The following is a 72,089-nucleotide window of genomic DNA, read 5'->3' as shown; positions in this document are numbered from 1 at the left end:
GGTTTATCGACTATGTCCTTTGCCTTAAAGAAATTTTCCAGTTTTATGAAGTCCCATTTATCAATTCTTGATCTTAGAGCATGAGACATTGGAGTCTGTTCAGGAAATTTCCCCCTGTGCCAATGAGTTCAAGGCTCTTTCTCACTTTCTCTTCTATTAGGTTCACTGTATCTAGTTTTTTTTATTGTGGTCCTTAATCCACTTTGACTTGAGCTTTTTACGAGGTGACAAATATGTGTCTATTTTCATTCTTCTACATACAGACAGCCAGTGAGACCAGCACCATTTATTGAAGATGCTTTCTTTTTTCCATTGTATATTGGTGTTTTTGTCAAAGATCAAGTGATAGTAGGTGTGTAGTTTTATTTCTGGGTCTTCAATTCTATCCCATTGATCAACATGTCTGTCTCTGTACCAATACCATGCAGTTTTTATCACTATTACTCTGTATTAAAGCTTGAGGTCAGGGATGGTGATTCACCCAGCTTTTCTTTCATTGTTAAGAGTTGTTTTCACTATTAAGGTTTTTTTGCCTTTCCAGATGAATTTGAGAATTGTTCTTTCCATGTCTTTGAAGAATTGTCTTGAGGTTTTGATGGGGATTGCATTGAATCTATAGATTGTGTTTGGTAGTATGGCCATTTTTCTATGCTAATTATGCTAATCCATGAGCATGGGAGTTCTCTCCATTTTCTGAGATCTCCTTCAATTTCTTCCTTGAGAGACTTGATGTTATTGTCATACAGGTCTTTCATTTGTTTGGTTAGAGTTACCCCAAGATATTTTATACTATTTGTGGCTATTGGAAAGGGAATTGTTTCTCTAATTTCTTTCTCAGCCTCTTTATCCTTTGTATAGAGGAAGGCTACTGATTTATTTGAGTTAATTTTATATCTGGCCACTGTGCTGAAGTTGTTTATCAGCAGGAGAAGTTCTCTGGTAGAATTTTTGGAGTCACTTATTTATACTATCATATGACCTGCAAATAAGGATACCTTTATTTCTTCTTTACCAATTTGTATCCCCTTGATCTTTTTTTTGTTGTCTTATTGTTATAGCTAACATTTCAAGTACTATATTGGATCTATATGGGGAAAGTGGGTATCCTTGTCTTGTGGGATTGCTTCAAGTATGTCTCCATTTAATTTGATATTGTCTATTGGTTTGCAGTAAATTGCTTTTATTATGTTTAGGTATGGGCCTTGAATTCCTGATCTCTCAATACTTTTAACATGAATATTTTGTCAAATGCTTTTTCAGCATCTAAGGAGATGATCATGTGAATTTTTTTCTTTGCGTTTGTTTATATAGTAGATTATGTTAATGGATCTTCATATATTAAACCAACCTTGAATCCCTGGGATGGCAGCTACTTGATCGTGGTAAATGATGGTTTTGATGTGTTCTTGGATTTGGTTTGCAAGAATTTTACTGAATATTTTTGTATCGATATTCATAAGCAAGTTTGGTCTGAAGTTCTCTTTTTAGGTTGGGTCCTTGTGTGGTTTAGGTATCAGTGTAATTGTGGCTTCATAGAACTAGTTAGGTAGTATTCCTTCTGTTTCTATTTTATGGAATAGTTTGAGGAAAATTGGTATCAGGTCTTCTTTGAAGGTCTGGTAGAATGCTGCACTAAATCCATCTGGCCTTGGGCTCTTTTAGGTTGGAAGGTTTTTAATGACTTCTTCTATTTCCTTGTCTGATGTGAGTCTGTATAGATAGTTTACCTGCTCTTGATTTAACTTTGGTATGTGGCATCTGTTTAGAAAACCATCCATTTCATCTAGATTTTCCAGTTTTGTTGAGTACTTTTATAGTAGGATTTGATTTTTTGAATTTCCTCTGTTTCTGTTGTTATGTCTTCCTTTTCATTTCTGATTTTATTAATTTGGATACTGCCTCTTTGCCCTTTCGTTAGTTTGGATGGGTATTTATCTATCTTGTTGATTCTTTCCAAGAACCAGCTTTTGGTTTTGCTGATGCTTTGTATTGTTTTCTTTGTTTCAATTTGATTAATTTCCGTCATGAGTTTGACTATTTCCTGCCTTCTACTCCTCTTGGGTCAGTTTGCTTCTTTTTGTTCTAGGGCTCTCATGTGTGCTGTTAAGTTGTTAGTGTAAGATCTCTCACATCTCTTTACCAAGGCACTTAGTGCTATGAATTTTCCTCTTAGCACTGCTTTCATTGTGTCCCATAGTTTGGGTATGATGTGTCAACATTTTCATTAAATTCCAGGCAGTCTTTAATTTCTTTCTTTCTTTCTTTCCCAAGCAAGTTATCACTGAGTAAAGAGTTGTTCAGTTTCCGAGTGTATGTGGGCTTTCTGTACTTTTTGCTGTAATTGAAGACCAGCCTTAGGCCATGGTGATCTGATAGGATGCATGGTATTATTTCAATCTTCTTGTATCTGTTAAGGGTTGTTTTGTGACCAATTGTATGGTTTATTTTGGAGAAGGTATCATGAGGTGCTGAGAAGAAGGTGTATTCTTTTCTTTTAGGGTCAAATGTTCTGAAGATATCTATTAAATCCATTTGATTCATAATCTCTTTTAGTTTCATTGTGTCTCTGTTTAGTTTCTGTTTCAATGACCTGTCCATTGGTGAGACTGGGGTGTTAAAATCTTCCACTATTACTGTGTCAGGTTCAATTTGAGTTTTAAGTTTTAGTAACTTTTTTTAAAAATCAATTTAGGTGCTCTTGCATTTGGGGCATATATGTTCAGAATTGAGACTTTCTCTTGGTAGATTTTCCCCTTGATGAATATGAAGTGTCCTTTTTCATCAGGCTTGATAACTTTTGGTGGAAAGTCTATTTTATTGGATATTAGGATGGCAACTCCTGCTTGTTTCCTTGGACTATTTGCTTGGAAGACCTTTTTCCATTCTTTTACTCTGAGATTTGTTGTTTTGTATATTTGTTGTTGAGGTGTGTTTCTTTTATTCAGCAAAATACTGGATCTTGTTTGAGTATCCAGTCTGTTAGATTATGTCTTTTCATAGGTGAGTTGAGTCCATTAATATTGAGAGATATTAAAGCAAGATGACTATTGGCTCCTGGCATGTTTGTCTTTGTAGGTGGTTTTATGTGCTTGTGGCTCTCTGTTTTTTACTTTGTTGTGAAATGCTTAATATTTTGTCCTTTCTTTGGTGCAGGTATCTTCTTTGTTTTGGATTTTTTTCCAGAATCCTCTGTAAGGCTGGGTTGGTAGATAGATATTGTTTGAATTTGGTTTTGTCCTGGAATATTTTGTTCTCTCCATCTATGTTGATTGAGAGTTTTGCTGGGTATAGTAGCCTGGGCTGGCATTTTTGTTCTGCATGACCTCTGACCAGGCACTTCTATCTTTCATAGTCTCTGTTGAGAAGTCTGGTGTAATTCTGATAGGTCTACCTTTGTATGTTCCTTAGCCTTTTCCCCTTGAAGCTTTCTTTCTTTGCTTTGTGCATTTATTGTTTTGATAATTATGTGATGAGAAGATTTTCTTTTCTGGTCCCATTTATTTGGTGTTCTATAGGCTTCTTGTACCTTTATGGCCATCTCTTTCTTTAGGCTGGGGAAGTTTTCTTCTATGATTTTGTTGAAGACATTTTCAGGTCCTTTGAGCTCAGAAACTTTGTTCACCTCTATTCTGATTATTCTTCAACTTGGTCTTTTCATTGTGTCCTGAATTTTCTGCATGCTTTGGGTTAGGAGTATTTTATGTTTTGAATTTTCTTTGACAATTGTGTCAATCTCTTATAACATATCTTCTACACCTAAAATCCTTTCTTCAATCACTTGTATTCTGTTGTTGATACTCACATCTGTGATTCCTGACCTTTTTCCTAGGTTTTCTACTTCCAGGTTTGCCTCCATTTGTGTTTTCTTTATTGTTTCTACTTCCACTTTTAGGTCTTGGATCGCTTTATTCAATTCCTTCACCTGTTTACCTATGTTTTCCTGTACTTCTTTCAGTGAGTTATTTATAGCCTCCTTAAAGGACTCTATTATCTTCATGAGATAGGATTTTAGGGCAGATTCCTGATTTTCAGGTGTGTTGGTGTATTCGGGGCTTGCTGTGGTGGGAGAACTGGTTTCTGATGATGTCCAGGCATTTTGGCTTCTGTTGCTTATGGTCTGGTGCTTGCCTTTTGCCATCTGGATATCCCTGGTGTTTGTTGATCTGGGTGACTGTATGGAATCTGCATCTTTTGTCCCTGGGTTGCTTCAAGTCTCCTGGTAGGCTTATGGTCCTGGCTGTATCAGACCACCTGTGAAGCTTTCCTACTGAGGGTTCTTCACAGGGCTAGAGAAGCTACTGATCTATTTCCCTGGCTGCAGTAGATCTCCTGGGAGGCCTTCAGACTGTTGGGTCTTCCATGGAGCAGTCAAGCTGTTGAGCAATTGCACTGAGTGCAGCTGATCCTCAACCTCTCTGAGAGCAGTGGATCCTCAACTACTCTGAATGCAGAGGATCCAACCTCAACTGCTCTGAGTGCAGAGGGTCCTCAACTTCTCAACTGCTCTGAGTGCAGAGGGTCCTCAACTTCTCAACTGCTCTGAGTGCAGAGGGTCCTCAACTGCTCCGAGTGCAGTGGATCCTCAACTGCTCTGAGTGCAGCAGGCCTCTGGAATGTGTTGGGATATGGAATCTTCAGGGGAGCAGACCAACTAGGGGCCTGCCCCAGCAGCAAGAATATACATTTCTGCCCCAGGCAGAAGCCAGAATGCACATTTTAACATTAAAAACAAATCCAGTTAAAAAAATTGCAGAAAATTTGAGTACCCTTTGCTAAGTCTTAGCTGACATTGCCATTATGAGATTCTATTAAATATAGTATCTATATAGTATTAATTTTATAATCAATTTTGTGGGCCTGCGAGTGAGCCAAACAAGATACCATTTGATCATATTGCTGTTCCTGGAATACTTTAACTTAATGCTTGTGCCCAAGTCTATCCTATGTGGAACTAGTTTTTCAAGCTATCCATTTTAATAGTTTATCTAAAAGTTAGATTATTTTGAAATATCTTAATAGAACAACTAAAGCACTTTTTGTATTTTTCGTCATTATTGAGTGGTGTCATTCACCATGTCCTACTCCTAACCTCACTAGACTAAGCCAGTGCAATGAAAATGCCCATGTTAAATAAAGGCTTTTACTTGTGATAAATACAGAACTGCTTAAGACACAATCTTTTTAAATAAAAGCTCACAGCTGTCCCACAGGGCATAGCTGCTGGAGACTCGCTTTCTGTTGGTGGGTGTTTTGCTTAAAAACCTCATGAGCATAATGGAAGTGTGAAGAATAAAACTATAATACATGAAGTCAAAGGCAGAGCTAAATATTTTAAATGTTCACATGAAAATAAATTCACTGTGTACTACAATAGAAAATTGTGTGAAGTATTACGAATACCCAGGAACATTAAGAATGTTCCCCAGAGGAAGGGTTCTTTATTGTGTTTTAGAGAAATTTCTTTGGTTAAAAACTGCTAACACTAAAGAATTAAAAACCAAAAGGAATTTTTTTTTTAAACAGGATTTTGTAGGGAAATTAGTACATACATTATTTAACCGCGGTACAAATATAACATTTCTGAATGTGTGTGGGAACAAACTAAATCTGTCAACAAATTTGGTAGACTCTGGAATGCAGTGATCCTGAGTTCATTTGTTCAGTTAAACACAAAGAAGTAAAGGGAGAGGGGAAAAGACTGGTTAGCATACTAATTATCTTAATACTACAAGACCTTACAGCTAGGGAGAAAATGGAATAAACTCAATTCCCAAAAAAGAAATTCTAGAACCCATCTCTTCCTTTCCTCTTTAGAGTTCTGCAGTTATCCTGGAGACAGATGCCCCTAAGTCCAAACTAAGCCATAACAGGTTGGCATGTTTTCTTTCAGTACTTCAGTAATTTTTGTACAGATAAAAATTGACATTTGAGATCATTACAAAAATTAACCATACTTGACAATGAGCTGTGTTTTCTGTTTCTCAGGGGGGAAGCTAAGATTTTTAAGAGCAATTTTAGTAATCTAGATATTTTAGAATTATTTTTAATTTTTGAACACTTGAGAAATGAACCTGTTTGTGGGATGATAATTTTGTGTGTGATAATGTGAAACAGAAAGTATTTCTTAACAGTATTTATGAATGAATCTGTTTACAAACCAGCAGCATCATGACACAATGAAAAGTCATCAAATCTTTGATTTTAGTGCATCAACAATGATCCCTTCACACTTAAAAGGAAAAACTAAAGAAATATATTTGAGATAGTCAGCATTCTTTTTTCTTTTTCCTGAGACAGGGTTTATCTGTGTAGGTCTGGCTGTCCTGGAACTCACTCTGCAGACCAGGCTGGCCTTCAACTCAGAAATCAGCCTGCCTCTGCCTCCCAAGGCATGCATCACCACTGCCCAGCCGATAGTCAGCATTCTAACATGAATTATTTTATCTGTTCTTAAATATGTGGTATATTTAAGTATAAATTTAAATTTGCTAACCTTCTATAACTTATTTTTATTGAGATTATTTTCATATAGTATGTTTTAAAGAATTGTTTTCATCACTCTAAAATCCTCAAGGTCCTTCTAACCTCCCTACCTATCTAACTTTATGTTGTTTTCTCCCACTTTTTCACCAAGTTATAAAACACTAAAACAAGAAACCCAAAATGATGGCAAAAAAATAATTCAAGCAAACAGGCCCTAAAACAACTACGCAAAACCTGCCAAAATCAAAGTAAAAGAAAAACTAGTTCTTTTATTAAGTGACACATCATAAACATAATGATAATTTTCTATTTTATACATTATAAATCTCATCCCATTCTATAATCATTATCCCATTATTATTATAAGGAAAATCAAACAACATCATTTGAAGCATAGTAAACTTCAGTGTTGAAATAAATGACACCCTTTAAAAATCTCAATTTGCATAATTTAATTGATTAAAACCAATTATGCGCTTGTCTGAATGTTGAAAATTAATTTTTTATTTTTTTAATTAATTTATTTTTTACACTCCATATTTTATGCCCCCATCCACCCTCTGACTGTTCCATATCACATACCTCCTCCCCCGGGCCCCAGTCTCCACATGGATGTTCTCACTCCCCACCTAACCTGACCTCTAAACTCCCTGAGGCCTCCAGTCTCTTGTGGGTTAGGTGCTTCATCTCTGAGTGATCACAGATCTGGAAGTCCTCTACTGTACGTGTGTTGAGGGCCTCATATAAGCTGGTGTGTGCTGTTTGGTTGGTGGTCCAGTGTTTTGAGAGATCTCAGAGGTCCATATTGAGACTGCTATTCCTTCTACAGGATTACCCTTCTCCTCAGTTTCTTTCGGTCTTCCCTAATTAAACAACAGGGGTCAGCTGTTTCTGTCCATTGGTTGGGTGGAAATAACTGCATCTGACTCTTTCAGCTGCTTGTCAAGTCTTTCTGGGGGCAGTCATGACATTTTTCACTAATTCACTCAGGTTGGGCAATTTTTTTTTCCTGAAACCTATTTTATGTGTTTGCATTTTTTATATCTTTTCTTGTTTTGTTCTTTCTGTCTTCCATTTTGCCAAACTTATGTATGAAATTGTCTTACTTGACATGCAGAGAAATTTTGTCTGTTTTACAACTCTACCTACTGCTGGTGTAACATGGATTCAATAGATGGGTAGATGTTGGAGAAGTAATCCTTTCTGACAAACTTGAGAACAACTCTCTGAGGATGTGATTATTTGGCAGTTATATTTCTAACTTCATAAGACCATAATTAAAAAAATATTTTATACAAGTTTTAGAACAAAAATTCTGTGATTTTTAAAAACAGATTGGGTATAAATATTTCTGAATTAACTGGTGAATATCCCTTTCGGTCACTACATTCTCAAGCCATTTCAGATTCATTGCCTTCTGGCCCGGTTTTTCTGAATCTTGTTTTTATATTAAAACGACATTAAGATGGGATGATGCCATATCTCTTTCTAGAATAACTGGAGAATGTTGGTAGTTCAGAGTGTGGAAGAAAAAGATCAGTGTTAATATATTCAATATCTGTGTAATAGAGATAACATCCTCCAGTAAACATGACAGCTGAACAATACAATTTACATTTGAACATCTGCTTTGCACAGCCCACATACATTCAAAATCCATTTGTCAAAATGTTTTGAGCATTTATAAGGTGCTAGGCCAGTTGTAGGGACTTTGGGTTTAAATGTGAGCAAAGCATAAAGACTCCCTCATTGTGATGTCATCTATTTTATGATCTAAGCAGTGAATAGAAAGTGGCCAGACGTAAGATCAGAAAATCTCTTCTGATCAAAATCTATGGCTTTCTCAGCCAGAACAAACAGGTTTAGTCTATTCTAAATGTGATGGAATGTCACAGGGACATTCTGGGTAGAGGTTTGAAATGACCTTATATAGGTCTTGAAAGTTTGCCTTGGGATTATTGTCCTGAGATTTGAGTTCTATTAATTAATTTAACATTGAACATTTTGCGTGTTCACTGAGAATAATTCCTCCCTACATTAGGCCTGTGACATCCACTTCTGGACTCTTGAAAGAGGTATATTTGTCATGTTATAATTATTTCTTTTACCTTCTCTTCCGTAAGTTATTTTCTGTATGACCAGAACTCATATGTTCCCACCATCATCATTTGGTACCTGCCATAAATATGATGTAAAATTTATTGTTTTTATTCCATTGCTATTCTTACAGTAAGCATCTTTCAATTAGAGCATAAGAAGCCCTAATAACTCTAGAATAGAAAAAAAAGATAACTTAATAAATAGGATTTAGGAGGAAAGAAAATTTAAAAATTCCTGAAATTGTAATGATTAAAAGATATAGAAAAATGACTCTGGATGTTTTTCTTAAAAATAAATGCTAAATATATGAGGACATATATGCTTTTAATGATTTGAGCATTGTACAATACATACCCATATCTCATGGACTGCAATAGACACAATTGTAAGAGTATAATTTTATATGGTAATTTACACACACATTCACACACACACACACACACACACACACACACACACAGGAGTAAATGTGTCTCAGAAATTAATAGTGCATCCTTCTCTCTCAGAACACCCATATTTAGTTCCCAGTACCCATATAAGATAGTTTACAATTGCCTGTTCCTGTAGCCTCAGAGATTCTACACCCCACTTTGGCCTCCACAGGGACTGCATTCCGTTCAACTGCATACAAATAGAATACATACAAGTAGCTAAAAAGAAAAAAAAAACTAAAAATAACTTTAAAAATAAATAGGCAAAGTACAAATTCTAAACAAATAATATTGTAAATGTTATTAATGCATTTATCACTGGAAGGATCGGTTTAGCCTTTTTATTAGAGTTCAGCTTAAATATAATGCCAACTACATTTGCTCTCCAAAGTGGGAAAATCTGTACCTTGATAGAAATCTTCAAACATTCAATAAAACTACTGCTTAATACTCAATAATCTTGCAGTTACATTTATCAGTCTTCCACCATTAGTGTTCTTATCTGTGACGGTATAGAAATACTGATTACTAAGTGACAGCGCCTGCTCTTCTCCTTTCAATGGAACCGATAACTCACTTGAGCATCTACTCTTTGTCAAGAAAAATACCCCAGAGGCCTTTTTGGTTTGAAGCAGTGGAACTTTCTAGAATTATCCAAAAGGCAAAAAGTGAGGCAACATGAAGCAAATTGCCTTGCATCACACAGGAAGACGCCGCCTCTCCTTTTTTAGCCAAGTGGAACAGCAGGAGCTCAGAGGATATGACGGTACCAGACTCATACTAACATACCAGAAATCAGTTTCCACATAGTAAATTGTAGGACAATGCCTCTCTGTTAAAAAGAAAACCTCTTGAGCTTCAGATTGTAGGTCCTCATGGTCTAGAGTCTATTTCCCACTGACACTCACAGACTATGCCTCTAGACCTGGATTCCCATTCCTACCGGATAGGGGGGCACTCACAGACAATGCCTCTAGCCCTGGATTCCCATTCCTACCAAATAGGGCTGCACTTACAGACAGTGCCTCTAGACCCGGATTCCCATTCCTACCGGATAGGACTGTAAAAAAGTGATTTGCTTCATTCACTGCCTTTGTGTTTCCTTTTTCAACTTGATCAGTAACCAGTTATTTTTATTACTATCTAGTTATGAGCATTTATTAATATTTGAAACAATTTATTCTCCTTGTTACTCAATTCTAAATAGGCCTATGAATACTTTATTCTTACTAAGTGATTAGAGGATCCTGAGAAACATAGAGGGCAGATCACTTTTCTTTGCTGCTTGGAGCAATGGTTTTACTTGAAGTCTAATAGTGCTTTTTCCTAAAGTCTGAAGAATCTACCATTCTCACATCAGTGACTCTTGAATTGCATTGCTTTTGCCTCTCTGTCTCTTGCTATCTTCCATTAAGGAATGTGATGCCTTGCTGAAAATAGGTGTGAATCTCAGGCTTCAGAATAGAACATGCTTTATGTAGACTCTCCCTATCCCCCTGCATCTTTGTCTAATTATTTCTCCATGCCTTTGATGACAATTCCTCCATTTTGGCAATTTGTTCCCTGGAAGTTTAGAAAGAAACCTTGGGGATGGGTATCAAAGACCTTGAGGATATATTATAGAAACTGTGTGGTAAGTGTCATTGGTTATTCTTTTATGACCTCTAATATTGGTTATGAAGTCTCATTTGATTCTAAGACTGAGGAGATATTTCAAGTTCATAAATACTTGTTGGTAGCTGGAGTTTAGGGAATTTCCAGATATAAATTAAGTAATCTTACCTGACAATAGCTTATAAAATGGGTGACTGAGGTACTGGCTTCTGCATTCCTGACTCTGTGGTCCTGAGAGGTTAAGTATCTGCTTTCCATTATGTGGATACATAGCTTGAGAAAGGATAAATAAGAGAGCATGTTTCTTTTGCCCATTAAATAACTGATAGATAAAACTTAGACTTTTTCATTGGAATTATTTGAAAAATAGCAAAGACTATAAATATCCTTGCATTGTAGATACAACATATTTTCTTCCCTCTCTTTTTTATTTCCTCCCTCTCTCCTCCCCTACCTTTCTTCTCTTCTCTTCCTTCCTTCCTTCCTTCCTTCCTTCCTTCCTTCCTTCCTTCCTTCCTTCCTTGTCTCTTTCTCTCTTTCCTTTCTCTCTTATTGTCAGTTACCAGGATGACTGCCATTGTCATCTATTTACATGAGAACAATAGGATTCCATTTTTCTTTAAGGGTTGAATAGTTCTTCATTGCATATATAGCACTTCTAAAAATCCATTCATCTGTTTGTGGCTGCTAAGACTGACTTCATAAGTACATTGGTAGGTGATGCTACTTCAGGATAAACCCAGTTAAGTTTTTCTCTATTCCTACTTGAAATTGTCTTGCAGACACCATAAACATGAATGCATTTCAGCGACTGAAACCAAGCACAGAATCAGAGTTTGAAGTCTCTACTTTTATCATTGATTTGTATGGATGTAGCTATTGGAGTTCTTCACATAAAAGCCACATGTACTAAAAATTGTCATCATGATTTCTCATTGGTCCTCACCCCAGACAATATTTCAGTAAACTTTCAGTAAGAACACAGGTCATACTGCCATAAACTTCTGCCATGACTCTCACTGATCTTCCAAGTAGACAGTGCAGAACTAAGGCTTTACACTCAAATGTGTAGGTATAATGCTCCTTTCACTTTAGAGTGTTTCCTTTGAGTCTAGAGTGCTTCACTCTTGTATATCCCAATAATCATACCCTTATCTCCTGACATTTCCTTTTCCTAGGATTCTGTTTTGCACGTCCATTTCAGAGATGTTTTGCTTTGCTTGATGTGATCTTGTCATTGTCTTTTTATAACAATCATTCTTAGAATGGACAACATGTCCTTTATAGGTATTCTATATGATTTGTATCTTAAGATTATTTAGCATTCTTCTCTCTAAAGTAGGGGAAAACAAGATTAAACTCTGTTTGGACATTCTTCTACTCAGAGTATGTATATACCAACAAGGGCATGATATAAAGATCAACTTCACTTAACACAAGCAATTCAGAAAAGAGCACAGAGAAGGTGATGCATGGATGATAAATTTAAATATTAATACATCTTTGGCAAGTTGTATTAATGCTGATTAAAGACATTTCATGGGAACTGTGTAGGTATATAACAAGGGGTTTGAATGAAACCAAAGTATCCCATAGACCATTTTGGAAATGCTAAATAATATAGTGATGAACATATTAGAATTTGAGTAAATAACAATATATATATTGTCAGTCATACAGTAAACTATGAGTTATGGAAGGATTTAAAGTTTTTCCTCATAATCATGTTGCCAAATAATGTTTAATGAAATTAATGGTCTCAATAAAATCTTTGTGATGGTTATATTTAGGTGTGTTGCTGTGGGACTGAGGGTGTGTATGTGTGTGTGTGTGTGTGTGTGTGTGTGTGTGTGTGTATGGGGAGGTGATACATTGTATGAGAGCTGGCCTTATGGGTATTATAGTGTCACATGGTGAGCTCAAGGGACAAATTTGGGGAGAATATTCTTTGTTTTCATCTTGTCATACAGTGTCTCTCTTGTCTCCACCATCTAGCCATAAGAGTTCCAGGATAAGGACATATGCCCTTCTCTTCAGCCCTTCTACTTGTGACAATGGCATGAAGCACAGGTAACTTGGCTTGTGTGGCAAGTGGTTTTGCCTGCTGAGCCATTTTTGTCAGTCTGTACTTTAGCTTTGAATAATTATTCCACACAGCAATACTATGATTGTTGTTTCTTGAAGGATTTTAGTGGGTTTCTTCATTACTCTAATTAAGAAGGAATTGTGATTTAAGAAAAGTTTCAACTATATATAGAATTTATATTTACATTTTTGTCATGTTTCTGTCTGTCCATGTATTCAAAGGACAGGCTAATTAACTTAAAATTTGTTTTTCTTTACTAGACCATTGTATTTATGCATATTAAAGTCAGTTGTTTTAAATTTTGTCTTGGGTGTAATAATGTATCTTTTATGTAAGCAGCCCTTTGCAAAGTCAAGAAACCATCTTTTCCAACACCAGCTCCTCTACTGCAGCCTCTATAGCAATAGTATTAGATATAATAGATATTAACTTCTTGAGAAACTTTAGTTTGCCTAAATCTTGATTTGACCTTTGTGTTGACCCAAAACTTAACTAGTTTCCATGATAAGCATTCTCTTTTGAACTCTCAAGCCCAAGTTCTATTTTCCTCACAGACCGATTGAAATTTATTAGAAGTATTACAAGTATTCAGTGTCTGAAAGAGTCATCAATATTCCCTCTGTAGACAGGATCGTGACTATATATGGTTGCACATTCTTCAAAGAGCGTATATGCCTTTCTTTTCATTTATTTTTAAAATGGTCCTATGAAGAGAGGTAAAGATCTAGAAATATGTGATGCCTTTCCTCAGTTAGCAGCATATATTTTTTTAAGCATCCAAAGAACTACTACAAGGCCAAATAGCTCCCTACTGACCATCTGAAGTTCCACCGCACTGTGGAACTTTCCTTAGTGACTATTGCTCTATGTTTAATACCTGCAGGTTTACAGTATTATAAAGAGGCCTCTCTTCAACATCAAATCAGAAAAATAAGATTTAAATACATGCTTTGTCTTCTGGCTCATGAAATTGGTGACAATGTTGACACTTGTTATATTAGACTTAGCATGTGCTGCTAATCAATTTAGTATGATAAAATATTTTGTCCCTGGATTTGTATCTTTGATAAAATATAAAGTGAAAATTAGTATTTTCCACCTGTTTTTAAGGTATAAGTAATTGTGAACAAGTTAGAACCCTAATATTTCTCTATTACTGACAACACCACAGATATTACTATCACCACTTCGCAAAACCTTGTGAACCACAGGACGCTCAGCATAATTATAGCAGGAAATAATCATAAGCATTCTTTTAGGGGACTCTTACTGTGTTAGTTACTTTTTTTTACTTTGATGAAATAGCATGACCAAGATAATGTATACAATAAAATATTTGATTTAGATCTTTAAGTTTCAGTAGGTTAAAGTTAATCATGACAGAGCAAAGATATGTTTGCAAGGAAAACTGAGAGTTTATATATTATTCTCCAAATGTGAGACACACACACACAGAAACACAGACACACAGACACACAGACACATAGACACACAAATACATTGGTGTGGGGTAGTGGCTGGAGTCTATGAAATCTCAAGGCTTGCCCACAGTGAAATACCTCCTCCCAATTAGAACGTACTTTCTAGTCCTTCTGAGACAGTTCTATCAACTGTTGACCAAGAACTAAGTCCTATGAATTATGGAGGGTCTTCTCATTCTAACTACCAGGCTTTCAGAAACCTGGATTAAATTTGCTCCCAAATTGCTTCAACTTTTCAATAATCTGAATGAGAGAGAAAATTAAAAATTTCCCTTGTTTTATAGTTGAAACTTTTAAACAAATCTATTTTAAGTGATTCTGGTAGTTGTAATAAGATAAAAGTCTATTTTCATTCTGTCTAAGAATAGCAACTGTTTTTAACACTATTGAAGAAGAGAGTATCCTTCCTTGGTTGGAGAGTAAATAGTTTTGTTTTGTTTTTTATTTAAAATGATAATTTTATTATGAACCTTACCTAGTATACCAACTGTCTCTGGCTATAGAATTTCCATTTTGACACATGTATTCTTTTTTTTTAATTAGGTATTTTCTTCATTTACATTTCAAATGTTATTCCAAAAGTCCCCCTATACCATCCCCCCACCACTCCTCTACCCACCCACTCCCACTTTTTGGCCCTAGCATTCCCCTGTACTGCGGGGATCCATCCCGTAATCAGCTTCCAAATGCTGACACCATTGCATACACCAGCAAGATTTTGCTGAAAGAACCCTGATATAGCTGTCTCTTGTGAGGCTATGCCAGGGTCTGGCAAACACAGAAGTGGATGCTCACAGTCAGCTAGTGGATGGACCACAGGGCCCCCAATGGAGGAGCTAGAGAAAGTACCCAAGGAGCTGACGGGATCTGCAACCCTATAGGTGGAACAACAATATGAACTAACCAGTACCCCTGGAGCTTGTGTCTCTAGCTGGATATGTAGCAGAAGATGGCCTAGTTGGCCATCATTGGGAAGAGAGGCCCCTTGGTCTTGCAAACTTTACATGCCTCAGTAGTGAATAGTTTTTAAAGCAACTGACTGGTGTGTGCATTTCTTTGTGATCTGTCTAAACTATCTATTGCCATGTCTTTTGTATTGCCTGCTTTGCGCAGTTCTAGTTACTATAGCTTTATAACATATTTTTAAATCCAGTAATGTTATAGCTCCAGGTGTTTTTTTTTTTCTTTTTGGCCAAAGATATTTTAGCTATTCTGCATCTTCTCTGGTCATAGAGGAATTTGAATATGTAATTTTTTCTATGACATAGAATTTTTCTGTGAATAATTTTCTGTGACATACATAGAATATATGTATTTATTCAATTGGTATGACATTCTAGTGATTTTTGTTCTTTTGATACATGATAGCAATATCCATTTATATTTATACATTTTATCAGTAATTCTTTCATCAGTGTTTAGTAGCTTTTTCTATACTGAAAAGCTTATAATTTTCACCAGTATAAATAAAGCCAGAAAACATTATTTAGTAAAATAAGCAAGACATAAGACACAAATATTGCACAATCTCCCTTATGTGTATCTAATTAATTAAAACCACAGAAACAGAATGGAGAATTACTATTGTTTTAGAGTTGGTAGACATAGAATAGCAAATGTAGGAAACTAAAATAAAAATAGTTTCTGGTGTTCTACTGCATAGTCTAAGGACTCTAATTATAATGTTGCATATACTTTATCTTTATGAAAAAATAAGTTTAGAAATATCTTTGAATCAAATCATTAAATAATACCTATTCTAAGCAGGCTAAATTGAGCATTCCACAATGGATGTATGTGTCAAGATACCACAATGTAAGCTGTAAATATGTCGCTATTAATTCTGAGCTATGAATACAATACTAAATATAGAACTCATGCATGAAATTCTCAAAATAACAATAAAAAATATTGATGTCATCTTTGTTCAATTCTTGTTTAGGTAGCTATGTTGCCTAGACTTTAAGTGTATAACTTCTGACATTAATAAGGGACAAAATATCACAGCAAGCTCCATGATCCTCTGGCTACTAAAATAATTTTGATCTGTCTTCTGCAATGATCTCTGAGCTTTAGGTACCAGAATAGTAACGTAGTAGATTGGAGTCAACTTTAATTTCTTATGCTGCACTCATGTCTTCTAAACAAAGAGGAACTGTGGATTATTGTTTTGAAAGACTCTAATGCCATCACTTTTGTTAACATTTCTAATATATCTCAAATCCAGACTCTCTTACTCTCCTTGGGATGTAATATCTTATGCTGCTTTCCCCTGGTAGGTTAAGCTATCCTTCCAGAGTTGGACGATTCCCATGGAGAACTCGCTTCATTAATTCCTAAATGTTACCTGGAAAATGGTCATTGCAGGATCACTCATACACATCTTCAAAACAACATGAATTTGCTGCAATCCAATTATTTGTAATTTCTTATTCTAGTAAATTAAGATTCATTCTGAAAGTCTTAGTGAAATTTATGTGTACATATGTATTTTGTCTCAACTAATTTCATTTTACCCTCTTTTCATCTTCACTTCTCCCCCTCTTAGAGAATATTATTAAATTATTGTATGATTTTAAACTTCTATTTAACTTTTATTTTTTAAGTATACCCCTTTATTTAAATCATAAATTTATATATGAGAACCACTGTGGTATGTTCTTTGTATTAACACCATAGCTATTAATACCTACAACTTAGCAATATATTAAAAAAAAACATATGTTTGAGAAAGCCTCTAGTAATCACTATATTTTATACAAAATATTTATATAAAAATTTATACACAACACAACACAGACACACAAGGAAGTTATACTACATGGACTGACAGCACTCTCCACAATAATCATAATAATAAAAACTGGATGCACAATAAATTTCCTTTTGGATGCTTGGTCAGGGTAGATTAACCAGTTCACATTATTGGTTAAACATTTGGTTGCCAGTCAGAGTGTGAAGGCAACACTTTACTCCTGAAGAACTGGATCCAACCCGAAAGCTTCTTTCCTGAGATCTAGCTGAGAAAGCTACAAAGTGGAAATTAGTATTTTTACACAGCTGCAATACCTACGAATCACAACAGTAACCAAGACAGCAAGATATGTTCAGAGGTACAATAAGTGGCACTCCTAAGTTGGTGATACCCAATGGTTGTCTAAAGGGACTTAAGGCTCATTTAGGAGAAAAGTCACCACAGTACTAATTAACCTACTTAGGAAAGAAGCTTGCACTGCCACTTTGCTCTGACTGCATAATTTGTGACTATCTCCTAAGTCATCTACTTACATGCATAGACACATGTATCTTACCTATGTAGCATATCCCCCTCCCCCAACCAAAGAGACTTTCTTTACAGCAAAATCCACAACTAGACACAATACAGAGATCAAAGGATGAACAAAAGTCCAGCCTCAATGGAAGCATCTACGTCACAGCTTCCGTATCTACAACTAATGAAACCTCACAGAAGATGGAATAAGATTCAAATGTCCAGAATGCCAAGATGTCTGCTATGAAATTCCCTCTTAGAAACAGCTGCACAAAGAAGGCAGTACAATGAGAGTATCAATAGGCATGCTAACATGAAGCAGGGGAAATTTCATGGATTCTTCTTCATAGACAAAAAACTATGGGCAACTAAAGGTCCTTGGAAGGGGAAGATTATCCTCTTCCATGAATAAGCCCCTTAATAGGTACCCAAACAATGTGGTCAGCCCTGAAAACAATATACACACAAACAGCAGAAATGGACTCAGTGTGATTTATTTTATCTAAATATATTATATAATATATATTTGTGTGTATATATGTATAAAACAGTAATATATATTATTAACAGTAACACACACACACATATATCAGTAAAAATGAAAGAACAACAATTAGAGAGGGGCTATGGGAAGGCTTGAGGAGGGGTACTTGTAGAGACTAGAGGGAGAAAAGAGAAGGGGAAAGTGATGTGATTCCATTTTAATTAAAAATATTATAAAATGTATTGTTTGCCACTTGTTTTGACATGTTTTAAGTGAGAACATAAGTGAATATGCGGTTTTCATTGTCTGGAAATGAATGGCTGTATTCAATTCAGCATCAGAGTTTTAAGTTCAGTCACTGATTTTGATTTAAGTCTAACTTTGAAAGTTAGAGAAGACATTTTAGGTCTCTTTAAAACACAATGGAAACTTCAGCATCTAATCTTTCGGATGGAAATGTGCAAATGTTTATTTTTAACCTTCTTTGTGTCATTTTGAGTCACAGAATTTTATGCCCAATTTCAATGATACAGACAAGGTTATGACAGTATAATTTATTCATTGAGTAGGCTACATAGCCAATTTAAATATTTCCTTGTATCCCTAATAGCAGATTGGTACTTTGGACAGCCAATATCCCAGTAAATGCAAACAAAAACAACACCAAGGATTTGTTTTGTGCCATTTATTTTCAATGTGCTTTAATTGCACAGGAACTTTAATTGAGCTGTAATTGCACTTTATTGCATGCATTTGTATGAATTAAAAAATACTTAAAACAGAAGCGTGGTAGATGAAACAATTCCATGCATACAGCAGTTGTCATAAAGAAAAGTTTTATCATCAGTTTTGTTACCACTATTCGACAACTTTAACATGAAGAATGCAATGCAGTCATGTAGTGTTCAGCTCTGCTTTTTATTTTCTGTTAATCCCCCTCTCCCTTCTCTGACATTTTTGATCAGTCTCAGCTCTTTTGTGCCCCATTCTCTCCTACAGGAATCAAATCTCAGAGTCTGTTTCCTTGCCTTCTACCTTTCTGAAGCAAGACAAGACATTTGAGGAAAATGACAGCTCCTAGGAAGGATGGTTTGTGTGTAGTTACTTACTTCTGTATTCTTGCTATTCTCTGTGTGGTAGCCTTCTACTATGTCCACAGGCCCTGCTGGCTATAAATATCACATAACTATAGCATCTTGTTACTCTTTGGTTATTCAGCTCAGGATGCTACTGACTTCCTAGCGTTCTGGAGTATTTTTTATTTCTTCTTGGTTTTACTAATTTTTCCCTCGCTTCTGTGTCTACATCCTCTCTGAAATTCATATCAGTTGGACACTTCATGGACCATCTGTTTCTTGCTGAGACCTTAAACTGGACACCATCTTTACAAATGTATGAATCTTTTTTTTTTTTTGTTTTCTTCATGTGTGTCTTTAATATACAATTTGAGATGTAAATTGTGCTCAATTAGGAATAAATGATTAGTTGACTGTGTCCTGTTTGTGATATTGTTTGCAGACTAAACTCTTCACACACTTGCCATACAACGACTGAGTAAAATGCGTCTGTATAACAGAATGGGGAAGCCCTGAGTTCAAATTCTCATTATTCCATAGGACAAGTGATGAACTCTTTTGGTATTAAACTGTATCAATATTTACCTCTTTAATTGAGCTGGGATGGAAGTCTTATTTTTACATTAAGGTCAACTACCAGTAAAGTTAGGTATTGCTCACATGGGCAAATAAAGAACGAGCTGCCACTGAGATATGGCTCTCTTTCTGAATAGTAACTTCTATGGGTTCTTTTCATACTGTAGCCATGTGTCTATTGGAATTTTACTACTGTAGATCTATATTTGGTCTAGGAATGCTCTCCTTTCACTTTGCTCTGCTTCTTACACACTCTCACCAGTTTCCCGTGCCTGTCCATGCATATTCGGGGGCCAGCTTTCTCATGTTCAATAACTGTTCTTGTTATTCCTCATACATTTATATGTTTAATGGACCGTCAGTTTTGTTCCTTACATTTTAGCAGATGTAGCATTATCATGCTTTTCCCAAGTTCAATATTTGCAAAGCAGTAAACAGTTTATTGGCCATTCCTAACAGCAAACAATCCCTAAGAATTTTTATGGATTTTGCTTTCATTTTGCCAAGATCTGTTCAATATTCACAACCATTAATGTCATCCCAGCCAGGCATGGATAGCAACTGTTAAAGGAGGACTGCCAAGGCAGATTATGCAACAGACCAAAAGATGAGACTTATTGAAAGTGAATGACCTTTTTTTTTTCTCAAGGTATAATGTTTTATTTACATTTTTCTGTAGTTGGAACATAACCATGAATTATAATATTGATTGGTGTCTTATTAGGATTTGAATAATAAGCATATACCACACTAGGTGTTTACATCACTCCGTTTAAACCTCACAACTATTTTATATTACATAGTAACACAATCTCTAATTCTAGAAAACTAAGTTACATTGAAATAGTTCAATAACATACCCAGAGTCACATAGTTGATGAACAGTAAAGATATATATAATCAAAGTAAGTCTCTGTGGCCTTAGAATTACATTGAATTTTATAAACCATTTCTGGGATGTTGTGAGTGAAATGAAGTATCCTCACTTATGGTTTTGTTAATATCGCACTGTGAAGCTCACTGGCCACAGTTAAGATATTTACACAAATAGTAAATAAGGCAGATATAGGGTTAATTTTGAGTATTGTGTGAAAAATAAGAATAAAATAACTAACTGAAAATGCTGTCTTTCCTGAGTGAGGTAACACAATCACAAAAGAACTCAAATGATATGTACTCACTGATAAGTGGATATTAGCCCAGAAACTTAGTATACCTGAGATATAAGATACAATTTGCAAAACACATGAAACTGAAGAAGAACGAAGACCAAAGTGTGGACACTTTGCCCCTTCTTAGAATTGGAAACAATCACCCATGGAAGGAGTTACAGAAACAAAGTTTGGAGCTGAAACAAAAGGATGAACCATCTAGAGACTGCCATATTCAGGGATCCATCCCATAATTAGCCTCCCAATGATGACACCATTGCATACACTAGCAAGCGTTTGCTGAAAGGACCCTGATATAGCTGCTGTCTCTTGTGAGACTATGCTGGGGCCTAGCAAACACAGAAGTGGATGCTCACAGTCAATTATTGGATGGACCACAGGGCCCCCAATGGAGGAGCTAGAGAAAATATCCAAGGAACTAAAGAGATCTGCAACCCTGTAGGTGCAACAACATTACGAACTAACCAGTACCCCGGAGCTCTTGACTCTAGCTGCATATGTATCAAAAGGTGGCCTAGTCGGCCATCACTAGAAAGAGAGGCCCATTGGACAAGCAAACTTTATATGTCCCAGTACAGGGGAATGCCAGGGCCAAAAAATGGGAATGGGTGGGTAGGGAAGTGTGTGGGGGGGTATGGGGGACTTTTGGGATAGCATTGGAAATGTAATTGAGGAAAATACATAATAAAAAATATTTCAAAAAAAGAATCATGGAAAAAATAACTAACTGAAATATAGTATTTTTTTCTAGTTGGGCCAATTTTTCATGAGCTTCAAAGATTCTTTTTTGAACTGGCACATAGGTCACAGATTTTATACTGTCTTTCTCATCTAGCTGCTTCATTTCTGGAATAAACATCTTTGCTAATATTAAGACCATCTTGTATTCATTAGAAAAAAACATATGTGACATTGTAAATGCCATTTATGTCAACAGCAAGTTGTCTTATTTTCTATTCACACATATGTGAGGCTTTAGTTTATCATGCCATCTACCATCTGGTTATTAGGAGAACAATTTTTAATGTATTTTTAATAAAGTACATATTAAAGAAAGCAATTTATTGCTAAGGAAAGTACATGGGCATTTACATTTTTCCCTGGTAACTTTTTATCATTAATTATTACTTGTCAGTTAAAATTTTGTTTAGGCATAGCATGGCAGTGCATACATTTTGTTCAATTGCTTAGGAGGCTGGGTTAGCAGTATTAAGGCTATTTTTGCTACACAATGAGATCCTGTTTCAAACCTAACAAGTAAACAAATGAACAAACATCAGAGTTCATGGATTTCGGTTTGCAAGTGCAACAGTTTCCCAGAATGTCCAAATCCCTGCTGTTAGAGTCTAACACCAGGATAAAAAAGAATAGTCTCATTTGCCTACTTTGTATTTGCATAGAAGTATACTTACACTCATATTAAAAGACAAAACCAATATGCTTCTTGTCATCCACATGTTCTTGGGTCTTATGTCAGGTATATAAGTGTACAATGTTTAGTAGATAAAATATACTTTGACATTTTAAAGTGATTTGGTTTTTCTCTTTTTATAAATCTAGAAATAAACAATTATTTCTGTGCAGAGAAGAATGAAGAGTGGGAGCATCCTGGTGCCTCTTCCCAAGGGTTCACAGGTTTGATCAAGTTTCCTTTTAGCTCAGACATAATGCTTGCAAAGATACACCCTTTCCAGATCCATTAGTTATTGTCCCTTAATGACGATAATCAATATTGACTCACCCTGAAGGAATCAGGATTAGATCATCCCTTCGACACTGAAATTTCCTGTAAACACTAGCTCCATTGTGAGTAATCTGGGAATGGATTCATGAGTCTAAACTAGAAGTTTGCTCACCCAGGGCCAGACATATTTTATTTTAATGTCTCTTCCTCTATGATAAATTATGGACTTCTGAAAATGCATTGTTTCACGATCTTTTCCTGTCTACCAAAAAAAAAAAATATTCACAAGAGCAGTTTCATACCCTGGTACAATGTCATCTTTCCTATACAAATGACTTGCCTGGCATTTTTATATTCTATACTTCAATTTCTTCCAACTCTGGTGTCAAAACAATTACCTGATTAAGGGACAGCACAACGTAAACCCGCAGCTCTCTCACAGGCTCAGTCTTGCTGTGACAGGTTTATTTAATCATTTGCATCTATCTATCTATCTATCTATCTATCTATCTATCTATCTATCTATCTATCTATCTATCAACTATCTATCTATCTATATTTTTGGTAAATGTAAAGAAACCAAAAGGAAACTGGTCTTTTGTGGACTGCTGATGTGTTTTTTGTTTTTTGTTTTTTGTTTTGTTTTGTTTTGTTTTTTTTTTTTCCTGGGCTTTTCACTTGCTCTCAGGCCAGGCATACCTTGAGACAGCCGGAGTCACTAGTGAACCTTTGATCTCACTGTATTTAATTAGGGAAACCAACAGGATCTTGTGTTTGGAGGCCAGCGATGTGTAAAAAGCCATGTGTAATGTGAAGCCTGACAAATTGTAGTATTTTTGGACAGCCGACTTCGCGGGGCCTTTGTTGTCTGTGCACTGTCAGCTTTTGACTCAACAGAGTAGATTAACATAAAAAGAGAATCCTCCATTCCTGGGGCATGCCTGGAAAGCAAGAATCTGTCTCTTTTGATTTTTTTTCTTTTTCTTGAGCTAGGTCATGTACAATATAAAACCATTACCGTTTATAGCCTGCAGCTTTTTTCCCTCTTACCTTGGCTGTACGTAAGTAGGTAGCTATCTGCTCAATGCCTTAGTTTTCCCTAATGTAAAATAGTATCTATTGTCACTGTACATATGCCTTCTGAGGATTAATATAGTAATTAATTTAAATCACATTGTGTCATTATGTATTGTAACACACTAATTTAACTTATATTACACCTTCAGTGGAGCTATGAAAAAATTCTTTGCAGGGAAATTTCAATATAAACTACCACTGTAAGAGATGAAGCTGGCTTTTTGTATGTGGGGAATGTTTGTGATTTTTATGTATACAGTACATCAGAAGTGGGACAGTCTATATATTCATGTTTCAGATCTGAGTCACTGCTGACTGCTAAGCTCTGGGATTTTTCCATGTGAGACAGCTGAATCAGGGAGCTAATTGGTTTTGGGAGCAGGTTCTTTTTGGTTTTGGCCAAGGACAGGTTCAAATCTTGACTCTTTGGCTCTAGGTATTTTCAATTGTTGTGAGGCGATGCCATGACCAAGACAACATGTAAAAAACAGATTTAATCTGTGGCTCAGAATTCCAAATGATTAGAGTCTGTGACCATGCATTCCAAAACATGGGAGAGAGAGCTGGGGTAGTCACTGAGAGTTGAGATGACAAATTAAATGGAGAGAGAGAGAGAGAGAGAGAGAGAGAGAGAGAGAGAGAGAGAGAGAGAGAGAGAGAGAGAGAGAGAGAGAGAGAGAGAGAGAAACTAAGTTCCCTGAGAATAGCTTGGGATTTTGATATTTCAAATTTCATCTCCAGTGAGAGACATCCTCCAATGATATCACATCCCCTAATCCTCCCCAACAATTCCACCAACAGAGTACTGATCATTTAAATATACAGGGATATTCTTGATCAAACCACCTCCTTCTTACAAGAGGGTGTGCTTCCTTGTTACTGGATGTACTTCTTACAACAGCTGGGGATGATTTTTCTCATCTTTAAAATAGTGTCAAGGAGTGAGTGCGTGCTATCTCTCCAAAACTCATACGACCTACAGATCTCACATTATGAAAATACACATGAGTTACCCATCCTCCCTCCCCCTAATTTCTGCTTGCTCCATCATTCATTCCTTCTTTTTTTTCCTAGTGTGATCATAGATTACAACATCTAGAGGTTATATTATCTATAATTTATGAATATCCATCTGTGTTAAAGACAAAAACCCTATCTCTGTCCTATCCCAAGCAACCTTACCTTAGTGACTCTGACCCTACTGCAAGATTTGTCAATGACCGAACTGCAGTGCATTGTGCCCCAATACACATTCTACTTAAAGAAACCTTAAAGAAGTGTATGGGAATTCAGCATGAAACCACATTTCTCCTACATACCATTTCATTGGCTGTCTGCTTTCTTTAAGTTTACAAGACTCAAGGAGGACACTGGTACAATGATTTGGAATTTTATTCTATCCAACTTTGATCCAAAAGTGTCTAGACTCTGTTGCTTTCTGGACAGTCCACATGCTTCTTTATAATTGAATTTGTCAATAACAGCAAGAAGGAGCTAAGTCATCAGGAAGAAATCCACAGAACACTTGTGTGTCTCACAGTTCTTAGCATATTCACCGATTTCATTGATTCCCCCTTTTTGTTGATATAATATCAACAATTTCATTTCATTTTATTGATAGTATTGTCCTACCACTTTGCCTATCTTACCTCTCATAATTAATTGTTCTTGACTAATTCATGCTTCTCTTATTCAAATGGTAATGGCTTCTTCCTACTCATCTGCCTCAATAGATTTTATGCAGTTCACTTCACTGTTCAATGTAGAAACTGCAGTGCAGATACTGATTTCCTGTGCACTATAGGTCCATTTTGATGGTTTTAAAAGTCTTTGTTTTGGCTTAGGAACTATTGGGAGCTTATGGGTACTTTTGCTTTGTTTTGATGGCCTTTCCAAACACACTGAAATACTACAAAGGCGATCAGTATTGTATCCCAAATTTCAACTCATTCTCTATTTTTAGGCATTAGCAATATATAAAATGGCATTTATTGTATAGCATTTTTTTAACAGGAGGCCAGCAATGATCTGCTGAAACACCTTAGACTTCCTTTCCTTCTTGGATACCTCATAAATTGAATTACTATATTGCTTGACACCATAGGACAAAGATTGTATTTCTAGCAATTCTTCTTTTCAGGGAAAGTGACACGTTGTATCTATTGTTACTGCACTAACCATTTGCTCTCCATTTCCCTGAAATTTTCTTATTTTAACAACCCTTTCCCCTTTTCATTTCTCCCAATATCTCTGTGGCACTGACTTCTTCACATTCTATGTGACTTCTGTAAAGCTGATTTCCATTAGATTTCAAATACAGAATTTTACTGTCTCCTTAAATCATCCTGCCAATGTGGGATATTTACCAGCATACCCTATTTATTGGATGAAGAGATTCTTTCCCAGTGAATCTTATCACTCAGTGTGCTCAGATTGAGGTCATTCCTTTCACAGAATTATCATCACCTATATTTAACATGCACATATATGGTACTATTCTATTCTTTCTGGTAGTGGCTATCATTAGAATATATTCCTACATATATCAAAGACTTGTGATGCTTGGACTCAGATTGTTTTAGCTAATAAATGTTTTTACCTTCATTTGTAACCAAGTCATACAGTTTTAGAGCTCAGAGACTTTGGAGATCTGTAATTGCTGTGTTCTAGAAAAAAAATGTCTCCAGGTTAGAAAGTAACTAAGTCAGGTTAAAGATAATTTCTCTTGCCTTAAAAGGTGTCTAATTTTCTTTATATTGTCAAAGTTTAAATTAACCCTATTCAGTGTCCTTTTAAGGGTCAACTAGGAAATGAGTTAGATAGCATGTATTATTTCATTTATCCAATATATTTGGTATCTTTTAAAATATTATATTTGATATATCCCTACTATTTTACATATTGTATTATGCTATTTTCTAATAAACAAAATAAAATGTATAGATTTTTATGTTAAAATATTATTAAACCAACTTAAACTTTAAGAAGAACAGATTCTCTTTTATTAATTAACATAATACTATGTATTTTTATGGGTTGTTATGAGTGTATATTCATATTTCTAGGCTGCTATAGTATTTATATATTTCCTATTTAAAATTAATTACTTTTAAACATGCAATGTTCCTGCATGCAATGTTGTATGTGTTTGTTTGTGTACTTGTGTACTAAGTGCATGCTGATACCATCAGATCTGAGAAGAGGGCATTAGTTTCCTTTTTACTATAGTTACAGGTGGCTGTGAGTTGCCCAAATGTGGGTGTAGGGAACTGAACTAGGATTCTCTGCAAGATAAAAAAGTTCTCTCACCTGTTAAGGTTCATACATTCTGAAAATGGGAAATATATTCCAGAACCAATCTGTTAATTGGTTCCAACTCTTCTGCTTAATATTCTGTTACACTTCCCAAGTGCTTACAAAGAGGTTTATAATAATATGTTCTTAAATGAATCATGAATCTTTACTTATACTTCCTGTCATTTCAGGGTCACATGCCTAGATTTCAATCCTGCAGAGCAAACCAATTATTTTCTTCATTTATAATACAATGTGGATGCCATTATGGGATGCTGGAAAATACATTGCATTTTAGCAAGAGCTGTAGGTTTAAGTTCTCAACATGACACATGTAACAGTGGCTATAAAAATTGCTGAAAAGTTTCTGACATATAGTTCCATTTATTGACAGGGGGCTTCCCTATCTCTGGTGTTACAAGGGACTGTAAATATTAAGCAATAACTGGTGACTGCAGAGGTAGTAGACACTGTGCTATAAAAGTACAACTGATTTATAAGAAAGAATAAAAATAAGATGATTAAAGATTAGAAAGGAAGTATCCATAGGGTGTGTAATTCTTCAATTCATGGATTGTTTATGAATTTTCCATCTTCTTAACATGATTTTAGTAAAGTCTACTTGACAGAGTGTATGTCTCAGATCTGATTTGATTACAAGTGACTTTAGATTAGGGACAGTATTTCTCTATGATTAGTTGGTCAAGTAGTAGCAGTCAAGCCCAAGGAGGTTTGGATTTTGTTTTGAAATCAAATGCTTCATGTATACATAACTGGGTTTTGGCAGAAATTGAGATATTTGATGCAGGGTGGCTCAGATACAGAGCTGCAGAAATGCTTGGGAAGTCTTCAGAAAGAGCACACCATGGGCTCTGTCTCCAGCTTAAACAGTTCACACTGTTCTCTCTGATGCATCCCGACCTTGGCATTAGGCTTCAGGGGAACAATATCACCCTAATCACAAACTAAGGACGAGTTTGTGCCGGCTCTGAACTGTCATTGATCTGTGGTTGGTTGGCAGTGATTTTCTTAAATTTCCTAAGTGAATGAAGATAAAATATCATCTCATGCCACCTGAACTTATTGACACAAATAGAGAAAATTAAAGCTCCCAATTGTAATATTTTAGTAAATAAAATTATTTTGATGGAATCAATGATTACTTATAAAGCTAGAGTTAGTGTGTGCTTTCTTATATGTAAGGCTACTTTTAGCCTACAAAGTGGAAGTTTGCTTTCAAATAAATGATTTTGTGGTTTTTTTAGTGAAATTAGGTTTTTAGAAATTTTCTTTGAGATATAGACACACACACCCACACACACCATGTTATTTTTGAATTTTTTATTAAATATTTTCTTTATATCCAAATGTTATCCCCTTTCCTGTTTTTCCTTCCAAACCTCCCCCATCTCATCCCCCTCCTGCTTCTTTGAGGGTGCTCTCCCTCTCACCCACCCACTCTGCTTTCTTGACTTGGCATTCTCCTACACTGGGGCATCGAGCCTTCACAGGACCAAGGGCCTCTCCTCCATTGATGTTCGACAAGGCCTTCCTCTGCTACATATGTGGCTGAAGCCATGGGTTGCTCCATGTGTACTCTTTGGTTATTGGTTTAATCCTTGGGAGCTCTGGGGATACTGGTTGGTTCATATTGTTATTCCTCCTATGGGGCAGCAAACTCTTTCAATTCCTTCAGTCCTTTCTCTAACTCTGCCAGTGGGGGCCCTGTGCTCAGTCCAATGGTTGGCTGAGAGTTTCTGCCTCTGAGTTTGTCAGGCACTGGCAGAGCCTCTCAGGAAACAGTTATATCAGACACCTGTCAGCAAGCACCTGTTGACATTCACAATAGTGTCTGGGTTTGGTAACTGTATGTGGGATGGATCCCCAGGTGGGGCATCTCTGGATGACCTTTCCTTCAGAAATGGATCTTTCTGATCAATTTTATTCATATGTGATTAAATTTCTTATTGTCTAAGTTGGCCCAACAAACTGCTTGAGATTAAATGATTTTTTTTTCTCAAAAAGATCAGATCACTTATAGTTATGATTTTATTTTACAGTATAACAACCATATTTTGATTTAAACAGAATGTGTATTCAAATGCTCATAGTCATTAAAGTATGTAACCAAAGCAATACAACTAGTAGGTAACTAAGCTGAGCTTCCAAATGAAATTTTATAACATATTTGTTCAGCTATCTTTTCATTCATTAAAAGTTTCTCTCTTGAAACAAGAATTCTTTAACTACTGAACTCTGTAATAAAAACGAAGTAGATGATGTCAATGTTCTTTTGAAACTTCTATGCTAGCGAGTAGAGAACAATTATAAATGAATATTTTTAAGTACAAAACATGTCCACAAACATTTAGACTGAGTCATGTGATTGAAATTGACTTAGGGAGAACATGTTTGTTGGGATGAGTTGCCATTAATGGCAGAAAAAAAAGAAAAGCTTTATAAAAAATATATAGATGAGGATGGAAGATTTCAGCTCATTTTCCTTAAGTGTAAACATTCAGTATAATAATTGCCCTTATCTTCTAGAGCTATTCTTTATATATAAGGACAAATGATAGAATTTATAGCCATGTCTTAAAATATGGTCCAAAGTATGTGGCATGATTTCCTGTCATGTAATACCTCAGAGATGAAAATGGGAAAGAACTCACTCTATATTGTGATATGTTCATTTTAGCTTATTTTAGACATGATAATAATACTTTATAAATCTGTAATGTATATAGAATTTACAAATCAAATACAAATGTTTTTCTAATGTGTATAAGGTTTATATCATTGAGTTTCATGAATGACATGTAACTGCTTTAAAAATATGAAAAAAATAAAGAAATTGTTGGCCTTCAAATACAAGTTTATGTGAGGGTATATGTAAATAATAATTTGTAATAATTGCTGCTATTTTTATTTGAATATCTGGAGTCATAGAACTATATGATTTTACAATAAAACTCAGGCACTATGAAATAAAACTTTCCATAAGATCCATATGTATCTGTATGTTTATGTATATTAAATTTGCATCTGTATGTGTATATGTGTATGTGTATTTATGTGATACTATATGTGCATGTATATAATATATATCAGCTTAAATAAAACTTAATCATAACATAGACCCTGATGTTACCTCACCATCTTTAATATGAAGCTCAAAGTCATAAATGTGTTCTAGAAAGCAACACAGGGAAAGATTCCATTATTATCCATATTTAAAATTTTTGCCTTTTAATGTTATATTTGGTACCTACCTTCCTTGCAATAATAACTGAACTGGTGAAAACAAGAACCCAAAAGAACCAAAAAGCTTTTCCTTTTCATCAAGAAGCAAGGATTAACACTAAGCCAAAAGAAAAAAATGTTTTTATATCCGACCTCCAATTTTATCACCTGAAAATTGAAGGCATTTTTACTCTCTCTTGGAAAATATTTGTTTACTTATCATCTACTGAACTAAGCACCATGATGGATTACAATTATATAATAAATATCATAATGTTGAAGCTTATTTTCAAAAATCTCAGAGTTGATTTACATGCTTATATTAAGATGTCTCACATATTAAAAATAATGAACAGAACAAGGTTTTGTAAGGAAATAGGTGGACTTGTAATATGGCAATTAAAACCTGCCAGATCTTAAAGTTTGTACTGAGAGGATGGGTTTCTGATCTAATTTATATGGCAAGCAATGAATGAATAAGAAGTGAGTCCTGTTATAATAGTGGGGTTGGCCAGTTTATTTACTTTACCAAAATATCAGAAATGAACTATTATGCATGTCTCAGTGGTCTAGAGCACTGATATCTCTTCCAAAAGACCTGAGTTCAGTTCCTAACTGGTAGCTCACAATGACTTCAGCTTCAAGGAATCCGGGGGCCTTCTTCATGCCTTTTTAGGCACTGCATGGATATAATACACAGACATACTTTCAGGAAAAGATTCATAAATATCAAATAAAAATAAACAAAATCTCAAAAAGATATACAAAGACAGTTAACATATACAAAGGAAAGAATGAATTTAGAGGCTTGGAGCTCTGGGATATGACATCCATGTTGGCTCATCTGTGTGTTGACAATGCAAGTGAATGTCAGAACAGTGGAGGGGGAGTGGCAAAAATTAGATTTATGTAACAAACTCTTTGAAAATACCACCATGGTGTAAAATGCTAAAATTACAGGGAAGTAATAATTCTGGATCTCAAATGATTTATAGCTTACGTAAATATTTACAATAACATCTTGGTTATGTTTGTTTGTGATTTTTCTATGGAACATAAAACATGGATAAAGACATGATCTATGGTACGGATAAATAATACATAGTTGGAATGGTCTATAATCAGGCAAAACACATAGAAAACAGAAAAAAGTGTAGACATTTTACATAGGAGAAGTTGTGGGATCAAGTGGCTGACAGTATGAGGGACATGGAAGAGAAGATAGAGGGATAGGTTGGGCATGTAGATCCTGGAATTGCAAACAAGTAAAACAGTGGGTCCACAAGGTGTCTCCTATGTTGAGGTTGTCTACATCTATATTTATACTGTTTGCACATCATTTTGATATATTTTGATCCCTAGAGGTGCTATGTCATCTAAAGTAGAACATTTTACAAATGCAGAAGCCACTTCCAACCCTCTATGTGAACACCCAACCCTCTATGGACTGTTACCACACCCCTATTTTGGCAGCTACTCTTAAATGTTGGACTCAGGAGAAGATAAGTTTTCATTTCCCAATTTGTTTTTCAGTCTGTCTTTCTTTGTAACAGAAATTAGTGGGAAACCACCACACAAGTAGTAAAACAAACATTGAACAAATAAAATAACCAGAACAGCAAATGCAAGTTCTCAGTCCTAGAAATATAAAGCAAAATAGAGAAGGCAGCTGTATGAGTAATGGACAAATACTCCAGCGAACCAGCAGGCAAATAAAAGGAAGCAAGGAGGCAAAGACTGATGCGTGAGGGGAAAGAAAGCAATGCAGACAAACTGACAGACAGACAGACAGACACACACACCACATACACATATATATCTATATCTATCTCTATCTATCTATCTATCTATCTATCTATTTATCTATCTATCTATCTATCTATCTATCTATCTATCTATCTATCTATCATGTCACATAAAGAAATGTGAGCAAGAGGGAAGAAAGTTAAAGCTATGAAAAGCATGCCTTAAGAATATGTTAGTTCTTAATTTTGAACACTCATGAAAGAACCTTTGTAGATGTTTCTACACTGAAAAATGTGTGCTTGGTTTATCACAGCCAGGATAAAGAAACTGTACTGAAGTGGATCCTTGTCTTTCTTGTGAGGTGACGTCCCTTCCAGCTGTCGCATTGTTCCAAAATCTGTGATGAATTCCTGAAGTAAACTTGGAAAGAAAATTTACTGTTTAAAAGTCTCAATATTTTAGTTATCATCATTTAAACAAAAAAGGTATATTAAATTTTTGTTTAAGTTAAGTGTAAATTTGGTCAATCATTGATGGCACAAGTCTTTAAACCCAGCACTTGGAAGGTAGAGGAAGGTGTACGTGTGAGTTTAAGGCCATTCTGGTCTACAGAGTGAGTTCCAGGACAGCTGAGGATACACAGAGAAACTTACAAGCAAACAATCAAACAGCATTTTTTTCTCTGCTGTCAAGCTGGACCAGCAGGTAAAACTAATGGTTGCCAAGCCTGAGACCCCGAGTTTAATTTTAGGGAACCCACACACTAGAAAGGAAAAAATAAAAATTAAAAACAATTTCCACAAGTTGCCCTCTCCCCTCTGTACTCATTCCCTTTCTCATGTACAAATACAAACAGACAAGCATAAGTGTGCACATGCACACACACATACATACTAAATACCTTTTCAAAATCTAAATTTCATGGAGCAAAATAAATTATTTGCTTTGCTTTTTATACAAATATTCTTTATTAAAGTAAAGACATGTCTATAAAATAAATGGACACTGGATACCACTAGGTAGCTGCATCTCCCTCATGGAGATAATGGAAGCCCTCCTCCAGCCTACCATTTTTTTGGTAAGCAGGATGACAGTGCTTCACTCAGTACACATATGGCTTGATGGGTCTGCAAAGCAGCTGCTCTCTTTTCTTTCTGTGGAATCCACTAATATTTAATTGTTCAGTGCAGGAGAAAGGGGCATTATAAGTGATTACCTGAGTCATGATTGGCTTGTGATAGGCCCATTTTTACTCAAGCCTGGTATACTTAATCTCACAAACCATGAGCTCATGATTGACTACACTATGCCCTGAGGATAGCCTCTCCTTGTCTACCACCTGGTCCAATACTCTCCGTGCTATAGAGAATGTGAAAAGCTTGTGTCTATTGAGGCTTGAGCACTAAACTCACAGTTATTCCTGGTGTCTTGAGCAGCATTGGTCTTTTTGCACTCTTCAGTGCAAAAAGTAACATATCTGGTTAAGATTATGACATTTTCTATGAAGATAAACATACATGTTTAGAATGCAGTTTGATTCTATGTTATTTTACCTGCAGAACAGTAGTGTGCACTACCCTAGGATCTGTGATCTCATGGGAATGCCATTAGGTTTACAGTACTGAGCATGTATTTTCTTCTTGGAACAGGTTCAAATATTGGGAATTTTCTTATGCTCATCTCAGTCATGACCCTGCTGTGCCAGTCACTGTGTCTTGCCTTGCAGACTTGATAGTTCCTAGAGAATAGAGGGGGTGTTGCTACATGCATATCAAAAGAACTGAAGTTAGGATCACATATAAAAAAGAATATGTGTGTTTTGTCTTTTTAAGTCTGGGTGACCTCACTCAGTATTTCTTCCTGTTCGATACATTTATCTGTCAAATTCATCTCCCTTTGCACTTTAACAAAATTTCATTAGGTATATTTATCACATTTTGGGATCTGGGTGACATCAGTCAGTATTTTTTTTTCCAGTCCTATCCATCAATCTGCCAAATCCATATATTAACTTTGCTTTATACTGTAATAATATTTTTCTATGCATATTCATTGTATTTTCATTAACTATTTATCTATCTGTAAATTGACATCTAGGATGACTCTATTTTCTAGTTGTTGTGAAAAGAGCTAACATGAACATAGGTGTTCAAGTATTTCTCAAGTAAGATATAAAATCCTTTGGGTGCATGCCCAAGAAGTGTGCTGCTCATCATGACAGGCTACTTCTAGTATTGTTGAAAAACCACACTGACTTCCGCAGTGGCTATACCATTCTATATTCACATTAACAATAAATAACATGTACCCTCAAAAATTTCCAGTGTCTGCTTCCATCTGATGTCTTGATAGTAACCATTCTCATTGAGATGATATATGGTCTTATTTTTTTAAGTTCTCATTTCCTTCTTTGCAAATGATGTTGGATAGTTTTGAAGTGTTTATGAGCTTTTAATACTAATTTGCATTTTCTGTTTGGAGAACTTTTTATTAAGTTCTACTGCCCATTTTAATCGAGTACTTTGTTTTCCTGGCATATAGTCCTTCCCCATTCATTGTGTTTTCTACATATTAATTGTGTTAGAGAGGTCGCAGGTAAATATTTTCTCTCATTCGAATCTGATTTACTTGATTGACAGATTTCTTGGCTGTAGGTAAATATAACCTCACAAATCCAAGTTGTCAGTTAAGGCCTCATTTCGTGTGACCAGAGTCCTATTTATACAGTCTATGCTCATGCCTGTATCCTATTATTTGATACTTTCCCTTCCAGAAGTTTACATGCTTTGTGGCGAGGTCATCGATATATTATGGCATGTGTAAAGCAGGAAGAAAATTTATTTTGTTTTCATTTTGATCACATTCCACCAAAGTCATGGCAAACCACCCCTTTGAGTGGTTTTATTGCATTGTTAGTGGTTTTTGCTTCAAGTTTCCACAGCCCGCTGCTTGATAGTCAAAGGCAGTAACCCTGAGCTAAAGTAAGAGACTTTCTTATTGCTCACATGGACCTCTGAAGAGGAAACTTCATCCTTCTCCATGCAGGTTCTTGGAACCCTACTCCCAGCAATTGAAATCTGCTGCTGGTTCACCGAATTTCCCCTGAATGGCAACATACTGGGAAATATAACAGGATCTCAGAGGCAATATTCACATACCTATAAAGGAAACACATGAGGTTGAAATTCAATGTGTTTGCCCTTCCCCACAGTTCTGGGAATTTACAGTGCATTGATCAAAATGCATACTGGGACAATCTTGAGAACAAGCGTCAGTGGAGATAGCAAAAAGAGCCCATGTAGATTTCTGCAGTGTGGGTCAGAGAAGGAACCTTCTGTCTGTAACTATGTGTCTCTAAAGATATCTGTAACTATGTGTCTCTAAAGATGGTTACTATAGTTCTTTAGTTACCTGAGTTCATATTTACTTCTTTTCAAATTGTAAAAACTTCCTTCTCTATGTAATTAGGACATAGAAGAAGAATCGAATATATTGGTCTTTATCTTTACAGGGAAAAGATACAATGATACAGTATCATTGAATTTTCATAAACAAGAGAGTATCAAGTAATCTTGAGCCCCACATGGCAGGTTTGAGATATGAGTCAGAGTCGTTCCTTCTCTGAAGGAACACTGTAAGTGGGTTATTTATCTTCCTAAACTAACTTGCAGGAGATACAAGAGAACCTAGTTACATGACATGGATACACAGATACCCTTCCAAGGACTCTGAAGCTTGGCTTGGGTGTGTTTGGAACCTGTCTCACTATTAGGCACTTAACAGAATTTGAGTTTCAGACCTCTTGGGAAGCTAGTACTTATTTTATTGCTGAAAGTAAAACAAGACTTTCATAGCATTTGTGATATCCCTAAAGATTACCTTAGTGGTATTTGGTTATATTTATGTTGACCATATTGTTTTATCGTTATTCTTTTGGTACCTTATCACTGTTTATGTTTAAAAAGATCACTGCCTCTTTCTCCTACTAGATTTTGAAGTTGTTTGTGTCAGAATGATGTTCATTGTGAGTTTCTTGACTTCCAAGAGATTACAATATGATAGTTACATTGAGACCTAGCCTCAGCTATGTTATTGCACTTGAAATGGTTACAGTGTACAGGTTCTTCTTGATTTTCCAATAGCAGCTTTCATAGAAAGTCAAAACTCTTTCCAACAAGTCATCTCACAGAAATGTTGCAAGTATTATTAATTCTGAGAAATATTCCTAAGGATCCCTGGTTGTGGCTTAAGATTAATACCACAAGTATTACAATATTATTTTCAATGAGGAAAAGAAGAAAAGTATTAAATGAAGTGTGAGGATTAAGGGGTTTGCAGTCTTATAAAAGAAAAAGGCAGTAATAAAGTTTACTGTTGCACTGGGTAGCATGAACCAAAAGAGAGTATCAATTCAGTCGAGTTCAGTTAGTGTGCCTTGACAGATTTAATATTTCAGGTCAATATATTGGACTATAAGATCTGAGTATCCATCTAAAAGTTGTAAGGCAGCCAAAAGTTATATCAACTTTGGTGGTAATATTTCATTTCTTTTTGAGCAGAACAATTACAAGACTACAAAGATAAATTACTAAAAATTCTTATATTAAACTGTTCTCTTTTGGCCATTTGGCATGGACTCTTGATTTGTACGATAGGGTTTCCCCCCATGACCCCCCCCCACCAGGAGTCCTCCAAAGCAATGCTGATAAGCTGCATAGGAAGTGAACTATTACAGCAAATATCACCTCTGGGTGTTGGGTGGTTTAGGTTTCTTTGACCATAAAATATTGATGTAAATGTCAATAAAAGCAATAAGATAGAAAAGGATAGGAACTGTATTTATTATGTATCTGCTTAAATCCCTGTAAAAACGTTTCCATATATTTTTGCTTTGTCATTTAAATGGGATAAAGATTAAATTTAAATTGATTGAAGCAATATCTCTCATGTCCCAAGTATTGTGTCCTATATATGAAAGACATCAAGTATTCATTGACATTTTCTCTTGGATTTAGCAGGAGAAGAAAGAGCAGTTTAGGGTTTGAGTAAGTTCCTCTAGGTTGCAATGCTAATTCAAATGTTAATGAGCACATCAGCAGCAGTATTTAATATTAAATAAACATACTAAAAAAACTGCACCAATTAAGCGTGTTTTCTGTGAAACATGCTTATGGATTTGTGAGAACAATTATTATCTACATTTTAGATTGTGGAAGCTTTGTAATATATTTTCATTTTGTGGGTGACATCATTATGTTAGGTAGAGGATGGCAAAGATCTTGTGGCTAACAGTTTATTATGCAGACACAGTTATGTTAATGTTGTCAATTGTGAAGTGGTAGCCTCTGTCAATGCTTATTGGGTCATATGTGTGCATGTATGCCTTGCACATGATTCACTTTCTATCATGAAGCACATAGACAAAATCACCAGGAAAAAAAGAATAACTGGGTCTAACAATGTGGTTTGAAAAGAGAGGGTACAGTCTAGTACATGATAGATTGGCACTTTGTTTCAAGCAGGAGATGGATTGACCTATAGATTTTACTCAAAACACTAATGTGCAAGGCTGCAGGCAGAGAGAAGCATTAAGTTATCAAGATGGATAGGCAACAAGGACTTATTTCCTGGGTCCTACTTTCTTCAAGATAAATGGAGTAGTGGAGAGGGAAGGAACAATGGCCTATGAACAGTCCCAGGAAGTAGAATTTGTCAGATCTTTGCTGACAGAAAATGCAGGCAAACATCCCAAATCCTTCTTCTTCCTCTACTCCAGAAAATGTGCTCCTTTGAAAATATAGTATAGACTTTCATTAAATACTAAATATTATATCAATTGTTTTGAACATGACTGTTTTTCCATTCTTATTCAGCTATCATTTGCTTGTTTTTCTTATTATACCAAGTTAATAAAAATATTGTCTAGTAGTACATGGTTAAGACAAATGTTATTTGGACCCTGACTCACTTGTTGGAAAATTCCAAATTTATGGTTTCTTTCTTTTTTAAAACATTTCAGTATATATAATCTTGGCATAGTTGTAAGTATATTAATTAAGCTGGTGGATTTAAAACATACATAAAAGTTACTTTTGTAATAGTGACTATGGTAAGTTACCACCTACAAGAAGATATATGCATCATACTTTCGTCACTTTTTTACATTTAATTTAATGTGTATGTGCCTGTACATTGTCTATGTGCCTGCAAATGTCTGTTTGTGTGTGTGCCTGCAAGTGTATGTGTGTGTGTGTGTGTGTGTGTGTGTGTGTGTGTTTATGCCTGTGCATGTGTGTATTAGTGCCCATTGCCATCAAACATCAAAGATTCTCAAACAGAATGGTTTAAAATTGTTGTAATAAATATTAATGAGCACATGAAATGCACATGTACTAGGCTTTCCACACATGAATAGTGATGTGATGAGGATAAGCGGTTATGCTATAATCTTGAATTTTTCTCTCCTGTTTTAGTCAGCTGGATGTGACCATGTTTCCTAAATGTTCCTCCCTTTTTATCCCATGAACTAGTTGAGGCTTCTTTTTCCATATTAAAACAGCCAGTATCCACAGAGATTGAGGACATGTTAGGTTTCTTGGGTCGTATCCCAAGAATTTCTCCACTATCCTTCTGTCACATTCTGCTGGCACCAAGAATTTCCAGAAACCACCCAGACTCAAAGGTGAAGAAATCACGTGCAGGCATTCATAGAAGAACAAAGAAATTGGTAATGTTGAATCATCAACTTAGGAATAGTAGGAAGATAGAGCAACATTTTGAATAATCAGGCAGGCTAATCTTTATGTCATTTTTCCAGAATTATCTTTATTTAGAAAGTGGTAATGACATTTATGTTACTACCTTTAAGACCCAGGGAGTACAAAGTGGAGGGTTGTGGAGGGAAGACCCCAAACATGTCCAGGATCATGATGAAATGCTGTCTTTGTGTTATGACATGCCTGTCACAACTAGTAAAGTACAGATTCTCCTCCATGCATACTGACTTATCAAAAGGAAAACAACATGGGAGTAGGAAAGGAACTGGTTGGGGAGACGGCAGGCAGGAAGGTTGATGATGGGTGATGGCTATGCCTATCTGGGAGTCCAAGGACCTAGTTTGGCATTTCTGGTTTAGTAAAGTCTTACTTGTAGGTTCTCCTCCAAGATCCATGACTTGACTAGCCCTGAGTAGTTGGCGCTGTCACTAGTTCTTGGCCTAATTTGCCTCTTACTAAGTGGGTCTTAAGAAGAGACTAATTTAGAACATGTCTGTCACTTTCAAAAACATGTCACTCATGACCACATCTTCTTGAAACACTCAAGACTAAAACAACAGAAGTAACCTTATGTCCCCAAACCTTATTTAAAAAAACAAAACAAAACAAAACATGGCTTTTTCCATAAAAGATATCATTTCTGCATACTATGAATTATTTTAAAAATTACTTGAAGATCCCATGATGCTTTAATTTACATTTCATTGGCTATCTTTGTGGTTGAGAAATTATCTCTACATGAACATTATTTATATTTAATAATAATAACCTCATCCCAAGCTCCTTGGTCCTTTTTAAAGGTTTAATTTTGTCTTTGATGTTCTGTGGTTCTACACTGATATAGCAAAGCAAAGGCTCTATTTCTTCCTAAGGAATTAAAAACAAATTCCTTTTAGAGTTTTTTGCACTTGAACATGTGCCTTGATTCTTTTTTAAAAATACTGACTGTGCTTCGCATTCTTGTATAGAACAGAGAATAGAGTCATTTATGTTTTGTTTTGCCGTGCTTTCTTAACTTTTAATTTCATGACTGTAAATCATTTTCTAAAGCTTGTGGCTTTAGCACTTATATTTGCTTCTGCCCCTCAGGTCAGGTTATATTGTTTGCTTTTATTGAATCTTGTAAGTCATGTCTCATCTTTCTGCATCCTGAGTGGTTTTGATTAAAAGTTGGCTATCATTTAAGAAGACTATGGAAGTAATATAGTGTTCTTGATGATGGGATTCGGTTGTTGTTTCCTCCAGAAGAAGCTGAAGTTAAATCCGTATGTGTTGAAATTCTAAGGCAGTGTAAATTTTACATAATTAGGATTTGCTCAGCCTTAATTAACATGGATCTCTGTGGATAGACCCACGGGTCCTGGAAACCTAGTGGGATTATATGCAAATCATCTCAGGTGAGTTTGTTTTAAAGAGTATGGGTCTTTGAAGAAAAGTTTAAAATATACCAGAGCTGATTATATAATTGTTTGTGTGATGGATTATCCAGTCTTGGCATGTTTTAAATTAGAGATACTTAATGGAGATTTGAATATTTGGTGGATTTAAAAACAGCAGCAACAGCAAAAGCACTTGCCAGTGTCTGTAGATATCCATTTCTAAATTAATTAGCTTTGCTTTGTGCACTTTTACTAGCCTGTATCCTAATTGTTAGAGATCCTTCTATAAAGTAGGGGAAGAGAAAACTCTTAAAGACGAGAAAACATGTGGTGTGGGATCAGCAATCCAATAGAGGAAGAGAAATTTGAGGAATGTATTTATAATTTACCTACTGAAATGTGGAAAACATGTCTCCTCAGATTAACCAAAGCCATTTGATGATGAATGTGTCCATTCTTTCTCTGATGCTCTGTCCTTCCATGATTAGAAATATCTTTGTGATATCATGAGAGTTTTGTCTATGTAATAAAGGATTCACTTGCATTAATAAATACAGTAGTCTGTTTTGATGCAAGCATCTGTGCATTTGATTCTTACTTTGCTCTTCCTGATGCCAATGGTAAAGCTAAAGGCTAATTTAAAATGCTAATATGAGATTACATAAAATGCATATTTTAATAATATATGAAATGTATGAAAGGTGGTACAAAATAATTGCTAAACCAAATATTTCGTTGTACACATTTGGAGGACTGTAGATGGATTTTTCTTGTGGTCCTTTAATCGAGTTTTGCATAACACCTAGTGAAGAAGGACATGCATCGTGAGCTTTGTGCTTTTATAATCTAGAACATTATACTCCTATCAAAAGCTAATCTGAGACAGATATTTGAACTGAGTGTTCTTATTATCTACTTGACTCATAATTAAAATCATATCCAAAGCTTACTGGCTTTTGATAGCTACAAAATTCACCAATGATTATTTCAAACGTTCTACAATAGTTGTCCATAAATATGTTTATTTCATTACATTACCAGACTGGTTATCTTGTGATTTACAATATGAAAATCAAGAATCATCAGTTGGAAAATATTCTTTACACATTAAATAGAGCCATGTGGTCCTGTGTGTTTGTATATGTGTGTGTGTGTGTGGTGTGTTTATCTGTGCTGTCTGTGTACTTGTATATGTGTTTGGGTGTGTATGCGTGTGTATGCATGTTACACATATGTGGTTTATGCACATTTGAATGTGTCCTGCTTTTCCACTCTCTGCCTTATTTCCTTGAGAGACTGGATCTAGACCTTGTTAACAATTAGCTACAAACCCCACCAATTTGTATTCTGAAACTTCTTCTTTACCCATTACTTTTGTGTCATTTTCATATATCCATTATTACAAGGCACACAGCAGTATGGCAAAGCTATTTTTCTCTAGTCTCGTGTTAGCACTTCTGCTCCATACTTTTGCATCCTCATCATTCAGCCATCTCCAGTGATGATCCACTGGTTCCCACTGCACTAGGTTGAAGGTCCGTGTATCCCCAAGGCCAACTTTTTCTTGGGGGCTGAAGAATCTTAACTCAGCTTCATGCTCATTCTTATTCTCATGCACTCTTACTAGCTGAGGTACCTCCCCAGGACTAAAACCCTATTTTAAGCTATAATCATTTGCTTTTGAACATTGGACCTTGTGCCTGCTAGCCAGATAAGCACTATGTCTCAGAGGTGTATTAACAGACCTAAAATGAAATATAGATATACCATCATTCTAAAATTACAAACTAAATGTAATTCTCTACATTAAGTTTAAAGTTCAGCTTCTTTTTCCTCTAATGTTAACAAATAGTAAGACAAAGAATGACAGCCTGGCCATTCTGTGTCTGTTCTTTCTTTCTGCAGCCGAGAGACGAAGGAATTGCAGCTGTAACAAACAATTTCATCACCAACAGGATGTAAACCTCTGCTTGCTTTGTTCCCTGTCTTTTCCTGAAATCTACTTAGAAAGATATTTTACTGGACTGTTAAATTCCATTTGGCTGACTGGGTAACTAATAGAAAGATAGAAGCTGAGGACCAAGGGGGTTTGCTGTTGTCAGCATGGTGATAAGCTAGCGCTTTATCATCAGAAGCTAAAGAGTCCTTAAATGACATCAGATGCCTTGGTGGTCATAATTTATTGTCCTCCAGCATCTCCGTGCACGTGCGTGTGCTTACCTTACCTAAACTATGCTTCTGTGTCTTAGGAGCCTGCAATAGAAAAGCCGTAGCCATCGCCCTTCACTAGCTATTTCTCTAATACGTAAAGATTCAGAGAGAACACATGGCAGGAAACACAGGGAAAACAAATGCTTCTGAAAGAACAAGAAGTGGATACAACTAAAATGCCTGCCACACAAAGGGCTAGAGGGAGGACCATCCAGCCAAAATGCAGGCTTTAACAGGCCTGAAGCGGAACTCTAAAGCAGCGATTTTATTGCAATTTTTCTCTTACATTGCAATGTAAATCAGGTAAAAGGTCTTATCATAAAATACGTTTTGTGTTTGTAAAGTGTAATTTCAAAAATGAATTCATTTCTAAATCTGCATATAACAAGTCACAGAAAGATTAAGCCAAAAAATTGCTTTAAATGTTTTAAATATTTTTTCCCATATGATGACAACTAGGACACCTGACAATGCTTTCATTTGGGTTCCTTCCCCCCTACATCTCTTCACCCAGGTCTTCTGTTCTATGTGATTCAAACCCTTTTGTCCCATTTCCTGAAGTTCCATCTGACAGTGCAGAAGGCAACTTTCAAAACAAAACAAAGAGTAGTCAGTTAAAATATGTTTTATGCTTAAAGTATCCCTGTAATTATATTATTGCCCCAAGAATACTTGTTCCTTACCAAACATCAATGAGGAAGCCTAACGTAATGACACTGCCTATTCCTTTTAAAATTCTGCCAAATACCACAGTAATTAAACAAGAAGATGTAATTGGGATTGCTACTGAGGAACGGCCTAAGCATGGAGTTAATTGCAGAGTAAACATGCATGCATTATGTAAGAATTCAAACACTCATCAGGACTCGATTCCCAACAGTTAATTAAGCCAAGACACAGAGAAGCAGTTAGAAGAAGCCTTAGGGCAGATTTCACAGAGATAGGTGGTAGGATGAAGGGTTGCTGGCGTGGGATGACGAGGAGAGGTATCTCAGAAAGTACGACCTGAGCAGTTCATATCACTGATCCCAAACTCTGACTGCGTCGGACATTCACTATTGGACTTCTCAGTGCTGCTGCTGCCCCTCAACACCCAATCAAAAGTTGGTTGAATTTCCTGAGATTGTATGGAAGTCTGTTACCAGGATTTTGTGAGGCTTAAAGAGACCTGACTTCTGATGGTCTTCGGGCAAAAAGTGCCCTGGGAAGAGTCATGTAAAGGAAGAGAACCGTGTTTATTCTCCTGACAGTTGAGGTAGAAAGGGTTTAGTTCTTAAAAGTAGGATTTCAAAGATAGATGGTTAGATTGGGTACCCAAATCCTAAACTCACTTATTCAGAGAAATTTATTATCACATTTCTAGTTTCAGGCAAATATGCATGTATATTTGTGTGTGTGTGTGTGTGTGCGCCTGCACATGTGTATCCTAGAGAGGAAAACAATAAGGGCTATTTCTGCTGTGGATCTTTTTTTCAGAATGGCTTTAGTAATGTTCACAGATAATTTCTTAGTAAGTGAATTTTTGAAGTAACATAATTCAGAAGAGAATATTTAGTTTTTATTAGTAAGACATCTATTAAAGAATAGGCCAAAAATAAACACTTGGAAAATGAGTGTCTACTTGTTTAAGCTTAATATCAATACATAGATGTCACTGGGTATATCATTTCTAAGTGTAGCAGGCCTCTTATTAAGTTCATTTTTCTTTCTCACTTTCTCCCACTAATTCCCTCTCTCCTTCCTTCCTTCCTTCCTTCCTTCCTTCCTTCCTTCCTTCCTTCCTTCCTTCCTTCCTTCCTTCCAATTCTTTTGTTCCTTCTACCAAAACCAGATATTCCTGGTTTTTTTTTTCGTAACTCTTTTAATGTTAGATTATATATACATTTTAGTGTAGTTTTACTTGACTTGTTTTACTGCAAAACTTATTAAATTGAAAATTTACAAATTTTCAATTTAAATATAAATTATATGTTTATGAAACTGTTTAATTTAGAATTTTCACAAAAAATTACAAGTAGATCTACCATATAATCAAGCAGTACTACCCCTGGGCATATATGTTTGAACATTACAGTAAAAGAAAATTAATAAATTTATGTAATTAATTAATAAATTAATAAATTTTGGAAGAAAAACCCTTTGGGAAGATTTAAATAAGGAAAAGAGAATTGAATGGTTATTGGACTTGCCCCGGGTAAGTTTGGTTTTAGCATGGTCAAATCCTGGAGCTTGTTACGTGACTCATCAGAGGGGAGCTCCTGTCTATGTCTTCTCTGTGAAGACCTATAAATCCAGCCAATCCAGGACGTGCAGCGGACTCGCTGGGTCCAACCTTCATTAAGAACATTTCTAAGGAGTTCTGGACAAGATGAATTCATTTTCTTCAGTGATCTAGCCATTGATAAATTCTCCTTTGTATTCCAGTAAATTACCCCACTTCAGCTCACAAGAGCAATCTTAGTCATCTTCACTGGTCAAAGGTACAAGAAGGTTCAAGTAATAGGAAGATTATCAGGAAGAAGGGTTCATGTAGGAGAGAGTGGGGGCTGAGGCATGTTAAAATGGCCCCAAGCTGAGTATATGCATGCATGGAATTGTGAAGAAACTGGTTAATAAGTTTAGAAATAACAAATAATAATTAATAGAAATGCTAATTAATGTTAAGAAACTAGTCATTTTGAAGAATTTTCTCTCAATGACATTAGTGATGAGAAAAATAAAGCAAACATATCTTTGTAAAAAAATTGTTTATTCAGAGTAATTGCTGGTAATTACTGGACATTGGTCAAGATTTAGTGATGGAAGCAAAACCAATAGGAGGCTGATGGAGGACAGGAACTGGGATGAGACAAGTGTAGTCTCTTGAAGACATCTCCACCTGTAAGACAGGGTCACCAGCTTCAGTCCCTCAGTAAATGTGTCAGAAGAAGGCTATACAGAATGAAGCCAAGCTTGGAACCTCAAAGATCCAAGCAGGAATCCAGACATCAGACAGAAACCAGGGAGCAAAGAGTTGAATACATGCCAGTCTGGTTGCATCATGGAGCAGAACATGGGTGCTTAAAATCTATGAACCAGAGATAATAAGGAAGGACATTGTGGAGAAATTAATTTTAGGCCCAGGTTATGCTTTAAGAAGTCAATGAGGTAAATTAGAAGATCAAAGCCAAGCTGTTCATTTTACAAGACAGCTTCTCCTCCATTCTCTTGGCCCTGTTAAGTTTATTATACTTTAGCTGGTGGACTATGCTCTTGAATAGTGTGCTGCTCCCTGGACTCTAGTGTCACACGGCATGTATTTAGCTTCTTAAATATGCTGAATTCATATCCAGATATGTGTATCATTTTCTTCCTTTAGTTCTCCAAATAAGATAATGTAAGTCAGTTAATTACACTAGCACATTTGTGTCTTGTTTTTATTAGTCAGAATGAAAATGTTAATAGAACCCCTGATATTCCCACTCATTTCATTAAATATGTAACATACATTTATAAACATAAATATCTAACATAATGTGCTGAATATTTATGCAATGCTTTGCTGCCAAAGTCCATATGTATTTATCATGGATTTTTGAGATAATTTTCAGAATTGATGGAGTTATTTCTATAACACAGACACTGACTCTTTTCATTACCAGTGCTTCAGCTATGAATAACTTTCACCTATTAAGCATGAGGGATTAACTTTCAGATGAATTTTAAATAAAAAAAGAATGCCAATAATTCTTCGGCTATATAGCGAGATGCTGTGCTGATATTATGTTAGCTTTATTTCAATGTGTATTTCAAAAATTACCAATGGAAATCTAAATGCTTCCATCCATTTTTAATAAAGAAACTTGCCCAAGGCTCAACATAAACAAACTTAAAACAAAACAGCAAAAAATTATATAAACAAACAAAAATATGTAAATGGCAGCAATTATATGATGATACTTTAATCAGCCAGCACAGACATTAACATGGAACCCTATCTAGGCTGTTGCTTCTGTGGGGAACCTGCGTTGGTGGTTGGGCTTGTCACAAAAGCCTTCTATATCTCTGTTTGCAACCATTGATACCAAAGCTAAAGTAGCTGCCTTGTCTTTCTTGTCTATTTCAATCAGTATGAGCCAGTACCACTGACATCCAGGGGGTGTCTGACATCTCTCTGTCTCTCTGTCTCTGTCTCTCTGTCTCTCTGTCTCTCTGTCTCTCTGTCTCTGACTCTGTCTCTGTCTCTGTCTCTGTCTCTCTCTCTCTCTTTCTCTCTCTCTCTCTCTCTGTGTGTGTGTGTGTGTGTGTATGCGCACAGGTGTAAGGAAGGACTCAGTTATTTAATAGGGCTGGCCACTGGCAATTTGACCATTCTTCAGAGACACAGACAACATAAAATAGATATTTCTTCTTCTATTATGTTGGAAATAAAATAAAGTTTATCTCACCTTAGATTGGCTACAGTTTTCTCTCTTGTGTTTCATGATTATCTTCTAAAGAGACTAGGCTTCTATGGGTAAAAACTACTTTTAAAAAAATTATAGGATGCAGAATAACTCTACTATAAGAGGTGATGATTAGAAATGATAAGGGATTCAGATAGATTAAAATATTATTTTTGTGGTTTGACAGTCTGAAAATTAAGGAACATAAGTCCAAGTATCTACCTCTTGCTTCTAAAAATCAGGCTGAGTTGAAGTGCGTGATTAGTCCACACTACAATATGAGGATAAGGACATTTGGACTTCTCGAGGCAGACATAAACCTCTTAAGATGCTTCTTTGTGATCTCAACAAAATACCTGAAAGGTGTTGCAAGAACAAAATGACAAAGACAGATTGACAGCTACAATGGTCATGAAATGTTAGATTGAGAAAATAGGATATCACTTTGCCTCTAAAGCAAAATGAACCTCACACAGTTGCACCACGGCCATAAATGTTAGTCCAGATGAGTGTTACATTTGTACTGACAGTTGGAGAGAAAGCAACACACAGGAGTACCAAAGGAGTATCCAATAATTAAGGGATATTGTTAACTCTGCATGTGGTTTTAAAGAAAATTTTTACAAACAGTGTTTATAATTTTTAAAAAGGAAAAATGTTCTGCTTTTTTATGAATCTACAATAGTGGATAGCACGTTTAAGCTCCTAATTACAATCTTAATGTCCTGTATGAAGCTCAACCACTAAGTGCATAGATAATCGTGCCATTGCTTTTGAAAACTCACATGCACCTCTCTCACACATACAAACCTTTTCACTTACATGTATATTATTTTACAGGTGCATTTCATAGCATCAACTAATATTGAAAGGATTGATTTTTCTATAACAGAGTCAGAATAGCTAAAACCTTTCCTGATCCTTACTGAGGAGCAAACCTCAACTGAAAAATAATGAAATAAAATAGGTTTCGTGTGTGTGTGTGTGTGTTTATAATCCTTTAGTGCATATTTTAAGTAGTAATTTTTGTTGTTGGTCTCAAAAATAACTATGCTTGAAATAACAAGTTGTACTGGCTGTGTGAACTGACAACTATTGGAATGGATTCTTCATTTTTATCTTTAATCTATCTCTGTGGGGGTAACTCTTATGCTCCTCCCTCTTGCCCTGACTCCAAGCTCTCATTAAGCCCACACTAATTTTACTGACCACAAGTAACTTTATGAAGATTCCCATGGCATACAGACTCCAAGCTCCAACTCAGATGGCTTCCAGGATGATGCTTCTAGCTGTCGCAAATAAGCTTCTACTCTCTCTAATAACTATTCTATGGTTTTCTCATCACTTTAATGTTTAATCAGTACAATTATCACAATGCAAAATAATATTGCTTTGTTCTTTATATCCATTGCTTCTCTTCCCTGACCCCTTAGCCACATGAAGGTGTATAATTTGTGTGGTTTGCTTGAGACAGCAGTCTCAGTTTCTCAGCTGAGAGCCTGGTAGTCATGCAATAGCTCTGAGAATGGGTACTGACAGGAAGGACATCGAAAGGAACTCTATCTAGCGTTATAGTTAGCATGGCAATTTGAATATGTTGTATTGTCCCCAGTTCCAAATCCAGTCTTCTCCAATTCTACACTAGCATTCTTAAAAGGCTGTCTTTGCTACATCACTAATTTATGTACATAAAAATTTGATCAGAAAAAAAAAGAAAAGCATTTTTTTTTCTTCATATGGCTTTCCAACTTAACACTGACTTGTTTTTCTCATTTGATCTTGGGATGTTTTCCCTAAATGTATGCTCTTGACTAAATTAATGAGGGCACAGCTTACTGCCCAGCTCCTGCTTCTTACAGCACACTTCATTACTCATTCTCCACTTATATCAGAACATTGGAAATTTCCTCACAGGGGAAAACTAGACACTAAATTCTATTTAGAGATTTTTTACTCTCAACAAAAAGATAAGCATGTGCCCTGAAATTAAATGACACTGAAGATTAACATCATTAGCTTTAAGCTTAAGAAAAATCTAAAGATATTATGCTGAGAATCCAAATGTTAGCTACCCCTCTGATCTATGTGCTCCTTTGGCTGTGTTTGTGTCCACCGTAGTTCAAACCTTCCCAGAATTTGCATCAGAACACTTTTATCTATTCTGTAATAAAATTGTTGTTTTTCAACTAATTTTGGCAATGTATTTCTCTTCAAACACTACGTAGGAAAATTGTCTTTTTTTGTACATACTGAGTTAGTTCTTGAGCAAAATAAATGGTCATTAATTTGAAGTTAATTGAATGAATCCCACATCAAACTGAAGAATGTCTGTTCAATTCGATGACCTACCTTTCCAGGGCAGGTACTGATTCCATTAACAAAATTGCTCATTGACAATTAGCACCATTAAGATAAATTAAATTAATGCATCAGATGACTGTTCCTTTAGTCTTCAGAAAACTGGTTTTAGCAATGAGAAACTTAGCCAAGTTAATAACATTAACCAAATTATTTCTTATGTTTTTGTCTATACCATTCATATAAAATAAATTGTTGGGTGAATTTATATTGAAATATTTCTCCTGTTAAATAATTTAGTCAAAACATATTATACATTTATTTTAAGGAAAGTAATTTTAGTACAATCCACTCATATTAACTCAAAAGAGATTATTTTGTTTATTTGCCATCTTAATTTGATTAGTGACTCTTGACATAAAAATAAAATGAAAGCATGGATATACTTTATGGATTCCAGGGTTGATATTATCTCTTTATATTCAGTAAAATGATGACATTTATCTGGAAGTTAATGCATGAATTAATGACAATGGCTATCTTGGCTAACTAATGATATTGATAGCTTCTCCAAACTAAAATTTGTTTTAAAATATTACCGTTCTCAAACGTGCCATGTTGCAAGTTCCCTTTCAAGTTTTCAGTAGTTTCTCTAGTGTTTTGGTTAGTCAGTACAAGGAAATTTTGCCTAACAGCTTGTCAGATAAATCCTAACCTAGCCAACTAAGAACATGTAGTTTATGTCCAACTTTTCACAAATTTTTATTTCAGTTTCTACTCTACAACAACGGTTCCCTTGGGGATGTGATCATTTTCTCTGTGGCTTTTCCTCTTGTTCCTACATAAGGTCATTCAGATCTCCAGGAGACTTAGATCTGAGGAGATGGAGCAATCCTCAGGATGTGTCCACCCTCTGTGTCCATTGTTTGCCTGGCCACACCCTGCCGTGTCAGGAGCACAACTATTATCTTTTCACAAACCGTGTTCTATCATCCTTACAGCCCTCGCTGGAGCCTGCAGTTGCTTGATTTCTTGCTCTTCTTCTTGAGAGTACAGACCTAAGCCAACTTCTTAAGCAATTTTCTCACATAACAATCTACTCAGGCTCTCATTTCATAGCACATACTTTCATAGGCTGAGGTAAAATATGTTCCTTGTGGGGTTGTAGAAATTCATCTAGATGCTAAGTTTGGATAGGGCAATATTTCTACCACCCCTTAACAAAATTCCCCCTTTCTTTTGTAAGAATGTACATTGAGACGATCTCTTAAAAATCTGATAAAATGCTCCTAGGGAAATCTAAAGCCTGTGAGCTTCTTATCTCTCCCCTTCCTGGGAATACTGGGAAGGTAAAATTCATAAACTATCTCTGCTATATCTCTCAGAGTCATCACGGTGCCCTTGGTCTCTTTTTTTCCTGAAGCCATTTGGATGGATGTCTGACGTCTTAACTCAGTTATTTTCTCACAGATTTGACTTCTGCTCTCAATCTGTAGGATAGCCTCCATTTTAGCATTTCTTTTCTATTTTTAAGTATAGAACTGGGTGGCCCAAATGTTTGATTGCTAACTTTGGTTTTCCTGAAAGAAAAGGTCTAATTAAGTCTGTTTTCAAAAATTACTGACTCATTTAATTCAAAATCTGTTACTTATTATTTTTTTAACATATGTGTATTGAATTTGTTATTAGTAGCTTACTACATGGATGTGATGTATACAGATTATTCTCATTATAATACTATATAAGATTTTGTAAACACCCACACTTCTCCCTAGAATTCCCTTCATTATTTTATTTTTATTTTCTCTGTTCACTCCTGCTCCCATCCCCAGTCACCTGTGGCCCACTCATAAAATCTATTCTATTTACCCTTCCCAGAGTGATCAATACTTCTATCCCAGACCACTTCTCTTTATCTATCCTCTCTGAGTCTACCAATTCAAATTGTACCTCTATTAGATGTGGGAGTGGTAAAAGTCTTTCCCCATTCTGTAGGTTGCTGCTTTGTCTGATTGAAGGTGTCATTAGCTTTCCTGAAGCTTTTCAGTCTCCCAGGATCCCATTATTACTAGTTAATCATAGTTCATGTGCTAGTGTTCTTATGTTCAGAGCATTGTCTCCTATGCCAATGGGTATTTCCTATTTTCTCTTCTGTCAAGTTCAGTTTATCTAATTTTACGTTGAGGTCTTTGGTATATTTTGACTTGAGTTTTGTGCAGGGTGATAATGTTTCCCTATTTGGACTCCTCTATATGCAGGCATCCAGTTTGATTAGAAACATTTGTTGAAGATGCTGTCTCTTTTCCAATGTGTATTCCTGGCTTCTTTATCAAAGGTCAGGTGTTTGAGTGTATGCCTGTGCCTTCAATTCAATTCCATTGATCAATATTTCAGATCTTATGCCAATGCCATTCAGTTTTTATTACTATAGCTCTGTTGGTCACCTTGAAATTGTAGACGAGAGACCTCCTGAGATACTTTTTTTTTGTTTGGTTGGGTTTTTGTTTGTTTGTTTGTTTGTTTTGTTTTTGTTTTTGTTTGTTTTTTTCGAGACAGGGTTTCTCTGTGTAGCCCTGGCTGTCCTGGAACTCACTTTGTAGACCAGGCTGGCCTCAAACTCAGAAATCTGCCTGCCTCTGCCTGCCGAGTGCTGGGATTAAAGGCGTGCACCACCACGCTCGACTCTGAGATACTTTTTAAATGGGTACTTGAAAATTCTTCTTAAAAATTTATTCTTCTCTCATCCCAACCACAGCCTTCCCTTCTTGCCCTCCTCCCAGACCTCCACCTCCCTGCTTACTCAGAACTCTTCCTCCTCCATTTCACTTCAGAAAAGTGCAGGCCTCCCAATAACATCATCTGAACATGGTATAACAGGATGTAATAAGACCAGACACATCAAGGCTGAACAAGACAACCCAGTAGGAACAAGGGCTCAATTGCAGGCAGTATTGCTCAGGAATGTTTTAATTATCTTGGGTTCTGTGCTTTTCCATATGAGTTTTAATATTGTACTTTCAAGGTCTATAATGAATGTGTTGGAAATTTGATGAGGGTTGTATTAAATCTGTAGATTGCTTTTGGTAGGATGGACATATTTAGTCTGTTAATCCTACCAATTTAAGCTTGAGAGATCTACCCATCTTCTGATATCTACTTCAATTTCATTCTTCAAAGATTTAAAATTTTTACCCTACAAGTCTTTCACTTCCTTGGTTAAAGTTACCCCCCGCCCAAGATATTTTATATTGTTTGAGACTATTGTCAATGTGTGACCTTTGACTTCTTTCTCAATTCATCTGCTACTTATATACAGGATAGACATTGAATTTTCTGGGTGCTTTTTAAGTAAGTATCTGTGACCTTGTGTTTTGTTTGTTTAACCTTGTTGACCAGAATTTGACCAGGGTTGTCTGTGTGATGACAGGTATACAATAATTTGAATCCTGATTGGCTCAACATTGTGTACAAAACTGAAGGCAATGTTTGTCCCTCCCTTAAAATCCATTTGTGACTAATGTACAGTGTTGGTAGGGAGGGGTAATATCTTTTCTCCAATCCATGACTGAATATTGAAAGATCGAATCATTTCCTGCCCACTATAGGTACCTCCTGCTGCTATGCGCTTGTGATGGCATTGACTGTGTCATGACCTCAGAGAGCAATTGTCATCACATCTTGGCAACAGGGGATGGACATTCAGAGACTTACTCTGAAGTTCTTTTTATTTTTTTAAGTGTTTTTATTTAATTAAAATATTTTTACACCATTTATACTGACTATCTCCCCCTCCCAACCTCTCCTATTCTCCTTAACCATCTTCTACGTTAAATTTCTGGACTGTTTTTTTTTTTTAATCATTATTACATACAAGTAATGTATAATATATAATATATAATGTACAATGTATAACCTATAACATATAATTCATAATATGTAATATGTAATGAATTAAATAAATATAAAAGTGCGACTTGCTGAGTTCACATAGAGTTTCTAGTATTTAACATTTTGGGGAGATGATTATTTGATATTGCATAAGCAATGACTGAGCTCTCTCTGGGGAAGATTAATTGTCCTTTTGTCAACACCTCTCTGAAAACAGCTCAGTGACACAGATGGGGTGCATTTCCATTGCAAATCCAATTCAGATCTAGTTGAGCATGAAGTTTAATCATAGCAAACCTCACACCAAGGTAAGTGCTACTTTATTGAAGGTCTGCCCACATGTTCAAATAGAAGCAGAGTTGGTCATTCCTTTTCATTGTTCTTCTGACATTTTTGTTCAGAGCACTAGGGTTTGCAAAGCAAATTTCAGTGGCCTTTTTAGTCACCAGAGAGATTTTTTGCCACACCAATGAAACTCAGAGATTTAAAACAAACAAATAGAACAATCAAACAAACAAATAAACAACTCTTATGTCGGGGCCATCCAAGACAGGAATCTGAGTTACCTCAGGTGTAGAATCCTACATAGACTTTCAAGATGATGCACAGTTAGGTATGAGAGTGTCTAGCCTAGGATACATTTAATCAAATACTATGAATTGCAAGGTGGTAAAGTTTGGGTATGAAAGCACTATGATAAAATACACTTTAGCTTACACCTATGTTGTTTGCCTGTCTCTTGTATTAAGCTGAAGCTACTCCTAATAAGTTAGAACTCCTCCAAAGACAGTTACCCTAAGGAGGTCTTCCGTATTTGGTTTTTCAGTTTTCAGTTCCATTGTGGTAAATCCCAAGAACTGGAGGGCCTAAATTTTCTATATTAAGAGACTTAGAGAAGTTTGTTTTTAATTTCTGTATTTTGTTTCTCCTAAACCTATTTAATCTCTGTCAACTGGGTTTAAACTATGATCTATTTAGTAGAATACAAGATAATGTTCAGAAATGTTTCTTTATTATCGGAGCTTACAACAGTCAGTTAATTTTTCCTATTACAAACTTACTGGTGAATTTACTTTGAACTTCCTTCCATTTTGCCCTATAAATTTTGATGACTTTTTATTATGTGAAGAGAGATTTATAGTGCTTGTATCCTTTTCAGTTTTTATCTTTTCATCATTGTAAAGGTTAATGTCTGAATTTTTATCAACCTAAGAATCACATTGCAATGTAGACTTGATATTGTTTTAGATAATGAATTTGTTATATGTTTGTCAGTGCTGTCTTTACATTGGAGTGCAATTGATTATTTACTAATCTTTATGATGTAATCTGTATTTACTACCATTTTGGAAGGCTTGGAAAATGAATATTAAGATTTTACTTTACAGTATTTTACTTTATGTTCAGGTAACATAACTTTTTATTTTGATTCATGGACTTAAGAATACCCAGGTATTCCAGGTTTTCTAACATTGATGTCAACTTTCTATTTTCTCAATAAATCCTCCTAAAATGCATTTATGATCAAAAGGAGAAATAATCATATAGATATTATTACATATATCATGATTCTATGTTACTAGGAGATAGCAGAGATTTGAGGGCTAGCTTGTGTTTCTATGCATACACATATATGTATATGAATAAGAATTATAAAACTGTATGTAGCATACAAGTTGTGTTGCCATTTATGACAGGAAAAGACACTAGAAAAGAGTTTCCAAGATTTGTAGGGGTAAAAATAGGATTTTGCAAATGTTGTTTCTTTCCAGAAGAAGAGAATACTTTTCCATGAGTGCCAACATTCGCTGCAGGTCTGCAATGAGAGCTAATGGATCATATCATGTGCATGTACAAGTCAGAAAAGAAAATATGAAATGCTTGTGAAGTAAGAGGTGGAAGTTCTAGAAAAAAAAAAAACGGCATTGAAGCAAAAAATTTGGAAGAGGAAACTGTTCTTTGTAGGTTGAGTATTGGTATAGTTATAGTTAGTATTGCTATATAGTTAGTATTGCTACAAGAAAAATATGTAATCAATAACCAAAACTCTTTAGCAGAAAATATATAAGCATGTATGATCATATGTATATGTATAAAACAGTAAGCCATAAAACAAATCACAATATTCTAATGAAATTAAATAATGAAAATATAAAGACAAATGAGATTTGCATGACATTAAAATGTAAGTAAAGCCAAATAAAATTAAGTATAGACACTTACAATAAGGAGAAAATCATAAAACAAAATAAAACCAAATTGAATACTTCAATTTCCTTAGCGAGAATCAATGAAGAATACAAATAACTGAATGGAAGTATTATAGAAAATGAAGTCAGGAGAAAGTATTAAAATAAGAAATTACATTTCAAATACAGAATCAACACAAAAATGCAACACAAACATAATCAGATATTTTGAAAAATATAAAAGTTTGAATGTAAAAACTATAGAACTAGCTTTCATTATGGAAATAAACATATTTTGACAAAAAGATGATAAAAAATTCATCTAAGGAAGCTTGTTCTTCATTAAGTTAACAAACTTCTCAAGTCATGGTGGCACTCATCATACTAAGAACATTCTGGACTTGGAGGTAGAATGTTATTTGTTCACTATAATGGGATTTTTGTAAATTTTTTGGTCCATACAGTAAATTTTCTTATATTTTTCTCACCCACCAACTCCTATCAGATCCTTTCACCTGCTTACCCTTTAAATTTTATGTTGTCTCTCCCTCCCTCCCTCCCTCTCTCCTGCTAGGTATCAAAAATAAAAGTACAAATCCATGAAAAATAAATAAAAAAATAAAATCAAAGCGAAATAGCAAAAGAGCAGGAAGACAGAAAAAAAAAATAAAACAAAAGTCTATAAGGTACACACACACACACACACACACAAACACACATGTGATATTAGTACAGACACATGTATGACATGCAGTAGAGACAGAGACAGACAGACAGACACACACACACACACACACACAGAGAGAGAGAGAGAGAGAGAGAGAGAGAGAGAGAGAGAGAAAGAGAGAGAGAGAGAGAGAGAAGAATCAGAGAAGGAGGAAGAAGAAGAGGAAGAAGGAGAGGAGGAGGTGGTGGAGGAGGAGGAGGAGTAGAAGGAAGAGAAGGAAGAAAAGAAATGAAATGAAATTCTTAGGCAAATGGATGGATCTGAAGGATATCATCCTGAGTGAGGTAATCCAATCACAAAAGAAAGCACATTATATGCACTCACTGAGAAGTGGATATTAGCCCAGAAGCTCAGATTATCCAAGATACAATTCACAAACCACATGAAACTCAAGAAGAAGGAAGACCAAAGTGTGGATACTTCGACCCTTAGAAGGGGAAACAAATACCCACCATTGAAGGGGCTACAGAGACAAAGTGTGGAGCAGAGACTGAAGGAAAGGCCATTTAGAGACTGCACCACCTTGGGATCCATCCCATATACAGTAATCAAACCCAGACACTATTGTGGATGTCAACAAGTGCTTGCTGACAGGAGCCTGATATAGCTGTCTCCTGAGAGGCTCTGCCAGTGCTTGACAAATACAGAAGTAGTGCTCACAGCCACTCATTGGACTGAGCACAGGGTCCCCAATAGTGGAGTTAGAGAAAGGACCCAATGAACTGAAGGGGTTTGCAGCCTCATAGGAGGAACAACAATATGAACCAACTAGAACCCCCAGAGCTCCCAGGGACTAAATCACCAATACACATGGAGGGACCCATGGCTCCAGCTGCATATGTAGCAGAGGATGGCCTTATCTGAAATCAGTGGGAGGGGAGGACCTTGATCCTGTGAAGGCTCTATGCCTCAGTGTAGGGGAATGCCATGGCCAGGAATTGGGAGTGGGTAGGTTGGTGATCAGGGGGATGGGAGGGAATAGGGGTTTTTGGGAGGGGGAACCAGGAGAGGGGATACCATTCGAAATGTAAACAAGGAAAATATCTGATAAAAGAAAAGAGAAGAGCCCTTCCGGTCCGACCAGCACTGGGGTAGCCAGGGCGCAGAGATGGCTGACACCCTCCAGCTACCCAAGACACCCGCCACGGGAGCTTAAGACTTCTGGTGAGTGGAACACAGTGTCTGCTCCAATCCAATCGTGCAGGACCTGAGACTGCATTAGTTAGGGAACCAGAAAACCTGGCCTGAGTAGGGGCACAAGCCCCTTCCAGTCCAACCAGCACCAGGGTAGTTAGGGCGCAGAGTCGGCTGACACCCGACAGCTACTCACAACACCAGCCATGGGATCTTAAGACTTCAGGTGATCTGGCCACCCTCCCAGCCAGATAACAGGTCCCTGCTCGGCCGGGGAGCCCTTTGCCTCAGGATCAGTGGAAGCCATCTTGGTTCCGGGACTCCGCTGAACTTAGTCTGCACAGGTGAGAGTGTGCACCACAGAAGCTGACAGCTTCTGGGACAGGCAGGAGCCACAGAGCCTCTGAGGCAGCACCCTTTTCGGGTCCCAGAACTCCAGCCACCCTCCCGGCCAGAGGACAGGTCCCCGCCCGGCCAGTAAGCCCTTTGCCTCAGGATCGGCAGGAGCCATCTTGGTTCCGGGACTCCACCGAACATAGTTTGCACAGGTGAGAGTGTGCACCACACAAGCTGACAACTTCTGTGACCCACCAAAACAACACAGCTTCTGGGAAAGGTCCTGTTTTGGGCCTTCATCTTCGGCCAGGAGGAGGTCCAAACACCAAATATCTGTGCACCTTCCCTGTAAGAGGAGAGCTTGCCTGCAGAGAGTGCTCTGATGACTGAAACTCAGAGGAGAGAGCTAGTCTCCCAGGTCTGCTGATAGAGGCTAACAGAATCACCAGAAGAACAATCTCTAAACAGACAACTATAACAACTAACTCCAGAGATTACCAGATGGCGAAAGGTCAACGTAATAATCTTACTAAAAGAAACCAAGACCACTCACCAACACCCAGCACTACCACTTTGCCCAGTCCAGGGCACCGCAACACACCGGAAAAGCTAGACCCGAATCTAAAAGCATATCTCATGATGATGGTAGAGGACATCAAGAACGACTTTAATAACACACTTAAAGAAATACAGGAGAACACTGCTAAACAGGTAGAAGACATTAAAGAGGAAGCACAAAAATTCCTTAAAGAATTGCAGGAGAACACTGCTAAACATGTAGAAGACATTAAAGAGGAAGCACAAAAATCCCTTAAAGAATTGGAGGAAAACCAGATCAAACAGGTGATGGAATTGAATAAAACCATCCAAGACCTAAAAAGGGAAGTAGACAAAATAAAGAAAACACAAATTGAGGCAACGCTGGAGATAGAAACCCTAGGAAAGAAATCAGGAACCATAGATGCGAGCATCAGCAACAGAATACAAGAGATGGAAGAGAGAATCTCAGGAGCAGAAGACTCCATAGAGAACATCGGCACAACAATCAAAGAAAATACAAAATCCAAACAGATCCTAACTCAAAACATGCAGGAAATCCAGGACACAATGAGAAGACCAAACCTACGAATAATAGGAGTAGATGAGAATGAAGATTTTCAACTCAAAGGATTGGCAAATATCTTCAACAAAATTATAGAAGAAAACTTCCCAAACCTAAAGAAAGAGATGCCCATGAACATACAAGAAGCCTTCAGAACTCCAAATAGACTGGACCAGAAAAGAAATTCCTCCCGACACATAATAATCAGAACAACAAATGCACTAAATAAAGATAGAATACTAAAAGTAGTAAGGGAAAAAGGTCAAGTAACATACAAAGGCAAGCCTATCAGAATTACACCAGATTTTTCACCAGAGAATATGAAAGCCAGAAGGGCCTGGGCAGATGTTATTCAGAAACTAAGAGAACACAAATTCCAGCCCAAGCTATTATACCCAGCCAAACTCTCAATTACCATAGATGGAGAAACCAAAGTATTCCACGACAAAAATAAATTCACAGACTATATTTACAAGAATCCAGCCCTTCAAAGGATAATAACAGAAATAAAATAATACAAGGACAGAAACCACATCCTAGAAAAAGCAAGAAGGTAATCCCTCAACAAACCTAAAAGAAGACAGCCACAAGAACAGAATGCCAACTCTAACAACAAAAATAAAAGGAACCAACAATTACTTTTCCTTAATATCTCTTAATATCAATGGACTCAACTCCCCAATAAAAAGACATAGACTAACAGACTGGCTACACAAACAGGACCCAACATTTTGCTGCTTACAGGAAACTCATCTCAGAGAAAAAGATAGACACTACCTCAGAATGAAAGGCTGGAAAACAATTTTCCAAGCAAATGGTAGGAAGAAACAAGCTGGAGTAGCCATCCTAATATCTAATAAAATCGACTTCCAACCTAAAGTCATCAAAAAAGACAAGGAAAAAAAAAAGAAATTATTTTCTTTTGCTGGGCAGTGGTGGTGCACGTCTTTAATCCCAGCACTAGGGAGGCAGGCGATTTCTGAGTTCGAGGCCAGCCTGGTCTACAGAGTGAGTTCCAGGACAGCCAGGACTACACAGAGAAATCCTGTCTCAAAAAAAAAAAAAAAAAAAAAAAGAAAGAAAGTATTTGGTTTTTATAAAATTTATGGTAACATATGAGACTATTTTATCTTCAAATGAAATATTAAATATTTGAGAATATTGATAGGTATTCCATCACTAATGAACTAATGTTCCTATACTTTTCTTCTTTAGAGAAAAGTCTAAAATTTATACCAAGCTTCAGCAACTTCATACAAAGGCTGACCCTTTCTTCTCCACCATTTCCAATTCTAACTCTTTCTGTGCTATTTTTAACCATCTTTTTTCACTGTTTTTCAATAGTCATTTTTATTTTCCTTTAGTAGACCAGGAGGCTTCCTACAAGAGAGCGTCAGGAACCACTTTGTGTCCAGAACACTCCAGCATCTTCTCCCAAAGCTCTATGATTCCACCTTTTTCTATCTATTTTAGCTTGTACAAACAAGATATTTCACCAGGCAGCCAGGTTGATTTTTCACTTTCATGTTGACTTCCAACTCAAGATTCCCCTGTCTCTGCTATCTCAGTGCTGGGATTGTAGATGACAAATGCCTTGGCTTACATTTTTAACTGATAGTCTTTGCCATCTTGAGTCATAAAAGTATGGATTTTTACTTTACTACCATATGCTCAATAAATATACATGCTCCTGGTACATACTTCTCCTTTAATACATTCTGTCTAAATGCGACTGTAACTGGCTTTGTTGTTTGGTTTTTCTGAGACAGGGTTTCTCTGGCCTAGGTGTCCTGGAGCTTGCTTTGTGGACCAGGCTGGCCTCATAGAGATCTGCCTACCTCTGCCTCCTGACTGCTGGCTTTGTAACGTTTTTATATTTGCTTTTCCTAAGAAAAGTATTGAGTTTATTCACCTGGTGGTTTCTCAATAATGTTAGAATAAAAACATCATAAATGTAATAAAATTAAAATATAGATATCAAAAGACTGTCATACCTGACATACTCTGAGAGCTTGGTCTAAGACTGTTTTGGTATCAGTATCTTAATCTGGGCAGGGCAGCATGGCTCGGCTGAGATGCACTTGAAGCAAGAGACGGGCTTTGGTGTGAGGGCTGTCAAATGAATGAGGATTTAATTCAATGGGAAGACATTTGGCCAATTCATTATTCGTATGGTCCTCATTGTGTCTTACTGGCAAGTCTGTGTATTCTTATGCATCCTGTAAAAAAAAATTTCAACTTAATAATAAATAACATAATAATTAAAAAAAAAAAGACAAGGAAGGCACTTCATACTTATCAAAGGTAAAATCCTCCAAGAGGAACTATCAATTCTGAATATCTATGCTTCAAATATAAGGGCAGCCACATTCATTAAAGATACTTTAGTAAAGCTGAAAGCACAAATTGCACCTCACACAATAGTAGTGGGAGACTTCAACACACAACTTTCACCAATGGACAGATCATGGAAGCAGAAACTAAACAGGTACACAGTGAAACTAACAGAGGTTATGAAACAAATGGATCTGACAGATATCTACAGAACATTTTATCCTAAAACAAAAGGATATACCTTCTTCTCAGCACCATACAGGACCTTCTCCAAAATTGACCACATAATTGTTCACAAAACAAGCCTAAACATATAAAAAAATTGGAAATTGTTCCATGCATCCTATCAGATCACCATGGACTAAGGCTGATCTTCAATAACAAAATAAATAATAGAAAGCCAACACACACGTGGAAACTAAAAAACACTCTTCTCAATGATACCTTGGTCAAGGAAGGAATAAAGAAAGAAATTAAGGACTTTTTGGAGTTTAATGAAAATGAAGCCACAACATACCCAAACTTATGTGACACAATGAAAACATTTCTAAGAGGAAAACTCATAGCTCTGAGTGCCTCCAAAAAGAAACTAGAGAGAGCACACATTAGCAGCTTGACAACACACCTAAAAGCACTAGAACAAAAGGAAGCAAATTCACCCAAGAGGAGTAGACGGCAGGAAATAATCAAACTCAGGGGTGAAATCAACCAAGTGGAAACAAGAAGAACTATTCAAAGAATCAACCAATAGAGGAGCTGGTTCTTTGAGAAAATCAACAAGATAGATAAACCCTTAACCAGACTCACTAGAGGGCACAGGGAATGTATTCTAATTAACAAAATCAGAAATGAAAAGGGAGACATAACAACAGATACTGAAGTAATCCAAAACACCATCAGATCCTTCTACAAAAGGCTATACTCAAAAAAACTGGGGAACCTGGATGAAATGGACAAGTTTCTAGACAGATACCAGGTACCAAAGTTAAATCAAGATCAGGTTAATGATCTAAACAGTCCCATATCCCCTAAAGAAATAGAAGCAGTCATTAATAGTCTACCAACTAAAAAAGCCCAGGACCAGATGGGTTTAGTGCAGAGTTCCATCAGACCTTCAAAGAAGATCTAATCCCAGTTCTTCACAAACTATTCCACAAAATAGAAACATAAGTTACTCTACCCAACTCATTCTATGAAGCCACAATTACTCTGATACCTAAACCACAAAAAGACCCAACAAAGATAGAGAACTTCAGACGAATTTTCCTTATGAATATCAATGCAAAAATCCTCAATAAAGTTCTCGCTAACCGAATCCAAGAACACATCAAAAGAATCATCCATCCTGACCAAGTAGGTTTCATCCCAGGGATGCAAGGTTGGTTCAATATATGGAAATCTATCAACGTAATCCAGTATATAAACAAACTCAAAGACACACATGATCATCTCATTAGATGCTGAGAAAGCCTTTGACAAAATCCAACACCCATTCATGGTAAAAGTCTTGGAAGATCAGGAATTCAAGGCCCATACCTAACCATGATAAAAGCAATCTACAACAAAACAGTAGCCAACATCAAAGTAAATGATGAGAAGCTGGAAGAAATCCCACTAAAATCAGGGACTAGACAAGGCTGTCCACTCTCTCCCTACCTATTCAACATTGTACTTGAAGTCCTAGCCAGAGCAATTAGACAACAAAAGGAGATCAAGGGGATACAAATTGGAAAAGAAGAAGTCAAAATATCACTCTTTGCAGATGATATGATAGTATATATAAGTGACCCTAAAAATTCCACCAGAGAACTCCTAAGCCTGATCAAGAGCTTCAATGAAGTAGCTGGATATAAAATTAACTCAAGCAAGTCAATGGCCATTCTGTACACAAAGAATAAACAGGCTGAGAAAGAAATTAGGGAAACAACACCCTTCTCATTAGTCACAAACAATATAAAATACCTTGAGTGACTCTAACTAAGGAAGTGAAAGATCTGTATGACAAGAGCTTCAAGTCTCTGAAGAAAGAAATTAAAGAAGATCTCAGAAAATGGAAAGATCTCTCATGCTCATGGATTGGCAGGATCAACATTGTAAAAATGGCTATCTTGCCAAAAGCAATCTACAGATACAATGTAATCCCCATCAAAATTCCAACTCAATTCTTCAAGGAATTAGAAAGGGCAATCTGAAAATTCATCTGGAACAACAAAAAACCTAGGATAGCCAAAACTCTTCTCAAGGATAAAAGAACCTCTGGTGGAATCACCATGCCTGACCTAAAGCTGTACTACAGAGCAATTGTGATAAAAACTGTATAGTACTGGTATAACGACAGGAAAGTGGACCAATGGAACAGAATTGAAGACGCTGAGATGAACCCATACACCTATGGTCACTTGATCTTCGACAAGGGAGCAAAAACCAACCAGTGGAAAAAAGACAGCATTTTCAACAAATGGTGCTGGCACAACTGGCGGTTATCTTGTAGAAGAATGTGAATCGATCCATTCCTATTTCCCTGTACTAAGGTCAAATCTAAGTGGATTAAGGAACTCCACATAAAACCAGAGACACTGAAACTTATAGAGGAGAAAGTGGGGAAAAGCCTTGAAGATATGGGCACAGGGGAAAAATTCCTGAATAGAACAGTAATGGCTTGTGCTGTAAGATCGAGAATTGACAAATGGGACCTCATGAAACTACAAAGCTTCTGCAAGGCTAAAGACACCATCAATAAGACAAAAAAACCACCAACAGATTGGGAAAGGATCTTCACCTATCCTAAATCAGATAAGGGACTAATATCCAATATATATAAAGAACTCAAGAAGGTGGACTCCAGAAAATTAAATAACCCCATTAAAAAATGGGGCTCAGAACTGAACAAAGAATTCTCACCTGAGGAATACCGAATGGCAGAGAAACACCTGAAAAAATGTTCAACATCCTTAATCATCAGGGAAATGCAACTCAAAACAACCCTGAGATTCCACCTCACACCAGTCAGAATGGCTAAGATCAAAAATTCAGGTGACAGCAGATGCTGGCGAGGATGTGGAGAAAGAGGAACACTCCTCCATTGTTGGTGGGATTGCAAGCTTGTACAACCACTCTGGAAATCAGTCTGGCGGTTCCTCAGAAAATTGGACATAGTACTACCGGAGGATCCAGCAACACCTCTCCTGGGCATATATCCAGAAGATGTCCCAACCGGTAAAAAGGACACATGCTCCACTATGTTCATAGCAGCCTTATTTATAATAGCCAGAAGCTGGAAAGAACCCAGATGTCCCTCAACAGAGGAATGGATACAGAAATTATGGTACATTTACACAATGGAGTACTACTCAGCTATTAAAAAGAATGAATTTATGAAATTCCTAGCCAAATGGATGGACCTGGAGGGCATCATCTTGAGTGAAGTAACACAATCACAAAAGAACTCACACAATATGTATTTATTGATAAGTGGATATTAGCCCAAAACTTAGGATACCCAAGATATAAGATACAATTTGCTAAACGCATGAAACTCAAGAAGAATGAAGACCAAAGTGTGGAAACTGTGCACCTTCTTAGAATTGGGAACAAAACACCCAGGGAAGGAGTTACAGAGACAAAGTTCGTAGCTGTGATGAAAGGATGGACCATTTAGAGACTGCCGTATCCAGGGATCCATCCCATAATCAGCTTCTAAACGCTGACACCATTGCATACACTAGCAAGATTTTGCTGAAAGGACCCAAATATAGCTGTCTCTTGTGAGATGATGCCGGGGCCTAGCAAACACAGGAGTGAATGTTCACAGTCAGCTATTGGATGTATCACAGGGCTCCCAATGGAGAAGCTAGAGAAAGTACCCAAGGAGCTAAAGGGATCTGCAACCCTATTGTTGGAACAACATGATGTACTAACCAGAACCCCGGAGCTCTTGTCTCTAGCTGCATATGTATCGAAAGATGGCCTAGTCGGCCATCAATGGAAAGAGAGGCCCATTGGACTTGCAAACTTTATATGCCCCAATATAGGGGAATGCCAGGGCCAAAAGAATGGGAATGGGTGGGTAGGGAAGTGGGGGGCGCTATGGGGGACTTTTGGGATAGCATTGGAAATGTAATTGAGGAAAATATGTAATAAAAATATTAAAAATCAAAAAAAAAAAAAAGAAAATTGGACATAATACTACCAGCGGATCCAGCAATACCTCTCCTGGGCATATATCCAGAAGATGTTCCAACCGGTAAGAAAGACACATGCTCCACTATGTTCATAGCAGCCTTATTTATAATAGCCAGAAGCTGGAAAGAACCCAGATGCCCCTCAACAGAGGAATGGATACAGAAAATGTCGTACATTTACACAATGGAGTACTACTCAACTATTAAAAGGAATGAATTTATGAAATTCCTAGCCAAATGGATAGACCTGGAGAGCATCATCCTGAGTGAGGTAACACAATCACAAAGGAACTCACACAATATGTACTCACTGATGAGTGTATATTAGCCCAAAAACTTAGGATACCCAAGATATAAGATACAATTTGTTAAACGCATGAAACTGAAGAAGAACGAAGACCAAAGTGTGGACACTGTGCCCTTTCTTAGAATTGGGAACAAAACACCCATGGAAAGAGTTACAGAGATAAAGTTTAGAGCTGTGATGAAAGGATGGACCATCTAAAGACTGCCATATCCAGGGATCCATCCCATAATCAGCTTCCAAATGCTGACACCATTGCATTCACTAGCAAGATTTTGCTGAAAGGACTCAGATATAGCTGTCTCTTGTGAGTCTATGCCATGGCCTAGCAAACACAGAAGTTGATGCTCACAGTCAGCTATTGGATGGATCACAGGGCCCCCAATGGAGGAGCTAGAGAAAGTACCCTAGGAGCTAAAGGGATCTGCAACCCTATAGGTGGAACAACATTATGAACTAACCAGTACCCCAGAGCTCTTGACTCTAGCCTGCATATGTATCAAAAGATGGCCTAGTCAGCCATCACTGGAATGAGAGGCCCATTGGACTTGCAAACTTTATATGCCCCAGTACAGGGGAACACCAGGGCCAAAATATGGGAGTGGGTGTGTAGGGGAGTGGGGGGAGTTTATTGTGGAATTTTTAGATAGTATTAGAAATGTAAATGAGGAAAATACCTAATTAAAAAAATATCTGAACATAAAAAAATAAAAACAAAAAAACAAAAACACAATTCAAAAGATTTGCTTTGTAGTGACCAAATAAATTTAGTAATTAGACCTGTGTGGTGAGGTGATTGACATAGACATGGAGAAAAGCGATGCCAGAGGGTATCTACTATAAATGCCTTCTTGTTTGGGGTGGCATTTGGTGTCAACTTCTTTGATCTCTGGCAGTGCAGGGATCAATCACTTCTGACTTGTAAAGATCTTGTGTACTTGGCCTCAGTGACTTCAAGTAAGCATCCATCCTGTTGTATCTGGAAGACTGTTTTATTGGAGTCATCCATTACCTTTGTCTCTACTGTCTCTTTCTGCATAGACCCTTGAGCACTGAGAGGGAGTGGATGCATGAAGACTTCCCATTGAGAACCTGATCTCAAAAGTCTGTTACTCTCTGCTGATTTTCCAGTTGTTGACTCTGATGATTCCTACTTACTGCAAGAAGCTTCTCTGAGGAAGGTTGAACAAAGCGCTGAGCTATAGGTATACAGATGTGTTATTGGAAGTTATTTTATTATCATTTCCAATTGGCAGTCTTAGGTTTCCCCCTAGATCAATACCCTTTAAAGTCGTATTGCTTGTCTCACCTGAGAAAGTGGCATGCCTAGTTTAAAAGTGTTTGCAGTTAGTTTGAAATTTACTTGGAGTCCTTTCTTATGGGGTCTCGAGGCTTTGCAAGGACTGTATCCAACTATTTCTGTGGGCATCTGATTTGCAAATGGCAGCCTTTGGGATTGCTTGGCCATCATAGCCATGTTAAGCAAGTTTCTTTTACTAAATCTCTTTCTATATTTTTACAAATACTATATTGATTATGTTTTATAGAAGACTAGCTAACATCACTTGAAATTCTGCCCACTTGATTACTTTATATACCCAAGAAAGGTAGACAGAAACATAGATAGGCCTGACAGCTATAGCAGCCCATTTTCAGTAAGTGCTAAAGTAGTAGAAAAAGATGTCAATATACAATACAGCCATCAATACATATATACATAAATACATACAAACATATAGAGATGAACTCAATCAAATACACATAAATACATCTGAAAATATTATATACAATGTAAAACACACAATATACATTTTATAATATATTATATGCAATATATCATGTATAACATACAATATGATAGATTATAAAATATATAATAATATATAATAATATGTGATATGTAATATTATATATACTTACATTATCAGTTAGTCAAAATAGTGCATGAGGTTCTAATTATGGATTCTTGACATTAAGTTGATAGCAGATAGGAGAATATAGCCTCTCTTGACTGGAGAAAACTTCATATAAATTTTTCAAACAAAGATTCATTGCTGCTTAGAAAGTGAAAAAGGAGTATAATTTAATGGAATGTTTTGAAGAAAACTCACAGCATAATTATATGCAATTTCACTGAGGAAGGCTTTTGGACGGTATCAAGTATAGAGGCATTAAGTGCCTGATGGGTAAGCATTGTGTTCATTATAAACAAAACCTGAAGCAGTTGATGGCATTTCAGAATGAAATCTATGTTAAGCCTAAAATGAATATTTTATTTTTATAAAATCTAAAAATAATATAATCAGTAAGCATACCCCAAATAGTGAACTGCCATTTATAGAGAGTTCTAAAGGAAATCTAATGAAGGACAAGAAAGTTAATTTTACTATTACAAACTTAACAAATCAAGAAGAGCCAAAAATCTATCGATCTATCAATGTATTCCATTAGACATGCTATCATCATCATCATCATCATTATCATCAATATCATCATCACATCATCATGAGAAAGGAAGAATCCTCCTTCTTGTGACTTCATTTTTATATGTTCCTTATTACATTAAAGTGTTACAATTTAAATTGAAAAGCTAACACTTGCTGTTTGTAAGAATGCATTCAACACAAAATAAGAAAAGAATTTATTAGAGCACAAAACCTTCATTTTTCATATTTTTTATTGTATGCACTAAAATACTGGTTGTTAAAATGCAGAATTATCACAACTAAAATTAGTAGAGGTACATAAAAATGATATAAAGGCATTTGTCATAATTTTTATATCATATGTATTGAAAACATTCTGCATACCAGAGATCTTGATTCAGTGTTTGAATGATTCCCCGTAGTCTATAAACAAAAAACACTATTGGAACATCTACATAGCTGAGTGGGGATGAGTGGGTGGGCATGAGGAGGAACTAAGACAAACTCATTAAATAAGTCAGACCAGGCTAGTTCAATGGTCTTTTTTTTTTTTTTTTTTTTTTTTACACAGTTATGATAGTGTATGCTCTGAGAAGTGCTGCCATCTGAAAGAAAATCATTTTCGTCAGGCTGTCTGACAGAGCTTCACATGACACCCTGCTGTGGAGAATGGAGCAATGAACACAGTGTGGCAAATTGGGTAAATGAACAAGACCAAAGAGCAAGCAACGGGACTCAAGTTCAAGTCATTTTGACATGTTCACTGATTTTCCACCGAATCTCGCCATTGTCATATTGCTAGGACTTAAATGCAAACGTTGATAAGACCCTTACTAGATTTGTACAGACTCAAAGTTGAAAATAATAATAGATATTGTGGGTAACACATTCTGTAGTCTAAAAGATATCTGAAGCCTAGAAACAGGCCGAATGTAAAAGTATAGAATAAAAAGAATGGAACATGATGGGTGGAAAAAAGTGCATGAAAATGGAGGTGTAAGAGGAAGATAAAGTACGAATGACAGATTTATAAGTCAAATGATGAGGGGGAGAGAAATCCTACTGAGAGAGTGATCACCATGAATAAACATTATAATCTATGTTAATTAACACTAAACATTTATTTCAAAACATTCACTCTCTGAAAGGCCCAACGAGCAGCTGAAAGAGTCAGATGCAGATATTTACACCCAACCAATGGACAGAAGCTGTGGTTGAATTAGGGGAAAGCTAGAAGATGCTGAGATGGAGGGAGACCCTAGAGGAAGACCAGTTGTCTCAACTAACCTGGAACCCTGGGATCTCTCAGACACTGAGCCACCAACCAGGCTGGACACACCAGCTGATATGAGGCCCCCAGCACATATACCACAGAGGTCTGCAGGTCCTGGACTCAGTCAGAGAAAATGCACCTAAGCCTCAAGAGACTTGAGGACCCAGGGAGTGGGGTAGTTTGGTGGGATGGGGGTGGGAGGTAGAGGCATCATCTTGGAGACGGAAGGGTGGGCAGAGAAGGTGTAGGTTATGGAACAGTCAAAGGGTAGAGCAGGAAGTGGATAAAGTCTGGACTGTGAAGTAAAAGATTAAAGAATAAAAAATAAAACAGTCACTATCAGGTAGCTACTCAGAGATCAGAATTTGCAGCTCATCTGTAAACCCTCAGCTTGAATTGAGGTATATTCCTAAATTCATTTTTTTCAAATATAATGAAATTTAACCAGTATTACTATGAGTTAGAGAGAGCATTAGAGCCTAAACTTCAGTCTTCCGGAAGTTCACTTGGGATAAAACAGACAGTTTTAAAAGCCAGAAAATGACTGTGTAGTCAGGTGTTGAGGTGCATCACACTGACGGGGAGACAAGCTCACCAGGCCAGGCATCAGACATGTAAGGTGAGAAGCTTCCAGATGACCCCAGCCTGACCAGTAAACAGATGTGATCACATGTGAGGTTCTAAGCAAGCGCTGTCCAGCTGAGTCTGCCCATCCCCAAATACAGGAGAAGTTATAATAAATTGCATGAGACACTCAGTTTGACAATAGTGTACTACCCAGCAGGGAAAAGTAGAGTGAAGCAAAATTGAATTTAGAGTTGGGTTACATTGATGTAATTATGATGTATTTACATCACAAATGCCTGGGAGCGAGGGCTGGTTCCCATTTCACTTCATCCAGGTGATGTTACATTTAGAATGTATTGATGCACTCGGACATCTGTGCTACATTCAATAAGTTTACTTACAAAATGTTCCCAGAAGAGAGAAAAATGATAAATACAGTAAATATTTTGTAAAAGAAATGCCAACCAATTTAAAACATTTAGTTTAGGAAAGGATAAGCACAGACAAAGTATAACTCATTTATGTGTATTGACTAAATGCCTCTCCTACTTACTACTGAACCAAATTGTAATTAAGTTAAGAAAAAAAATCTGATAAAGTTTTATTTTTCTATTTTATAATTCCAGTTTCTGTTGTGGTCTCATTTGATAATGTGAAAGTTTCCTTCGACAAAATTCTTACCAAAAGAGTATTTTCATCTGAAAAAGTCAATAATAACTTGAATCTTCTTTCAATTTTTCTAGAAGCTACCTCAGTAATATATCAGAACATAGCATGTTGCCTTAATGCATAGACAAAGCCCCTTCTAATACAGGAAGCTGTTGATCTCACATATTAATCAGAAAATGGCCTTACTATGCATGCCAAGCAGAGACGATTGGCATGGGAGAAACAATACATTATCAGGTTACAGTTCACAGTAGGGCTTAATATTAAAGGACATTTCTGAGTTGCAGTTAATGGAGAGATATGTGAAAAACAGGAGAAGAGCATATTTATTGAAAAAATAAAGGAGGAGGAAAGGTTAAATGTTTTGAATGTGTTCTTTGCCATTTTGTGTATGGTGTAATCACTGTATGTTTAATTTTTAGGTAACAAGTTTTCATTTTGAAATAGTCACATTTGTTCTTCGTTTCTTACAAAATAATCTGTGCAATGAATAAATGACAGAACTAAATGTCAGTTTTCTGAAGAGTAATCTATGGTTTGAGTAAATACTCCTATGAAAACCCATGAACTGGGAACTCATGCCTTTAAGGGATGTTTTCCTCATAAGTGGTCTGCTTTCTGTATCTCAGAATGTGCAGTCACTGATTCTAGTTCTTTCACTGTCCTTCCCTTTGTGGTATTCATGGCTTTCAGCTATGTCTAGAACCAGCTTCAAATCATTTTTAGTACTAATTTATCCTTAGGCCTGAGACTTTCCTATGTGTATACTACTAAATATGATTATATGTCCACATCTTATTTTCTGCTTCTAACCACCTTAAGGTGTTCCATAAATTGGTCCTTTCCCAGGTTCATTACATACTTTAATTCTTTTCCATGGCAGCTTAACTGTAATTCGAGTTCCCATGTGGGTATATACGGGTATGAGATCATCTGCTGAAGCATGGAAAAACCTTGAACTTCCAAGAATTTGGAGCAATGTGCCAACACATTTCATTTTATGAACAACTCAGCCTGTGGTATACTTTGTAAGAGCATATAAACGTTACTGCATTACACAATCTGAATATGTGCTTTGTATAACTTATGAGACTATGCTACACATTATATAGGGTGTCTGAGCTATTCTTTAAGGCATGGAAATGCAGAAGATAAGCACTTCTTAGGTTCAGAGAATATCTCAGAAGGAGCAGAAAGAGTACAAGGGTTGGACTTAAGGATAAGGGCTACATGACACTGTTTTCTGGATCACTGAGCCACTCTAATAATTAATTCACAGTATCTTTGGCTCCTTGCATTAGTCTAGTACAATATAGGGCTTGTGTGCAACCAGTTACGAATGGGGGAGTAGCTCATGGGGTTCTCCCATTCCACAATGAACATATACATGTGTACAAGATAGTCTAAAAAACAATTAAATTCATAAAAAGTTTGACACGTACTTTATAATTTAGAAGCTGTAAGATGATTGAGTTTAGTGGTGTTTATGTAAGAAAGTGTTATGGTGAAAATCATTCATTTCTAAGCTAACCAAAAATTTATAAAATACTGATGAGGAAAACCTTTCCCAATCCTTAATATTTAGTTAATTTACAGTGCAGTGGATTTTCAATTATGTATCATGATATGAAGGAGGACTACCTTATGGCTTAGGGATTAATCTTTCTAGTTGAACATGCTCCATTTCACTCAGTGTTGCCTTGAGTATAGGAAAAACAATGAAGGAAAATACATTGATTATATTAGAAGTTCAGCAATAGTTCACTGACTTTACTCTTTTTTTTTTTTTTTTTTTTTGCTGTAATCACATGAGGCAGTTTAATGATGGAGCTCCGGACCACCGACATGCATCCCACACAGGAGATAACGGATGTCAGCCACAAGGCTGGAAAGCTAGGGGTTTTTAGGGGTGTGGAATTCAGCATAGTGACACACTATTGGCTTATTCAAACATCAGCAGAAAAATTCCATGTACATGCAGGGTGTCAGAGTTCTGTGAGTTGTTGACTCAGTTCAGATAGCCCTGTTATGTCCTCACATTCCTCTTTATCTT

Source organism: Mus caroli, unplaced genomic scaffold, assembly GCF_978045245.1.
Source record: "Mus caroli unplaced genomic scaffold, Mus_caroli_1 scaffold_16, whole genome shotgun sequence".
Lineage (NCBI taxonomy): Eukaryota > Metazoa > Chordata > Mammalia > Rodentia > Muridae > Mus > Mus caroli.
Note: the sequence above shows the minus strand (reverse complement) of the source record.